Source organism: Misgurnus anguillicaudatus, chromosome 25, assembly GCF_027580225.2.
Source record: "Misgurnus anguillicaudatus chromosome 25, ASM2758022v2, whole genome shotgun sequence".
NCBI classification, from domain to species: Eukaryota; Metazoa; Chordata; class Actinopteri; order Cypriniformes; family Cobitidae; genus Misgurnus; species Misgurnus anguillicaudatus.
The window spans coordinates 6,542,593-6,614,681 of NC_073361.2; the positions used below are offsets into that span (position 1 = coordinate 6,542,593).

The 72,089-nt window shown below is 40.1% G+C and overlaps 2 protein-coding genes across 2 annotated transcripts; both read left to right on the forward strand.

Annotated features, from left to right (window-relative positions):
* Positions 1 to 10,298: 10,298 nt before the first annotated feature.
* On the forward strand, positions 10,299 to 29,640 carry LOC129426237 (NXPE family member 3-like). Its single transcript, XM_055182448.2, has 8 exons — positions 10,299 to 10,375; positions 10,629 to 10,696; positions 16,396 to 16,767; positions 20,784 to 21,199; positions 21,293 to 21,363; positions 21,441 to 21,644; positions 27,399 to 27,739; positions 29,332 to 29,640. Exons 1-8 carry the CDS (start codon positions 10,345 to 10,347, stop codon positions 29,527 to 29,529), a joined length of 1,701 nt encoding a protein of 566 aa, XP_055038423.2. The 5' UTR covers positions 10,299 to 10,344; the 3' UTR covers positions 29,530 to 29,640.
* Positions 29,641 to 44,752: 15,112 nt separating this feature from the next.
* On the forward strand, positions 44,753 to 46,014 carry LOC141362119 (uncharacterized). Its single transcript, XM_073863933.1, has one exon. The coding sequence runs from the start codon at positions 44,849 to 44,851 to the stop codon at positions 45,851 to 45,853; it is 1,005 nt and encodes a 334-aa protein (XP_073720034.1). The 5' UTR covers positions 44,753 to 44,848; the 3' UTR covers positions 45,854 to 46,014.
* Positions 46,015 to 72,089: the final 26,075 nt, after the last annotated feature.

Here is a 72,089-nt window from a genome sequence, read left to right on the forward strand (position 1 = left end):
AAGGGATAGTTCAGCCAAAAATGATATTAACCCTTATGTGTTGTTGGGGCCATTTTTGCAATTTTTTTGTATTAATTTGGCCACAACTTTCTCTGTGTTTCAGCAAATGGAATAATTTTATGTGACAAATCTTATATTTTCACATATTTTAAGAAAATGCTTTGAAATTTTTCAAAAACTCAACAATATACCATGGTCAAATTCACTACCCTTTCATATTGCTAGCGGCCAAAAAAGGCCACTAAATTAAACTGCTGTAAAAATTTATCGGATGAATTTTTTTTCACACTTTTTTTTGCATAAATCTGCCAATCAACCTCAGTACCGATCAAAACCACCAAATGCTCGCAAAAATTCCACGACTTCAACTCTTCCACCGCCAAGCCCATAAGTAGTGCCACCGATTTGGGAAAAAAATACACACAAAATGACCGATTTTCAATATAAAAAGTGAATGTGGACTGGATTTTCTTTTACCTTTTTTACAGTCTTGGGCATGTCAAAGATTGGTAAAAACATTGGCTTTGATGCATTTTTTAGTTTTTGTGCAGCATCAGACCAAATTTTTTTCTCCCTCATTTATTGTTTATGGCCATTTTTTCCCATTATAACAACATTTTTTAAAAGCAGAGCCATGTCACGTTATTACCATGCATTCTTGATTCTTTGTGGTTGTACCTTTTGCAAAGAGGTAAAATTTGTCATTTTTACTGTTGGCACCATTAACCCTTTAGTAGCCTGTGCAAAAAAACAGAGCTTAAATTCTGGATTGTACATTGTATGGAGGTATATTTGGTGCAAAACAACTGCACACCTGTGACAGTGGAATTTGTATTTGTAGAGATTATCCACACATGTGTATCAGTAAATTTGAAGTCACAGATGAAGATTTGCAAACTTGTAGATCTTTCCCTCAAATACAACACAACAGTTACACATTCACAAATCCTTCAGTGCAGCTGCACAAATCCCATTTTACAAATCACAGATTAAGAAACTCACAAGCTCACGTTTATTGCTACAATTGCTGCAGTAAACACGGTGCAAAACCTACCCGAACACCCGCATCAAAGAACGTGAAGTCACACACAAATCCTGTACATTCGCAAATCAGTTCGTGCATCCGTGCGATGAGAGTTGCATGTGTGTAAAACATTTTTTTCACAAATATTCTTTTATTTTTGAAATATTTTCTAGCACAAACACAAGTACATAAATACAACCGCCTGAATCCGCCGCCACGAGTCCCAAACACCCCTCCCCGTGTGCTCTCTGTTCTGCACCAAATATCTCGAGATAAATGGTGCGAAAGCGATTTGTATACCTGTAGGCTATGTTCAGCACTTCCCACCAGGTGGCACCCGACACTCACTGAAGCAGAGTTTATTAATTACCAGCAATGTTTCAGCAAGGTAAATCGCCTTTATCAAGGTATTATTTTCACCAAGTGGAGAACAATATAAATGGGAGTGCTAATTATACACAGATGAAGGTAATTACATACAATATTCCAATGATTCATTAGTAAACAAAATATAAGTTCCAATAATCTCAAACCATCAATATAAGTAGAATAAAAAATACAAGCAGCAAATACACACATAGGCCTACATATAAATAAGATACCAAATGATGTAAGACCCATTCATTTTTAATATCATAATACCTATAAAAACAACCCAAATCAAAATCTTTTAAACCATGTGTGGCCAATGTTCGCATTTAATATACCTAAACGGCCTCCTGTCTAAGTAAATTGGTCCAACTCACCTCAACTTCTAGATGAAAATACCCTCTTAATTCCTATATACAATAATGAAGTTATAGGATGATTAAGTTCAACAAAATGCAGTGCTAATGGAAGGTTCATATTTCTGCATATTATTGCACTCTGATGTTTCACGATGCGTGTTTTATACTCTCTATTTGTTTTCCTACATATGATTTTCAACAATGACAGTGTTAAAGTGGTTTCTGTTGGTATAGATGGAGAAGAGAGGTCCGATCTAACTAATTTATTTCCTAGATTACATTCACATATATTCAGTTAGCCTATGTTTACTTTACTGACACAGCAATGTGCCCAGGATGGTAAAATAATTATTTCAATGTATTACTAATAAACAACACAAGTCTTGTGCATACTGACATGGTTTGAAATCTATAGTTATTTGTTTTTTTTCTGATGTGTTAGAAGTCATATATGTAGAGCAGAGAAATAAGACATTTATTCCTGGGGTGCATGCCCTAGAAAAATACATATGGACCTTGATATTTATAAAATCGTCTATATGGCCCTGCTCATGACAATAAGAATCCACTCTCAATAGTGTATTACGAGCTGTAGGTTTTTTAATCGGATCCCTATATAAAAAATTACGAGCTACCCACAAGTCTAAAAAGCTGATTTGATTTGGGTTAGCATCCAGGGTAAATGCTAAGAAATCAGAACAACTGTTTAGATAATAATAAAAACAATTTAGTTGTTCAGTTACCTGATTCAAAAAGACAGAAATAATCATCCAAATTAGTATATTAGAAGAAAAAGTATGTGTGTATTTGCTGCTTGTATTTTTTGGTCTGCTTGTATTGATGGTTTGAGATTTATGGAACTTATATTTTGTTTACTAATGAATCATTGGAATATTGTATGTAATTACCTTCATCTGTGTATAATTAGCACTCCCATTTATATTGTTCTCCACTTGGTGAAAATAATACCTTGATAAAGGCGATTTACCTTGCTGAAACATTGCTGGTAATTAATAAACTCTGCTTCAGGGAGTGTCGGGCGCCACCTGGTGGGCAGTGCTGAACATAGCCTACAGGTATACAAATTACTTTCGCACCATTTATCTCGAAATATTTGGTGCAAAACAGAGAGCACACGAAAAAGAGTGTTTGAAACTCGTAGCAGCAGATTCAAGCAGTTGTATTTATGTACTTGTGTTTGTGCTAGAAAATATTTCAAAAATAAAAAAATATTTGTGAAAATTTTTTTTTACACACATGCAACTCTCATCGCACAGATGCACAAACTGAGTTGTGAATGTACAAAATTTGTGTCTGACTTCACATACTTTGATGCAGGTGTTCAAGTAGGTTTTGCACCATATTTACTGCAGCAATTGTAGCAAAAACTTGAGCTTGTGAGTTTCTTAATCTGTGATTTGTAAAATGGGATTTGTGCAGCTGCACTGAAGGATTTGTGAATGTGTAACTGTTGTTTTGTATTTGAGGAAAGGAAAAAAAATCTACAAGTTTGCAAATCTTCATCTGTGACTTCAAATTTACTGATACACATGTGTGGATAATCCCTACAAATACAAATTCCACTGTCACAGGTGTGCAGTTGTTTTGCACCAAATATACCTTAATAACATTGAGTTATATGGAGTATAACAGCATATTAGACAGAGAGAGAGAGAGAGAGAGAGAGAGAGAGTGTGTGTGTGTGTGTGTGTGTGTGTGTTTGTGTGTGTGTGTGTGTGTGTGTGTGTGTGTGTGTGTGTGTGTGTGTGTGTGTGTGTGTGTGTGTGTGTGTGTGTGTGTGTGTGCGCGCATGCGTGCGTGCGTGTGCGTCTGTGTGAAAAAATCTGTAAAAAATCTTCTCTGTATCAGATTTATGCACAACATTTATTATGAACCAAAATGCAAAAACAACTTCAAATAAACTGAACAATGAAGCAAGAGTAGAAGATGGATGGAGAACTAAACAATCAAACAAATTTTTAGTGTGTATATGTGTATGTGTGTGTGTTCAGTCTTTTCAGCAGGACTTGCAGCATATTACTTGGTGCTCTCTGCAAGTGTGTGTACCACAACGGATACAAGTGCTGACTGTTCTTTTTTTTGTTCTGTACACCACTTGCATGTTCCCCTCTTCACTCCTGAGCTGCTGGTGCCTGCTGGTGTCTGTGGATTTGTGTCTAGAGCAGTGCTTCTCAAATAGTGGGGCGGGACCTCCAGGGGGGGCTCGAAGCGACACCAGGGGGGGCGCGTGAGACCCAGGGGAAAATACTTTTTCAGGAAGTGATTTTTTTGCACCGTCACCTAAAGACATTACACCCCAAACACGCTGATAAGCCGCTTGAGTTTTTCATTATTATTTATTGATTATATTTAATTTAATTTTTCAGTATCAAATGGTCAAAAAATATACTGTAAATAAGGATTTTTTTATTTCAGGCAAATTGATGCATTTTTAGTATTTTCTGTTACAGACTAAAAAACAATGTTAATAAAGTTATTCTTTGTTGTAAGTTGATTGATATTTATTTTTTTGTGTTTTCTTTAATGTTAATAAAGATACAATGCTTTGAAGATGTGTCATTTTATAGACAAATTATACTATTTACAGTTGCGGCGGAGAGTTGGGGGGGGCGAGGAACAGCAGAGGAAAATAATAAACCCTGACTGATTTTTTTGTGATTAAATACTGGCAGATTTAATTGTATACCAAATTGTACCACATTGTATACTTCAGTGCTACACTGTCTCTGTATACGTCTTTAGTGTTTGTATACAACACATTAAACTGGTGTGAGGGTTTAGTATAGCTGTCACCTAGACAGCTGTTTAACTCACAGTTAAACATTTGAGTGCTTTGTGTTGCCATTTTAGACATTTTAATCAACATAGCAACAAATCCAGTAAAAAAATGTGTGCAGAAGATTTTTTATATTTCCCAACACATGGCAACCCTGGCTGCATATAACTTCAAATTTAGATATGCTGTTTAGAAGTTTAACCAATGAATCAGATGTGGCCAGTTCTCAAATATCACATTTTCAAAGTTCACATAACAATAACTGATTTGACATCTTGCCGTAAAAGATGCTGTTGTCTGGTATAAATATTTCATTGATGTTTTCTGTATCAGATGTTTATATTAAAGCAACTTGTAGAACAAGAATTGTTTTGATAGTCACTATGGGACAATAAATGGAAGTCGTGTGTGATGCATAATGGTGATAACTCTGTAACTAAATCTCATAAGTGATCCCTATGGTTTCTATTGCCATCCCAAATCTTTAACCATTGTGCTCATATAGAGTTCAATCTCATATTTGACACATTTGCATTAAATTTGAATCACATACTTAAATCATATATGTATGGACAACCAGAAAGTATGCAAATACATTCTTCATATTTAGAAACACTATATATTTACATAACATTGATGCATGTAGCAGACACTTTTATGTAATTTACAGTGCATTGTACAGTGCATAGTTTTTCTTGAAAGATATGCATATGCTGCCCTCCTTGGCATCTAATGCCATTTCATCATACAATTGTAATTTCATTCAACTGTACACTCAAAGTCTGAATACATTGGCCAGTGTATCTCTATGCACCTTGGTGAAACAACAACTGACTAAAGAATAGAGGGTATGCACATGATGTCACCTTCGGCGAAAGTGACTGCGGTAACGCCCACTGAGTGGCAAAAAACAGAGCGGCAGCATTTGTGTACAGTGTGAAATCAGCGAAAACATGGGGGAAACGCGTCTAAATTGGAAAAAGCTGTTGTGTGATAGACTCTACTAACAGAATAACAAGATTTCGGAGCTATCGTTTTACAGACTGCCAAAAAACACCAAAAGGAGAAGTAAATTGATCGTTCATGCTAACGTCCACAGACCACAGGTGGGTTGATAAGTTGCTACAGTAGGGTCACTATCAAGCAGAGGTTTTACTTTCTATTTAAAAGTATTTTTTCAAGTATTTGTATTTTATCTGTGTTTTTCTTTGGAAAACATACATTCCAAAGCATATTATCATAATTTTTACTCTATCACATTTCATAAATATGCGGAGCCCCTAAGGGGACATGGAGCAAAAATTAAATAAAGTTTAGTTTCGCATGCGCACGTGAAACTTTTGCGTGCACACGTGAAACTATCGAGTGCAAACGTAAAACTTTCGCTTTCACGTGCGCGCCCCATAGTTTCACGTGCACGCGCGAAAGTTTCATGTGAGCACGCAAAACTAAACTTTAAAAAAATTCTGCACATGAAGGTTTCACGTGAGCACATGAAAAGAAGATTTTTTTACTCCAATGTCACCTTAGGGGCTCGGTATTAATACAAGTGTTTGTTTTACATTTAATATTTAAGTACATTAACGTACTTTTACTCAAGTAAATGACACAATTTTAATGTAATTATGTATTAAATACATTTTAATATGCAATATTACAGAATACACAGTATGATTCTATGCTTTAGAATGTAGTGAAGTAAAATTTTTCCCAATACAAACACCCTAATAAAGCATAGATGCTTCGAAAATGTAACTAATGTAACTAAGTATTGTCCACCTCTGCTATCAAGTCCAACTAAATTTATTTAAGCTAATAATAGTCAGTTTTACGGGCATTTTCGCAGCAGCCACTATGAAAACCAGCGAGTTTGTTGAACGTTTGCCACGCAACAGGGCGTGCTCCGGTGTGGTCACGTAGAAAAGTAATGTCAATGCATACCCTCTATACATCAAAACGCCCTAATTTTGACATTGCTTAATGGGTAATTTTGTCTGTATCTGAATGTTAAATAAATTCCCCACTCACCCTAAATCACATTCCCCAAAGTGACAATTTAACAGTTGTAACCATTTTCCATATGGCAAACATTTAAAGCACCCCAACACATGAGCAATTTAAACATTTAGCACTCACTTTTTTCCAAAATGACTTTATAGTGCAATCAAAGACTTTTTTTATCAGTTTGTGCATTCCCAACAAACCCATTACCCTGGGATTGGTAGTACCAATATCAGAAAAGCTCTGCAGTAGCTCAACTGTGAAAAATGTCAAAAGATTTATTGGTACAGTATAGGGGCTAGTGTCTGCAAGTATTTATAATTTAGTGGCTTTGAACATTTTTTCTGTTAAATGTGTGCATTTTAAGTACCACTCAATAGAACCTATTATTGATGTTATAAACAAATATTGTGCAGTGATACAGTTCTGGCAGGCTAAAACACTTTGTGACATTTCATTGATATGCTAATTATGTAGTATTATGTAAATACTATCTTTTGTTTTTGCATATAGATGATGAAACTTTTCAAAAGCTTTATTGGCAAAACCGTCCTGGAACTATGCATCAATAATAATTAACACGTTAAGATTTTGCAAATCATTATAATGACCTTTTATTTAGTAGAATGAGAAATATGCCACATAACACGTAACAAGGCATTCATATGTGCAGTGCTTAAAGTTTAATGATTGTCATTTGATTGATGTAGAACAAAATTAGCAAAACCTGTACTTGGCATAACAGTTTTGATCAGTATTTGTGTTACTATAACTTCTCATTCCTAACTTGTACAAAGAGCAAATGAACTGAAATTCAAAAACTGACCTGTAACATTTAAAACAAAATTTGTTTAATTTAGAATGTGGTTTGTAAAATAAATTGTTTTCCAATTATGGTTCATACAGTAGTTGCTGAATCCAACATTCATAAGGCATTCTGGGTTATGAGCGTATAAGAACAGCTGGAGAGGCAAAGGACCTGAGGAAATCTTTATTGACTGCCTCCAAACTGTGATACAGCTCTCTCAGCTGAGAAAGCTAACAAATATCCAACATAAACTGGTAATGGGTTTTATCCCAGATCAGGTGTTTGAATTGTAAAAACCCTTTCTGGAATGTCATAGTTTTTCTAGGTTGCTTTATAGCCATTTAACCTTAGTAAATGAGGTTAAATGGCTATAAAGCAACCTGACCCCCCCCCCCTTACTCTCCCGACCACGGCCCACCTGGAGGGCAGAACGAAGAGTTTAAGTTTAAGTCCTGCCCCCCCTTCCCTTTCCCATTTCCCCATATTCATTTTAATTAAATTAAATAAAAACTTATATTTTTTATACTTACGTGCACTTGTGTTGTCTGGTCATTGGGTTGGCTTTGGGGACCTCCTCGAGGTGGAAGTTAAAAAGGGGCGTGGCTCAATTACATTAGTGGCCAGCCCCGACTTGTGACACTATGTTGTAATATTGTAGCTTGACTATAACGACTGAAGGACCGTTAATGTATTATCAAAGAGAGCTGTTCGCTCGATCGACATCATCAAATGCCGTCGGAATGCGTTTATTAGTCTTCAAACATCTACCGAGGTTTCGTTTTCTTTTTTAATTGTGAGATTTTGCGTCTCTTTCTCTCGATGTGCTTCGGTCTAGCTCTGTCTGATGTCCACAGCTAGTCTCTCAATTCGGGGGTAATAAAGACCCTCCCCTTCCCCACAGACAGTGAAAGGACTTCGACTCCCCCACCCATAAATTAATTATTTTTTGTCATGATTTTGGGAAGGGTAGCCTAGGTGTGATTTTGAAGAATATCCAGTTTTAGGCTAATCAAAAATTGCTAAAGGGATCATTTTTGAATATCTGTCTTTTACGATTTCCAATGAAACAGATTTTATACATTATACATTACAGAAATGTATATACATTTTTAACTTATTGAATAATGTTTAATGTTTTCCCTACCACCTACTTGTATTGCATTGAACTATTGTTTCTGTTGTATTGGATTGTTTCATAACAGTGTCATTTAAAATGTACTTAAAATTGTATTATTTAATTTATTCTTTCATTGGTTCCTTTTGTTTTTAAAATAAACGAGGAAGGTAATTTACCTGTGCTAAAACCCTTAAAACATATAAGGCAGCTGCAAAACTGTCTAGCAGCAACAATATTTTTGCCTGGGCAGTGTAAGTTAAAACTTGTTTATTATTTCTCCGACGTTACTATCTACCATAGGACTGATCTGAAGACTTTTCAATATTTCCATTATTAAGTCAATAGCCTAATATCAACCAGGGGCGGCGTTTGCGTATGTCAGCGTAGTTGCAGTCGCCATACCCTGGCATGATGCTCGTTGAAGATAATTTCGAATATTTGTAGTACAACAGATCATCCACCCCGCTCATGATTGGATCCCACTTCGGGATTTTGGGTACTGTAGTTCTTTACTAGTGTTTTCACCATTAGAATCCTTTAATTTCTTTTAAACCAAATAACTTATATTATTTTTGTTTAACTTAAATAAATAAATTGAGTTATTGAATTATTATGTAAAATAAGCATTTTTTTTTTAGTTTTTTTCACGCAAAACTCACGTTAAAACATGATTTTCGTACATTACGCTAATTTTGTTTTTTGTGACATCTGATGGAGTCAAAATAGCAAGTATATATATATATATATATATATATATATATATATATATATATATATATATAGTTTCTAGATTTAATCACAAGTTAAAATTATTGAACTACAAAGAAACATTGTTGAGCTTTATATGCTTATCTGACTGTGTTATGACGAAAATACAATGTAGGAGAGGAGAAAGCCTAATCATGTATTTGCAGCAACATTAAAATTTCAAAAATGGGATCCAGGGTCTCTGCTACAGAAAACCTCTTTCATTGTGCTGCACAGAATGAGTTGAAAACTTAACTTTAGCAATGTTTTATCCAGAAACTCTATCAAATCTTGCAGGTAGACTGTGATAATTAAAAACAAAATGTTTTGGTCCACAAATTTTAGGATCTGTCAGATTAGTACAGATTATTATTTTGCCCAACTCCCTGTCTCCTCCAATAAGGCCGTTTCTCAAACAGAACAGAAGGCTGCATCCTTCGAAGGTCGCATATGTAGGCTGCATATTTCATTACTTGTCTTATTTCAGAATATTAACAAATATAAAGTTTACTATTAGTAATCGTACATTGTTGTAATATGCTTGTGACTTGCGAATGTAATGCTTATCTGAAACCAGTGTTGGTGACGTATGCTTTCATATGCGACCTGCGGGGAATGCAGCCTTCCGTTTGAGAAACGGCCAAAGTATTAATTTAGCTATTTTCACCCTTCCCCTCAATGCAGCCGCCTACTACACTGTCTCTACTAAATTTCAGCTTTGAATATTTTCCTGGAAAATGCTTTATTTCCCATCCTAAACAGGGAGTATAAATACACAGGGAAACTATGCACAGGTGAAAATCACAGGTAACCATAGATATAGACAGGGGGCTAATTAAGCAATAAGAACAGACCCCAGACGTTGAATGGTAAATGCATGTGTGCTTCTATAATAAGAATTTAACATTAAACACATTATAAACAATTTCTCATCAGAGCCAACAGATATTGTAGCAAAAATGATTATTAGACAAGTTAGAGCAAAACACAAAACTTGAGATACAACGAGACACATACAGTATACACGGAGTATGTTTGTAGTAACGCCTCCTATTAAAACCGTGTAACCAATATCATACGTGTTAGTGTGTCTGTCAAAATAGGAAGGAAACGGAGTTAACCATGTCTAAAACCGCTTCAACTAATTCTTCAGGTAAATCATTTATAGAAATCTGATTAAAAGGTTTATTTTTTTGACGTTTTAACTTTTGTTTTAATATTTTGTTCTTTGTCATTTTTGAGAAACTGTTTATTAATACGTAACTTAAATAAATAAAATTATGTTATTATTGAAAATGACTTTAACGTCAATAAGTTACATGAAAAACATAAAAAATGTATGAGAAAAGATAGAAACAGATCTATAATTACAACCGCAAATTCTCACTCATACAGTGTGTTTTAAGTTAACAGGTTCACTGTTCGTGGAATTTGTCTAGTGGCGCTATTGTTGTGGACACTGACCTGTTTGATTGTAAGTTCATAAAAATATTAAGGATTTATTAAAAATCATTTATTATTTTTTGGGAAGGTGACTTTACAGATTTGGGTTTAAATTGATTTAAATAAATGTGAAAGAGAAATGTGTTTAACTTGTGTAACTTTTTTACATTTTGATATTTTTCCCTTCACTCAATCTTATAGCTCATTGGTTTTTCTGTGTAACATTACCTTTAAAGTTTAAATATTACATATCTCACAATATGAAAAAAAAATCATTATTACGTGCATTTAATCTGACATAAATTGAACATTTATTAATTATTTCGGGACCCGACATCAAATCCTAAAACTCCAATAACTCCAATAACAAATACATGATAACATAACTTGAATAAAATATATGCTACTAAAGAGAAACTTAACAAAACTAAACATCACAAAAAAATCTGTAAATATTTAAGGGCTCAGTTGTAAACAGAACTGTCATATGAAGAGTTTAAGCATCTTTAGGCTAAAAGTAGCTCCTAATTTCGATGATTTAGAAGAGACATCTTAAAAATAATGTGTCCGTCCTAATATTAAGACTCCTAAATATTTTGCTCTATGAGTATTTCACGAAGTTTTAGTCTTTTAGTTTTTAGCTAAAAATAGCTTCTAAATCTGTGAAAGGTTTGGTACTCAAGAGGACTTCAATGTCAGTTAGACCAAATTACAAACATTTTAAAGTGGCTTTTGCCTTATTTTCAATGTACAAGTTGAGCAAGAAATAACAACTGTAAGTTTTCTTTTATGTTTGCATGTTTTACTATAATTTATTTTTCAAGTCTGTTCATTCATGACATCCATTCTCGTAAAATGCGTATAAATAGCACGCAGTATGAAAAGTCGTGCATATGCCAAATTCCAATGAAAATTTAAACAAATGCAAACTAGGCGATTTCTTTATTTTCGTTTTTCTGTTTAATGTGGATCGTACATTATAGCAGATATGACGCACACTCTTTCAATGACATTTTGCCGTAATAATAGTAATAAGCGCACATATGAATTGTCCACGCCCGTCAGTATTGCGATTGATCCAGATGTCCAGTTACAGTGTTTATAAGAACAATGTATCGCAGTGCTAACAGAAAGACAATCACATGCAATTATTTAGCTATGACGCATTTAATGTACCTTGCTGTCATTTGGCCTATAGATATTTTGATCAAAGAAAGTGACATATAAAGCATATCACGTCAAATGTGTAGGCTAATACAGTAATGTGAAAAACACATATGAAATGCAGGCTAAAATGTCAATTTATTTAACGTTACCTTATTACTTTAACATGAATTTAAGGAAATTAAAGTTAAAAGAGAAACATCTTGTGGACTTAATTCATTCATATTTTATTATTTATAAAAACACCTCTTTCATATCTGTGACTAGGCAATCAAAAACTTTTGGAAATACCACACTGTAACATCATGTAATAACAATGACGTAATCAAACATTTTTTTTAATTAAACAGAAATCATATAGTCGATAATCAAATTGTAAATAACATACGTGGCTTCAAACTGTAATATTTATGTACGTCTCTGGTGAGCGTAACCAACACCCCCCCCATAAAAAATAAAATAAATAAAAAATCTGCACAAACAGTTATATATATTTTTTTATTTAAACAACATATGTGAAAGAGAAAAATATACTTCTCAGTTGCAAAAATCCTTCATTAGAACACTCAAAAAATACTTCCAATAAATCCAGCTATTTAAATATTGCAATTACAACAAGAAACACACTTTTTAGGGGCACAATCTCACATTGCCAAAAGACAACAAACACAAATATGCACAAAATATGACACTATAAGTTATAAGAACGTAAATAAATATACACTAAACTAAATGCATAAATGTGCCAAAAATATATACAATCAGATACATAAAAATGTAACACGAGCAGAGAGCAACAATATGAAATATTAAGAATAATATAGGCTACAAATAAAATAATAGAACTCCTTTATAACACAAATGTAAAAACACACTAAAGAGAATCTAATTATTAGCCTACTAATGAAAACACAAACTAAAACCAAAACCTGACCTTCAACCTCAACAGATCTCCTGTTTTTTAAAACCAAATAATTGTTGTATAAGCATAGCAAGTATGGCAAAAAGGCGAACAAACTTAAGAGTTATAAGTTACCCAATTAACATTAGCACTTCATTCATGGATACCGTAGTAATCATACGTCGCGCCCCGCTTTCCCAGTCTCATTCAAGCTTGTTTGAGATGCGGCTTGCCTCGCCTGAAATACAGGCGAGAGTCAACCAGGCGGCTGCAGTGAGGGGAGGAGTGAAAAAGTGCAGGCAAGCCGGACACCTCCTGAATTACGCAGTGTTGTGGGCTGAATCCGAAACAGCATACTACCGTACTATATAGTAGGCAAAAAGCAGTAGGCGAACGAATAGTATGTCCGAAACCTCAGTATACGTAAAAGAGTAGGCGAGAATTAGCGGGATTTTGGACTATTTCTCGCGGGATTCAGAGGCACGTGTACTTAGGTATCGTCCGAAACCGCCTACTTACTGAAAATGTAGTAGGGGAAACAGCACGTGAACAGAGTAGTACGTCCGAAACCTCAGTATACATAAAATCAGTAGGGGAAAAATCCCCGGATGCCCTACTGAGTCTGCCCAGATTCTGAAGCATGCATCGGATGGACACTTCTATCCCAGCTTTCCCATGATGCCACGGGAAAGCAAAGCAATCGACCGGAGACCAGCCAATCGGGTGATTTCGATACGTTACACAGGGCTGTTCCTCAGCACCCCGACTTCACGCACAGACCCAGGATATACCACAAAGTGCTCAGCTGATTTATGAAAATAAAGCCGTAGAATTGTCACAGCTGTGTTGAGATGACAGTAAATATGTGATGGTTTGATAGAAAAATACATTTGAAAAAAGTTTTGTTTCATATTGGAATTCACTTCTATAGGTTTTCATTTAATGTGATGGTTTTATTCATTCATTTTTTTATTCAAGTCTTCTGTTGTTTTAATTAAATACAAGAGATTGCTTCACTAAAATGTATATAATCACATTGACTGCATTGTCTAGTTTGCATTCAAGCACAGCTGTCATCTGACAATAGATATTAAATTACAATCTGCTTGTTTTACTTATTTTAATCCACTACAAAATCATGTAATATCTGTAACACTGACAGAAACCGTAGTAGAGTTGTCAAGTTACTGATGGACTGGTGTTAGTGCACCTGTCCCTCATACACACGCATACGTTTCTTTTCTGTTATTAGGTTTGTTCGAGTTTATGCACCGCTGTAAGAACCAACAGGTGGATGACATCAAGTACCGTGAGAGCGATTCCAGAAATCACACGGAGAAGTCTGATTTCGAGTTGCTCTCGTTGTATTGTGATGTCAATCTCCTGACGATTCTTGTGGTTCAGCATGAACTCGAACAAGTCTACTACGTCATATGTCATGATAACGTCAACATGGGGAATGTTGTCCATACTTAACGCGAACGTAGGTACTGTCTTAGAGCACATTAAGTAGGTACCCAGTGAAATTCAGTACCTACACAGTAAGTATGCGATTTCGGATTCAGCCGTGGACTGCAAACGTCAGCAATGGAAGAGATCGCATTCGCATAGTTTATTGCGGTTTAAATAGATGCAACTGAAATACTAAAAAATGCATTTACATTAAGATGTTTATAAGGAGAATCAAAGGTGAACTGTTCATTACTGAAAAGGCTACTTAGTAAATGTTGGATGTTATCCAAGTCTAGTGGTAATACAATTCTTTTCTGTGTGAAATATAAACGGCTCACAGTACAAATAATTCAACACCAATAAAAAGGTTTTAAGGAATTCATTAAAAATATAAATGTCATAAGTCAAGAAGAAGTTGAAAAAATATAAAAGCTACTACAGGAAGTAAACTTTTTAGAATTAAAAAATTGAAAGCTGACATTCCTGGGCCAATGAGCACTAAGCTGTGTCGTCAGCAAGTCTTTTCCCATTGGTCTGAATGCTCTTTCGCAAGGACTACTGGGTTGGTAAAGTGCACGAAGCCTGCTGCAGTCCGCATCAAGGGGGCAAAGGGGGCACTGATGAGCACACTTCGAAGCATAAAAATTACAGATGGGACACCCTACGGATTCGTAGACTAAGGCCCTGTCCCAAATGGCGCACTTCATGTGGACTTTCGGTCTCGTGGCCTTAAATTGCGCATGCTCGCTTAGTCCACGAGTCCGTAGGGTGTCCCATCTGTCATTTTTACGCTTTGAAGTGTGCTCATTAGCGCCTCCTTTGCCCCCTTGATGCGGTCTTCAGCGAAGCCCACACTGCAGCAGGCTTTGCGCACTTTTGTGAAAGAGCAGTCAGACCAATCAGACGACGGAAGGGAGAAGTTCACACTGACGGGCAATTTCTCTTCCTATTTCCGGCGTGACGCTCGAGTCTGTTCCAAAATATGACTCCTGTGCACGCATGTGGACTCACATCAAGGGTCCATAAAGTGTGCACTACATGATGTCATCAAAGTGAGACAAAAAATGAGGAGGACCACAAGTCCGGAGTGTCTGGAGAGTTTTTTGGTACACGTCAGTGTGACATCAGAGCAAGTCAGACATAACTTGGACACTTTTCTTATCGGCATGCATCTCACGGCGATCACCGGTGATCGATTCTGCACAGAATTTGCTAATCTCAAACAAGCCTAATCGACTTAATGCTGCGCCGCAAGAACCGACAGACGGATGACTTCAAAGTTCCACGATACCCATTTAAAAGCAAACTCATCCGTATGATTTTGCGAGTTGCTCTCGCAATCCGGATGTCGATTCTTGCGGCACAGCATGAAGTCGAACAAGCCTGAGTGGTGTTGCGCAGACCGATCGGCGAAGTTTGCCGGTTGCAGTCGAAGGAGGAGTTGAATACGGAGCCATCAAGCCGGAAAACTGCTGCTTGCCGTAGTGACGTGTGTGCCGTGTTTCCTTTTTTTTAAATCGCGAAATGAAGTAAATTTGATGGTGAATTTGTAAAAAATCTAAACTTTTAATAAAAAGTTTCAACTAGAAACATTTTATATATAATATTTTAATTGCTGTTTATACTGTATGCCAGAAAATAACGGAAACAAGCCAATATTAAAACAATACCAATAGAGTTTGGTATTTTCATTTTTCTTATTTTTTATTACACGACACAATATAACATATGTATGCATATTAATGTGTTTTACCTGTTAAAAACACAAATTTATAATGTTTATTAGTGGAACTGAAGGTTGGATTAAACTTGAAACGCACGTGATCATTGTCATCAATGAGGCGATCAAACATGAAGAGCTGTGTCGTCAACACAACTCCGTGCAGCCGCTCTGGAGAGGCTGCGCGGGCTGAGCCAGCTGGCTACTCTCGAAACGCTCTCGCGTTACTTTAAAACCATACATTACAGTCACATGCCTGTAAGTCAGACGCCGATCGGTCTGCGCAGCGCCGCATGAAGTCGAACACACCTATAATGTTTTGCAATGAGGATCTTGTGATGCGTAAAAAATGTGTACACCAGTAAAAGCAGAAGGAGGAGATTAAATGGAGTTAAAATGAAGTATAGTTTGTCACGCTGCATGATATGGCAACTTTTATTAAGAAAATGGGAAAATGTACTGGAATTTGACTGGTGTCTTGTTTTTTTTCCAGACTGTATGGAAATTTCTGGATGGTGGTTTGATAATCACATTTCAGCACCCCAGTCCCGGATCTCTGTCAATTACAAGACAAATACATTCAAACGTATCATCCACAAATTTAGTTCTTGACATGGGAATCAGTGAAAAGGAGTGGGATAGACTCCAAAAGGCTCTTGACTGGGCAAGTTCAAATCAAGAAATCACTGAGCTAAAGCTGAGCACAAGTCCAGTTCACACAACATTCTCTATTGTGGGACTCAATAAAACCTACAGAGTTGGACAAAAGATTAATGTTATTATTACAGCGAGAGATCACAACAAGAACTTGAAATCATACGGAGGCGACTTTTTCCAAGCAAAGCTTTTCAACTCCAAATTAAAGGTATGTTTAAATATTTGCACTGTGTTTAAGTCCACTTCTAGACATCCACTCGCAAACTTCTAAGTCTTCCTTTTAGGGGAATCTCTGCTGTCGTTTTGAAGTGTGTTCGACTATTATGTACAAATCTAATATGTACACTTTAGGCAGCTCCATAGACCATACAATGCAATACAATTATAACCAGAAACAACAGAAACTCGCAAGGTGTGCACAGTGTTCTGGTTGTACCCTTATTTCATATACTGTAACAATCAGTGAGCACAGAATAGCATGAAGTCAAACACACCTGCAATAATTCTACTTAATTTATCCCAAGTAATCAAGTACTACTTAAGACCTCACTCGTGAAAAGTACACACTTAGAAAGGATGTTTTAATTTTTATTTTTTATCTTTGTGCGTTAAGTTTTTAACACATTTTGTGTAATTTTAATACTATGTGTCATTTTGTGTTGATCTTGTGTTAAAATAAAACACAAGTTGTGTTAAAAGTAACACAAAATGTGTTGTTTCAATAATAACACAGAGATGTGTGGATTCTGGGACAATGCATTTAGTTTGTTGTCCCAGAATCAACACTAATGTGTTGTTTTTACAGTAACACATCAATTCTAAGAGTGTAAACTTCAAGGCAAACAAGATGGAGGACAGCTAAGCCCTTTTCACACAGACATTCCGTAAAATACACGGGAAAGGCATCCGGGATTTTTCCGGGATCCTTTGATTTTTTGTTCATTCACACTGCCATGATTACCCGGCATCTGATGGTCCAGGAAAGACACGTGACCTATTGAAAGTCCCGCCCTCTCTTCTACGCAGCGTCTGAAGTTTGCATATTATATATTATTTCTCTCTCCAAGAACCAATCGCGTGCATTTTTGTTTATGATAAGATTATAAAGTAGTGCGTGACGCGCCGTTCTAATGCTGGTGAATGATCTCAGCTTCAGAATGGATATTTGACGAGCTCCCTGATCTCTGCTTTAATACAGTTTTCAGACATTTCTCATCGTGATTGTTCATATACATTTAAAACCCGCATTTTGAGGAGCTGAACGATATATCTTGTTGGGATGACGCGCGGGTATTTTCGTTTATCATAGCTCAAATGAGCACGTGATGCGATATTCTTTTATGCTGCTGAATGATCTCCGTTTCAACGCAATAAGTAACGAGCTAACTTACCTGATATCTGCTTCAGTCCAGTTTGCTGACATTTCTCATCGTGAATGTTGTAAATCCCTCATTTTTAAGAGTTGAACCAACTTGATGTTGCCATGACACGCGTGTCCACACTACGGCACGTGCGTCATTGTTTATGCGTCTCATTTATAATTTCCTGATAACTGCGTCAATATAGTTTGCAAAATTTCTCGTGGTGAATGTTTATATGCATGTTATCTCTTGTTTTAAGGAGCTGAACCATAACTTTTGTTGTGATGATGCGCACGTCCTCACTATGACACACCCATTACGGCATTGTTTCGGCTTCTTGTTCACACAGAGGGTTATCCATGTATCTGACTAGGTCCTCTTTTCGGCAACGATCCCAGTAGATTAACGGGACGAGTTTGTTTTCACACAGACGCTTGTCTGGCAATTTTACGGGTATTTTCTGGGACCAAAGGTCTGTGTGAATGGGGTTCTAGTGAGGCAATTGCTTAAAAAACTGGACTTAGTTTGTACTCACAATATCCAAACCAAACCGCGCTCAGGCGCGTTTGACCCCCAAGCCTGGCTCGTTTGACCAGTGTGATCGCTCTGTACCACGCCCGAATTGCCTGATCGCAATTCAAATGGTGAAGACATCGCTTGCAGTATATAGGAATTTTCCTCACTCAAACATGTTCTAATGGCAGAAAGAAATATGATTGGTTCACAAAAACGACCAATCAAAATGCTCGTTACTGGTTTAAGCCCTCAGCAGAGCATTCAAGGCACCTTCTGCAGTGAAGCAGTTCGAGCTCACCTTTGGTCAGGTGAGTAGCGCAGATATAGTAAGATAGGAATGATACTGTTTTGAATTCAGCTCGAAATGTTTTGAGCATTTAAGTGACGTGTTTACGCATTTTCACGTGTCTGTGGCACGACTTTCTTTTTCGTGCCAGTTTCACGTATTGTTTATTCAAATTTTTTCCTTTTTTCAAACCATTGTCGCTTGGGATTTGGGTTAGATTTGTGGTTTTCGTCAGATTTTTAAACTGTTTTTGCGCGAGGATAAAGTTGTGTTTGGGTTAGAATGGCATTGGTCTATATGTTTATTTGTCAGAAATTTACACTGTTTTTGCTTGGGGTTGGGGTTAGAGTTGGGTTAGGGTGAGGATGTCATTTTATGTAACAGAAAGTTGTTCTAACCCCAATCCCAAGCGACAATGGTAAGAAAATAGGAAAAACAATTGAATAACCAATACGTGAAACTGGCACGAAAAAGAAAGTCGTGCCACGGACACGTGAAAACGTGTAAACACGTCACTTAAATGCTCAAAACATTTGGAGCTGAATTCAAATACGCCGTGTGTCTCAATTCGTTCCCTAGCTCCCGAGGTCGTGAATCAGTATATCGTGTACACAGGTTTGGGCACTGGTAAGGACCCTAGCTCACTTCACATTGGGACAATGTTCACTTATTTTTCTGTCACGTGGCTGCTTAAGCGCGTTGTAATCACTCACAGCTGTTACTCATCAGCAAAACCAACATCTCTCTGACTTAATTTTAAAAACAGTACATTGTGAAAAATGCTGTCATTATTCTCTTACATATCTGTGCATAAAATTGGAGGCATAATTACATTTGAAATGTAATAAATATATTTACAATTTTAAATAAATATTATTATTTTAAATATTGAGTAGATTGTGGTTCCTTACTGTGTAGCAATGTGTGTTTATATTTACAACTAAAACAAACGTTTGTCTTTATAAAAGTTCTGTAACATTTCATAAAGTTTATTGAGTTGGATCACGTGATGTTCGGTTGGCCAGCTTCAGAAAAAGTCACGTGATTTCCGGTTAGGGAACATAGGGACCATCGATGCTCACTGGTTTTGCATTGCATTGTGGGAATTTTTAGGGAACGAACGTTCCAGTGCACTGAACGGATTTTGCGATTGAGACAGCCCTTAAAATGGCCGACTCCCTGATCAGTGCCCTGACTACTGAACAAGGGAGCTGATTGAAACACACGGATAGTCTCATTCATATCTTACCATGTCTGCGCTACTCACCTGACCAACAGTAAGCTCGAACTACTTCACTGCAGAAGGTGCCTTGAAGGCTCCGCTGAGGGCTTAAAGCAGTAACGAGCATTTTGATTGGTCGTTTTTGTGAACCAATCATATTTTTTCTGCCCTCTGAATATGTTTGATTAAGGAAAACTCCTACGTGCTCAATTGCACAACCACTCCCCTTCATCTGCCTCCGTAAAAACATTTTGATGTGCGCAGCAGGGTTACGTGAATGTCCGAGCCACAAACGTGACAGATCAACTAAGCAATATGATGACATCCCTGCTGAAAAAAACAATAAAACCATTATTGAAAATAATTAAATTAAAATACCAATAGGAACCATTAGCTTTTACCATTAAAACCACTACACTGTAGTGTATTTTGGGCCATATTCCATTAGAACCAATAAAATTCCCAATAATCTGTAATGGTTTTATTGTTTTTTTATCAGGGATGTGAGGGGGCTGTCAGTCATCGCACACAAAACGACTCCGAATAAAAAAAAAACAGATTTAACATTACGATAAGTTCCAGTGTTAAGCGAGCACTTTACTTCCTGCTTTTTTCAAAACAATCGCATCTTAATGACGAAAGTGCGCCGGGGCTCAGATCGATTAAAATACATGAGTGCGTGCATCTGGGGGAGTAGGGAGGGGTGACAATCTAATAAAGTATATACCCATCTGTCACTTTGGGTGAAAGCGATTAATGCATTAATCATAACAACCTTTAGACATTTACAAAATGAATGTCTACCAGATTACCTATTAAAATTTTATTTCTTCTTAAAGGCAAGTGTTTTTGGGAAAGTTGATGATCATCGTAATGGGACGTACACTGTTGATCTTCTGCTACCCTGGGAAGGTCAGGCACAAGTGTCTGTGCGACTGGTCCACTCCAGCGAAGTTGTGCATATTATTAAAAAATACAGGGACTCCTCATTCCCACGGAGTCTTTATTACGGTTACTTTGAAGGGTCAGGACCAAAAGGAATCAGGATTAAAGAAAAAGTAGAATGTAGTCTTAAATGGGGCTCAGATGGAAGTTGGACTAAAGGCAACTGCTGCTGTGAATATAAGGATGTAAAAACAGGAACGGAATGGCAGTGTGAGAGACCAAATAAACTGACCTGTGACAAATGGGTGCATCATGAAAGAGGGGCTTTGAAAGACCCATCAAATAAATTTGAACAAGAACTTTTTTCAAGGTAAATAAAAATAAAAGCCACAATTCTGCAAAAGCATATTTATGTATTTAAATCATTCATTCATTTGTTTGTTCATTCATTTAACCTCTACAGAAAATTAACAAATGTTGATATTCCTGGAGACAATCATAACATAAATGTTGTTCAGAACCCTACAAGCAATGGTACAAGTACAGTTAAATTATAGTAAAGAATTTTGATAAATAAACCTTAAATTAAATATGCTGTTTCTCTTTTTTAGGCAAATCAGTGAAATGCAGATCTGGTTTGACTACACCAGTACCTGCAGGGTTTTATTTTAAAGATGTCTGGAAGTCTTTTGTATGTAACACTCAGGAATTCAGTCCTGCACAAATGGGAAATTGTCTTAAAAACAAGATTGTTTACCTGTTTGGAGACTCTACCACAAGGCAGTGGTTTGAGTATTTAGAAAAAAAAGTGCCAGGCAAGGGTTTTTTTGGTATTGTAATGAATAATTATTTGTCTGTATTTTTGACTTGATTTAACTAATAAACAACAATAATAAGCATATACTAAACAAATAAACAAATTTATACTATATAATGAACGAATAAACGAATGTGATAACATTATACATACTTTTAATTAATATTGTTACATTACACCTCCTATTTACATAGTCTAAAAATAGTAAGTCCTCTTTTCCTGTGTACTGTATTGTTCAGTATATCTGCCTACCTGCAACAGAACAATAACCAGGTGGTCACCCTTCAACAGTGGTTTCCAACTCCAGTCCTTAGGGTCCCCCTACAAGAACATTTTAGATGTCTCCATATAAAAGAGCTGATTTAGTTTATCAGCTTTTTAGTGTTTTAATTAAGGAAATGTTTCAAAGGCCCTGTCCCATATGGCGCACTTAATGTGGACTTTCAGTCTCGTGGCCTTAAATTGCACGTCTATAAGTCTATAAATCCGTAGGGTGTCTCATCTGTCATTTTTATGCTCCGAAGTGTGTTCTACAGCGCCCCCTTTGCACTCTTAATGCAGTCTTCGGCGAAGCGCGCACTGCAGTAGGCTTCGCGCACTTTACCAACCCAGAAGTCCTTGCGAAAGAGCAATCAGACCAATCAGATGACGGATGGGAGTGTAATGACTTGTAAGAGACGGAAGCAAACGCGGGTGAAAAATATAACAATGTTTATTAAATGTAAACAAAGAGAGAGTATTCAGTGTCAATGCGGAAGTAATCCAGTCCGGTGTTGTTGAAGGCAATGGTGACGATGACTACGGTGGAAGTTGATGTTTTGAGTGCGACGTTGGTGGAGTGGTGAGCAGTGGTGAAATCCAAGCTGACACGGAACATCCACACGAAGACGACGACGACAATACACATCCAAACTGAAACACGTAATCCAATGTACACGGAACAACCAAGCAACACGGAGACTGAGCAAACAATAGAATCTGGCAGGGAACAGAAAGTCAGGTGAGTATATATGGAGATGATGTAATGATGAACAGCTGGAGCGAGACAATCAATACACAGGTGACAGGGATTGCTCTAACGAGCACATGGCAGGGGTAAGTGAACAACACACACACACAAACATGACACGGAGGAAAACAATGGATTTTCCTACCGTGACAGTACCCCCTCCCCTAGGAACGCCCCTCGGCGTTCCCAGCCTGCTTTACCTGCTGATTGAATTCATCAATAAGGCGGTGATCCAGTATGTCCCGAGCAGGAACCCACCTTCTCTCCTCCGGACCGCAACCTTCCCAATCCACCAAGTACTGAAATCCGCGTCCCCTCCGTCTGGAGTCCAGAATACGGTTAACCGAATATGTGGTTTCCCCATTAACGATACGAGGCGGAGGGGGAACCGGGGCAGGCGGATTAAGACGGGAAAAAATCTCCGGTTTAATTTTGGAAACGTGAAAGACGGGGTGAACCCTCCTGTACGCAGGAGGAAGGCTAAGACGCACTGTTACCGGATTAATGATTTTGGTAACAGAAAACGGGCCAATAAATTTGGGAGCAAGTTTATTCGAGACGGAACGCATCAGAATATTCTGGGTTGAAAGCCACACTCTTTGACCGACGACGTATCGGGGAGGCTTCGACCGGTGGCGATCGGCCTTGGCCTTGGTGCGTGACCTTGCCTGGAGCAGAGCTCTGCGAGCTCTGGTCCAGGTGCGGTGGCACCTCTGGACTAGTGCGTTTGCGGAGGGAACCGACACCTCGGATTCAGTACTGACAAAATTAGGTGGTTGGTACCCTAAACTACACTTAAATGGAGACATGCCCGTAGATGACACCGGCAGAGAATTGTGTGCGTACTCCACAATTGAGAGTTGCTGACACCAGGACGAAGGATTCTTGGAAACCAGACATCGCAACACCCTTTCGACGTCCTGATTGGCTCGCTCGGTTTGACCGTTGCTCTGGGGATGAAACCCGGACGAAAGACTAACAGTCGCCCCTAGCAATTTGCAGAACTCTCGCCAAAATTTGGACACAAACTGGGGACCCCTGTCAGAGACCACGTCTGGCGGGAGGCCATGTATTCGGAAGACGTGGTCAATGACAGCTACCGCTGTTTCCTTGGCTGATGGTAATTTGGGCAAGGGAATGAAATGGGTCGCCTTCGAGAACCGGTCCACTACGGTCAAAATCACCGTATTACCCTTAGAGGGTGGGAGGGCGGTAATGAAATCTAACGAAATGTGGGACCAGGGTCTCGAAGGGACAGACAGCGGTAAAAGTAACCCATCTGGAGGACGATTGGAAGTCTTACCAACGGCACAAACCGAACAAGCCAAGACGAAGTCGTGGACGTCACGAGCCATACCAGGCCACCAAAATCGTTGCTTGACTAGAAACCTAGTTCTACTAACCCCTGGGTGACAAGCAACACTGGAACCATGACCCCACTGGAGGACGTCTGACCGTAACCCTTCCGGCACAAATAAACGGTTCGGTGGGCAGCGGGCCGGGGGCGTTACCTTTTCTAAGGCTGTCAAAACCTTCGATTCGACCTCCCATCTGAGCGCGGAGATAATGATTTTCTCCGGTAAAATGGGCTCGGGAGTAGCAGTACGATCGGAACGCTCAAAAAGACGGGATAAAGCATCGGGTTTGATGTTTTTGGAACCCGGCCGGTAAGAAAGTGTAAAATCGAAACGACCGAAAAACAATGCCCACCGAGCCTGCCTGGAGTTAAGTCTTTTGGCAGTTCTAATGTATTCGAGATTTTTATGGTCCGTCCATACAATGAAAGGTACACCCGACCCTTCAAGCCAGTGACGCCATTCCTCCAGTGCTAGCTTGACCGCCAACAACTCTCGATTGCCAATGTCATAGTTAACTTCCGCAGGAGATAAACGATGAGAGTAATACGCGCAAGGATGAACCTTTCCGTCTGAGGATGCGCGCTGGGACAACACTGCTCCTACCCCCACCTCTGACACATCGACCTCCACTATGAATTGACGTGAGCGATCAGGGGTAACGAGAATGGGAGCTGAAACAAAGCAGCTTTTCAGTTTGGCAAACGCAGCCTCAGCTGCGTCTGACCACCTAAACGTCAAACCAGAGGAGGTCAAAGCAGTCAGAGGTGCGGCTAGTTGGCTGAAATTGCGAATGAAACGCCGGTAAAAATTGGCGAACCCCAGAAATCTCTGCAGGGCCTTGCGAGACTCTGGGGATGGCCAATCTACCACAGCCTTAACTTTCTCAGGATCCATGCGAACACCCTCAGTCGAAATGACGTGTCCTAAAAAAGAAACAGACTGTGCATGAAAAACGCATTTCTCCGCCTTGACAAAAAGCCCATTCTCTAGCAACCGCAGAAGCACTCGTCGTACGTGTTGCAAATGTTCCTGGAGAGACGAAGAAAAAAATCAATATGTCATCCAGGTAAACATATATGAACTGGTCTACCATGTCTCGCAACACGTCATTAACGAGTGCTTGGAAGACTGCCAGCGAGTTCGTGAGACCGAAAGGCATCACGCAGTACTCAAAATGGCCTCTAGGGGTGTTAAACGCAGTCTTCCATTCATCCCCCTTCCTGATGCGAACCAAATGATATGCATTACGTAAGTCCAATTTAGTGAAAACGGACGCTCCCTGCAACCTCTCGAAAGCTGAAGACATCAACGGCAAAGGATAGGTATTCTTATATATCCTATATACAAGGTCGCAAGGAACCGTCCTTCTTCCCCACAAAAAAGAACCCCGCCCCCGCTGGAGATGAGGAAGGGCGAATGAACCCCGTTGCCAGAGAATCAGAAATATATTTCTCCATGGCCTCCATCTCCGGAATGGACAGAGAGTATAACTTGCCCTTAGGCGGAAACGTACCTGGCAATAAGTCTATCGCACAGTCATAGGGACGATGAGGAGGAAGAGAATCAGCCCGCGACTTACTGAACACCTCCTTCAGGTCGTGGTACTCTGCGGGCACGGTAGACAAATCCACTGCTTTCCCCTGAAACACATGTAGGGACGGACCTTGAGTCTTCCTTTTGGCAGCGGTGGAAAGGCGTGCGTCAACCCGGATCGCCAAGTCCACCAACCCGTTGAGCGACTTCGGTAATTCCGCCGTGATGATCTCTCGATGGATCCGATCCGCCAACCCATGCAGGAAATGATCCCACTGCGCTTCCTCGTTCCACCTGCACTCCGCCGCCAGGGTACGGAACTCGATGGCATAGTCCGAGACCGACCGCTCCCCCTGCTGGAGATCCGTGAGGAGACGGGCGGCCTCCCTCCCGGCGACGGAGCGGTCGAAAACCCTCTTCATCTCCTCTGCAAGCGAGGCGAACGAGGAACAACAGCTGTCCTTGTTTTCCCATACCGCCGTCCCCCAGAGGGCAGCCTTGCCTTTGAAAAGCGAGAGAGTAAACGCCACCTTCGTCTCCTCGAGGAAGAAAGACCGGGGCTGTTGGGCGAAGTGTAAAGAGCAATGAGAGAGAAAAGTACGGCAATAGTTGGGCTCACCGGCGTATTTCTCCGGGATAGGAAGTCTCGGTTCCTGGATGAAACTACCCCCTGGAGGTGAAGATGGTGCGGGCGGCATGGGTGGCGCAGTGGGAGGCGTGATGTCCGGAGATCGCTGAGAGAGCTCGGAAACCTTCGCCACCATTACCTGGACGGCCTTCCGCATATCTTCGATGGTTTGATCCTGATGATCCATACAAGCCAGAGATTGCTGGAGAAACTCCTCCAACGCTGAGATCGGTTGACCACCTGCTGCTTCCATGTTGGCCAGATTCTTCTGTAATGACTTGTAAGAGACGGAAGCAAACGCAGGTGAAAAATATAACAATGTTTATTAAATGTAAACAAAGAGAGAGTATTCAGTGTCAATGCGGAAGTAATCCAGTCCGGTGTTGTTGAAGGCAATGGTGACGATGACTACGGTGGAAGTTGATGTTTTGAGTGCGACGTTGGTGGAGTGGTGAGCAGTGGTGAAATCCAAGCTGACACGGAACATCCACACGAAGACGACGACGACAATACACATCCAAACTGAAAAACGTAATCCAATGTACACGGAACAACCAAGCAACACGGAGACTGAGCAAACAATAGAATCTGGCAGGGAACAGAAAGTCAGGTGAGTATATATGGAGATGATGTAATGATGAACAGCTGGAGCGAGACAATCAACACACAGGTGACAGGGATTGCTCTAACGAGCACATGGCAGGGGTAAGTGAACAACACACACACACAAACATGACACGGAGGAAAACAATGGATTTTCCTACCGTGACAGGGAGGAGTTCACACTGACGGGCAACTTCTCTTCCTATTTCCGTCTTGACGCTCGAGTCTGTCCCAGTGCAACCACGTGGACTCGCATCAAGGGTCCCTTAAAGTCTGCACTACTGTACATGATGTCATCAAAGTGTGGACTCTGAGGAGGACCACAAGTCTGGAGAGTGCTATTTGGGACAGGGCCAAACATGAAGGAGCCAGGATGAGTGGAATCAGGCGTTTCATATAATGAGACATCTAAACACCTGGGATGGGACCTGAAAACTGGAGTTGGGAACCACTTCCCTACAACCTCTATTAACCAGTTAAGCACCATATGAGTTGCAAAAATGGTCTCAATAAGTTTTGAGAAATTGCATAATTTTATAGATGTAATTAAGCTTTATATTTTGTTATCTAACTAGGCAACAATAACAAAACATCTAATGTTCATTTGATTTCTTTATTTAGGGTTAAAACGAATGGACCTCCACACTCCTCGAACTGGTGGACCCCTAATGGCTGTAGAATTAAAAAACAACATCATTGTTCACTGGAAGCCACATGGTGTTCCCTTGAGATTCACTAAAATGTTAATTACAGATCTGCATTATATCAGCAATGATATAGATGAAATAGCTGGTGGTGCTCATGCTGTTGTTGTCATCACATTTTGTGCCCATCTGGTTTTTCACCCACTAACATTTTATGTCCATGAAGTTGCCAAAATTCGTCAGGCTGTTCTTGCACTGCTGAGCCGAGCACCAGCGACTACTGTGATTATCAAGTCTGGCAATACTGGAGGCTTTAAGGTAGAGTTGGTCAATAAGTATTTATGTGTCCATTATTAAACAAGCAGGTTATATTAATGATAAAAAATACATCTATAATGTAGAAAATACATTAAATGACTTACACTTTGGAACAAACTATTGGTATTAAAGGCCCACTGAGTTGCCTTGGAAAGTGCATCATTTTTTGATGTGGTGACGTCGGCTGCATACAAAATCTGCAAAATGCTGCCTTCTGGGGCAGCAATCTAAGGCAGGAAGGCATCAAGGCATGTCCGAATCCAATGTTTGCTTTACTTTCTGACTCCTAAGATACCTTTATCGTTTTGTCCAACAATTCCATTACGCTGCCTATGAAGGCTGTCCGAATGCGTTACCCATAGCTGCTTTCATGCCGCTGAAGTCATTGCCTCATGAGCCAGCATGGCAACAAGTCAGCTGCCTCGGGTTTCTGATACATGATTTATTCCCCAAAGTGTTGCTATGGCAACTTAGCTCGAGTTTCCTTGAAAGAAAAACCCTGGTTCCCTGAGAATGGAGATGGTGAACGAGACGCTGCGTCTCCCTGCCATACTCCCTGCATCCCTGTAGGCACTTGCTTCGGCACTTGGTAAGCGAGTGTGCTTCTTTGGGATGCCCTCTTATACTCTTGGTCTGCGCCCCACTTATTATCTCATACATTTATTTGATACACATGATTCAGATCAGTCACACCGAGGATTTTCTAAAGTGTACATAATGAAAGTTGTGAAATAATTGCCTAATATTAACTCTGCTGAGCAATTCTCAGCAGTCAAACAGTGCTTGTTTTTGGCTCTGCGCTTATTTGTTTTTTTTTAGATGCCATTCAGATTGTTTGGCATACACATATTTAAGTATGAAAAATGTTAAACAACTTTTGTAATAATCAGGGATGCAAACTTATACACTTTTGTCTGAATTTATTTTATGATGATGATATTACTAATGTAATGTCATTCGTAATTGTCAAAGTGAAGAAAAGAAACATTTCTGTTATTCTGTGTTTATACTATCATATTTGGTAAGGTGGTCGTTTGAATGTTTTTGAACAATCATTGCTGGGCCATAAGTTACAAAAGATTGAGAACCTCTGCCTTTTTTGTTACATTAAAAACATTTAATTTTCTGCATTTATAAAATTAGAAATGGTTTTATAAACATGTATGGTTTTAAAGATATTTTGGAACATTTAACCTCATTCTACCGTAAAACCCAACCACTTAACCATATAAAACACAACACGCAAGTAAAAGTACAGTCACGGGTATTTATTGCAAAAATTGACCAATGAACAACAGTATGAAAGTATTACAAACAACTCGCATTGCAAACCTTGCGTTGTGAACTGAATCCATAAGATCCCTTAGCGATGAAAAATAAATGAAAAAAAGTCTGTTACAAGCTTGATTGGAAGATGGCACTTGTTATCATGTATGTTGTAATCTGTATCTGTTTCTTTGCAGAGGGATGTTACAACATTAAATAGTACTTAAATAAACGTTAGTAAATAATAACAAATACATTTTTTTGGAGTCTTCCTTTACATGCCCATGCTAATTATTTGTTTTGTTTTGACTTTTTTGTTGTTCCAGAATATTTTTCAAAGCGACTGGCTTGCATTGCAGTTGAACACAGTGATGAAGGAGATGTTCAGTGATATTAATGGAGTGGTCTACTTAGACATCTGGCAGATGACTTCATGTCATTATCTGCGTGAAAACATTCACCCTGGTCCTGTTATCATTGCTAATCAGATTAACATGTTTCTGTCATATGTCTGCCCTCCCTGATATTATATATATATATGTGTGTGTGTTTATACATACATACAAATTACAAAAGTATAGTTAAGTGTAATTTAGTTTTACTTTTGTTCGTTACAACGTAACATGTACATACACAAAAACTGTATTTCTAAATAAAAGAAATATGTAGAATCGAAATTGCCTTTATTGGTGAGTAAATGCAAATATGTGATGGACTGTTGTTCCATACCTGCGGTCTTAAATGCTGGGATAGACTCTAGGGCCCAGTTGCATAAAGCACCTCAAGTGTAATTTTCCCTTAAGTTCACCCTTATGTTTCCATTAAACTTTTTTAACCTGGGTCGCTGTCGTGAAACACTAACTGATTACCCTTACCTAAGAGAACCGTTTAAGGGATTATATGCAACACCCTTACATTTTTCTCTTACAGTAGGTAAGGGACCCCTTAAGTCTCATACTTAAGGGAAAAACTTAAGGTGCTTTATGCAACCGGGCCCAGCCCTAGTGACCCTGCAGAGAACATGGATTTGGAGAATAAATGGATAGAAGGATGTAGGGGAAATCAGGGAGGTTGGGGAAAGGCTACATGCAGTATTTCATAGGTCAAATTTCAAATAATGCAAAGTTGTGTTTTCTAGCAGTGGTTTTATGTTGTTTTGAAAACAGCTTTTGTAAAACATATACCTAATTTCTTTTATCCTCCCATCTTTACATCCCTCCATTCATTTAATATGTGTGTGTGTGTGTGTGTGTGTGTGTGTGTGTGTGTGTGTGTGTGTGTGTGTGTGTGTGTGTGTGTGTGTGTGTGTGTGTTGCACACTCCAATAACACTTTGCATTTATAAATCTAAAGATGTCCAATATGGTATGTTTATGATGTTTTAATCGGATTCTTGTATGCTTTTACTTACATCATATTCGTTGCAGACCAGTGGCGGCTGGTGACTTCTTTTTTTGAGGGCGCACGATGCAAAGTTCGTCACATGTATGTAGCCCGTCATGTGTGTGGTTTGTTATTTCAAAATATGTGTTCTGCGCTTTGAGAGATCATGTGTGCATCACGTGTCATGCCAAAATAAGTGCCTGCTGCAGGGGCATCTAAAGAGTTTATGATAAAAGAGATGCACGCATTTGCCAGATACTCGCATAATCTCATGCGTAATAAGAGTTTACTGTTAAGCAAGTGTCTAGCGTGTATTTTGGGAACGTGAGCGTCTCTTTTATCATAAACGGTTTTGATGCGTGTGCAGCAGGCAATTATTTTGACAAAACATGTGATGCACACAAGATCTCTCGACATGCAGGACACATAATTTGGAAAAGGGAACCACACTTGTGACAATCCGAACACTTATTTTGAATTAGTGCCCCTCGGATGAGCAGTCACGAGCCGCCACTGTTGCAGACTGTTTAGCAGCATTAAGAAGACCGACAAATATATAGCCAAACATCAACAGTAATCTTACCCATTATTCTCATTCAAACTCAGGAAATATTCTATTTTCTTTTTTAATTTATTTAATAATTTTTCTTTAAGGGGAAGAAACTCACACTAAGTGTGATGTCAGAAGCGACGCCCTGGGACAGGAACTCCCAAGGATAAGAACTATTGTTTTGCTGAGTTAGCTATCATCTTAATATTCACATATTTAGTATTATATGATTTAGTGGATCTTTTGTATTAAATACAGTCAAGAATGTTTTTCATCTTTTTGTTTTCTTGGCTTTAATGTAAAACGGAATTGGCATAATAGTGGCTAACCTTTAAAAGGCCAGACTTTTGTAAACTAAGACATATCAGATCAGTTGTCCTGGGAGACTGTCCTCAATAATGACCTTCTAGTTCGTCGCTTATTACGACGTACAGTATGTGTAAGTGGCCAGCAGATCAATAAATAAATGTGTATGTTTTTTTTTCAAAATTACTGAATTACTGTAATGTGTATAAATACAATTAATCCTGGAGGTTTAAATTGGATATAAATTCTCAATACGTGTCATCATTGAAAAATTATACCCAGACATATAATTTCATACCCCAATACAGTATATTAAGTTTTTCCCGCTTCGGTAGAGGCGCAAATTTGGTAAATTCATCTTTGTGTCGTATTTGACGATTTTGAGTTGGATTAATTGTTTTTATTTTTAAAATAAGAAATGTTTTAAATAGGCAGAGAGAGAGAGAGAGAGAGAGAGAGAGAGAGAGAGAGAGACGTGTGTACCTGCAAAAAGGACAAAAATGCGGTCAAAGTGAAGTGATTTCAGATATTTTTAACATCATTGCACGTACTGTGAATGAAACTGGGCATCACTATTTTAGGAGAGTTCTGTAAAGCTTTGCAATGTTAGATAATAAAAAAGAGAGATAATATTTATTTTTTATGAAGATAGATTTTTAAAATGTGTTAAACTTAGTATTTATTGCCTAACAGGTTAGTTAATGAAAGTATGCTTTTGCAGGGTAAAATAATTTACTTGATCAAAACAGAACACAGATTCCTTCCAGACTTCCTTTTGTTCATGAAAACAAACAGAATAGTACATATTAAAGCACCTACAACAGAAGTCAAGATATTACACGGGACAATCCTTAAAATCATAATTTTAAACTAGGGATGCACCGAATACAGGATTCCGATTCGGCCGAATACTGGGCTTTTTGACGCGGTTCGGGTTCGGCCGAATCCTAGATTTTTTTTCCACCGAACCAAACCATTGGCTTGCGCTACGCTGGTCGACGTCACGCGGCCGTTGATTACACACATCGGGTGCTGACGTGGAGACGAGCTTTTTCTTTCGGTGAGCCTTAGGAGCTGGACACACCAAAACCTTTAAAGGGGTCATACAGTATGATGAAAATGTTAGCATTGCCACTTTGTAGGTGTGAGCAAAAACAGGTCATTGAAATGTGGCTTTCATTATGATGTCATAAGGATATCTTATTAGAATAATACCGCCTCCTTAATCATTGTGATCAGTGTTTGCACTTTATCCGCTCATTTGCATTTTAAAAAACACACCCAAAACGACACATTTTTGGACTTGACAGCACAATAGAGTTTCAATTACAATAAACCACCATCATTGTGATCAGTGTTTGCACTTCATCCGCTCATTTGCATTTTAAAAAACACACCCAAAACGACACATTTTAGCTCAAACCTACAAAGTGGCAATGCTAACATTTTCATCATATGACCCCTTTAAACACGGCTGAAAACGCCTTGAGGACGCCAAATGCCAGCTGTTTTTCAGCCGAGCGCTTGGTAGGTGTGACGCTTCAGCTGTGAGCCGGTTGGTTGCTGTGTGGCAGTGTGAATGGACCAAAATCCCCAGACAAATCTCACATTTTCCGTGTTGAATCTTTCCATATTCTCTGCATGAAAGTTGCTTAATACTCTTTTATGTTTGAACTCTAAAGACTGTTGTCTTTTATGTATGTATTTTCGTTTCGGTGTCAGTGGAATGCACTTTAAACGTAGCTGTAGTTCAATGTTTACGTGAGTCACACTACTCTAACTACTCTAATAAACAGCTCCTTCATAAAATACTCTGAGTGGTCAAACTGGCCCAGTCTGTTGTGATAGGTCACCTTCTTAAAGTGTTTCAGAAACATCTTGTCCCTTTCCATACACTAATTAAAAATAAAAGTGCTTCACAGTGCCATAGAAGAACCTTTTCTTTCTAAATGGTTGTTCAAAGCACCTTTAAACTTTTGTTTTTCAAAATTTTCTTTAAGGTACATAAAAATTCTTCAGATTATAAAAAATGTTTCTTTAAAAACCTTTGACTAAATTATTCTTTGAGGTACCAAAAAAGGTTATTTTATGGCATCGTGAAGCAGCTATATTTTTGGGCCATTCTACCGAATTGGTGCAAATTTACACTTCAAAACTTCTTGAAAAAAGTGTGTTTTTTCCTGCAAGCTTTGTAGTCATAAACATAGTAGAACATCTAAGGAACACTAATCTACTGATTGGACACTTTAGTTTCTTAGCATGTTTTTATACAGTTTCGAAATGTTTTCTCTCTCCCAGAATTTGTCACTACCGAAACACAACAACATTTGATATAAAAATTAGGTTTTTAATAGCCTATTCTGATTTTCTTTACATTAACCTTCTAAATATATTTTTTTACATTTTTTTAAAGACAGTGTCATGGTTATATTGATTAGAAATATTATTTTAACAAAACTATAAGAGTTGCTGTGGTAATGTCCCGCCCCTCCTCCACTGTAATTGGACGGCCGTGTGAAAACTGACATTGACGAGCGGAGCTTCAGTCACTTGAATATGGTTTTCAGCGCGGAGCTGCTTGCTTATTGGAAAAACGAGCGTGTCGCAACGCATCGCTCTCATTATGCATAGGCTTATGGTAATTGTCAAAATAGTTTTTCCAACTTGTCATCCTGGCATAATGTACAGTTAAAATTAAATAAAATGAAAAATACACTGCTGTGGACGTTGTTTACTTCATTAATGTGCTTTACTGTGTTAATGGAATAAGGATGCAAGTAGGATCTGGTATTCGGTTTCGGCCGAATCTTAAACGGTGGATTCGGGATTCGGCCGAACCTAAAAAATCTGGATTCGATGCATCCCTATTTTTAAACATTACTTTCCAAAGGCAGTTTTATTAAATATTGCAGGCACGGCATTACCACTTCTCTGCTGCTATCAAAGTAAGAGAGATATACAACTCAGCTGATCAAAAGTTCATCAAGCTCAGTCCTTTACTGACTGATGACATTTTCGATGACAGCAGGAGTTGTAAGAGCCACAATTTGGTATTAAGAGCGCCTTTAACTGTTGTCTAGCCCCCTTTTAAAAAGTTATATCAAACTGATACTCAGTTTTAATTTGTTTTTTTCAGTGTGAACACAAACACATCCCGTAAATGTTTTGGGATCGCTCTTGTAAAGGGGGTAGTAACATTGCCATCACATTATAATCTGCAAATATTTGCAACTGAAGCTGAGATCATTCAGCAGCATACATGAACAGCAAGTCATGCACTCTTTATGATCTTATCATAAATCAAAAATGCACATGCGTGTTATCTCAAGAGAGACGTCACAGATAATAAGCAATACAACTTGTCTTTACAGGACCTTTACGGCATATTTTGAATGCATGCAGCCATGCACAGATTACTAGATAATCACTGGCAGTGTGAATGGACCAAAATCCCCAGACAAATCTCACATTTTCCGTGTTGAATCTTTCCATATTCTCTGCATGAAAGTTGCTTAATACTCTTTTATGTTTGAACTCTAAAGACTGTTGTCTTTTATGTATGTATTTTCGTTTCGGTGTCAGTGGAATGCACTTTAAACGTAGCTGTAGTTCAATGTTTACGTGAGTCACACTACTCTAACTACTCTAATAAACAGCTCCTTCATAAAATACTCTGAGTGGTCAAACTGGCCCAGTCTGTTGTGATAGGTCACCTTCTTAAAGTGTTTCAGAAACATCTCGTCCCTTTCCATACACTAATTAAAAATAAAAGTGCTTCACAGTGCCATAGAAGAACCTTTTCTTTCTAAATGGTTGTTCAAAGCACCTTTAAACTTTTGTTTTTCAAAATTTTCTTTAAGGTACATAAAAATTCTTCAGATTATAAAAAATGTTTCTTTAAAAACCTTTGACTAAATTATTCTTTGAGGTACCAAAAAAGGTTATTTTATGGCATCGTGAAGCACCTTTATTTTTGGGCCATTCTACCGAATTGGTGCAAATTTACACTTCAAAACTTCTTGAAAAAAGTGTGTTTTTTCCTGCAAGCTTTGTAGTCATAAACATAGTAGAACATCTAAGGAACACTAATCTACTGATTGGACACTTTAGTTTCTTAGCATGTTTTTATACAGTTTCGAAATGTTTTCTCTCTCCCAGAATTTGTCACTACCGAAACACAACAACATTTGATATAAAAATTAGGTTTTTAATAGCCTATTCTGATTTTCTTTACATTAACCTTCTAAATATATTTTTTTACATTTTTTTAAAGACAGTGTCATGGTTATATTGATTAGAAATATTATTTTAACAAAACTATAAGAGTGGTTCATCAAATTAAATGCATTTTGAAAGCAATATTTCTCTGTAATTGCCATACATGCACTTATACAGTTTCAAATTTAAGGATTCATTAGTTTAAATTTTTATCTAACTGAATAAAATTATGTCATCTTTTCTGATAACAAAACCTATTTTATTTTTCCAGAACATTGTTTCGGTCGTGACAACAAATGTTCGGTAGTGACGACCATATTGGATTTTCCATATTTTGTGTAAAAAAAAGTAATTAGTTAGTCAAAAATGGTTGGCATTATGCAGTCAAAACATACAGCACAAAGAATATCCAACGCAACACCACATAAAAGCAGAAAAAAAACTGAAATTACGCTGAAGAGATGGCGGATAGTTCAGACCTTGAAAGGATGCAAGATGCTGTGTTGATTTTCACATCTCTTGAGAAAAAGATGACATAATGTATGTCCATATAAAACTTCAGGCCCACAGTATAAACTACAGAATTTGGTGTGTGTGCACCCATGTCCATCTGTAATGTTGGTGTACACATGTGTGCCTGTTTTTCCATTACACATTCTAACTTCTCTAAACCTCCTTAACTGATTCTCTTGTTGCTGAGTTTGACTTTTTTGAGTTTGAAGTAAACTTAATTTTTTATTTGATTTGAGGTAGGTTGAATCAATTTTCATATAAAAGAACTAGTGATAGACCGATATATCGGCCGATTTTTGCGAGTTTTATATGTATTGGCATTGGCCGATTTGTGTCTGCTGTGTTCACCGAGTTTTTCCGGCATTATTTACAGACAGAAATATAGTTTTTTAAGTTCAATTAATGTTACTTTTTTAAATTGAGACTTATAAAAATGACACGATGATGCCAAATTTTACAAGAAAACTGAGTGAGCAAAAGAAGTATCGGCTCAAGAAAATAGTCTCTCTCAGTCTGTCCGCTCTACTTTCATCTTTCCGTCTATGCATGTTGGTGATTCCTCTCTCTCTGTAGCTATCTCTACAAATTAACCAAAGATATTTACATTATTAGTGTGAGCCTGCCATGTCTACACTTAACAATGACATGTCAATTTACAATGATAATGATAAGTGCTATCTGTTATGTCATTTATATAAAGCAATCAGTCAAAGTCCCGCTTAATTATCGCAGAAAGTTTTCCTAGAGACCAGAGGTAGAATCATATAGCCTTCATTTATATCAATAATGAGTCAAGCTACTACTGTATGAATTAATTAAATTAATCTGGCCTAGTTCATTTTATCTTAGTTTGTAGTCCTAGTCAAATCACGTACAACATTACAGAAATTGACTGACAAATTATTTGTACTAGAAAAACAATATATGTGCAGAAAGTTTCTATTTATTAATTAAAATAAAGAAATAAGTGTCATTTTGTCACTACCGAAACAATCACGTCACAACGAAACGTCAACAAATGTTTCGGTTGTGACTGTTTCGATAGTGACAATTTAAGCTAACTTTGATCCTACTGCTAAGATGCTAATCAGTACGTAGTTAGCTAGCACAGTTCTCGACATTAAAACATGAGTAAAACCTAAATGACCAGTAGAAAAAAAAAATGAATTAATCATTGAAAATGTGTGATCGGTAGTGACATTCATAAATGTCACACACTGTTTTCCAAACTTTTGTTCACATTTACTTCAAAACCATGAGACTGATCTAATCACCATGTCACCACAAGAAAGAGAGGCACAGACAAAGTTTCTGGTTCAAAATGAAGGGGAGTGGCTTAAAGCAGTATTATATTATTGACCAAACTATGCAATGTTTCGGTAGTGACGTGAAAATGCGGGACAGTGTTTTTTTTACATGATTTTACATGATTTTCACTGAAAATATCCAATAAATATATTTTTGGTTTTAATTAACAAAAGTATTCAAAATGCTACTTCTTTAAACAATGATAAAAAAAATAAAAAAATTATTTCATATTTTTTTTCCTATGGTGAAATTCAGACCTTGGGGTTTGGGACAACCATCTCTCAATTGAAAGCACCATATAAACGATGATATTTTATGTATAAAACCTGACGCTACCTCAAATATTACTTTGGGTTTTGATTGCTATTTGCTTATATTTTTTTATTATCAAAAATTTTCCTACATTAATGCTTTTTAAATTAGTTTTTTGGTTCCGGGACAACAATTTGCACGAATTCGGTAGAATGGCCCTTTTAAGAGTGTAACCGCAAGCTTTAGCTTCAGTTTTGGCAAATGAGAACAATGTGCAGATTGACCAGAAGCCTATGACGTTGTCATACTCAATTCTAGTCAAAATTTGAGTCTGATACCGCTCCATTGAGCTATAATTATGAGGCGTGTCTCCAGGGGCGCTGCTAAGGATTTTGGGCCCCATGAAAAGAATCTTGACAGGGCCCCCAACACAGCTAAGACTTTTTTCATATTAATTTACATAAAATCATGCGCTTTTATGGTATTTTGACTACCAATGGGGTGAGAAAATTTTACTTGAATTAAGTGTTTAAGAAAAAATAAATCTTATTTCACAATTTTTTTCTCACCCCATTGGCAGATCATTTTGCTCGTTTTAAGGACAATTTCACTTAAATTGTATATTAATTTGTCTTAAAACTAGACTCATTTACTCATCAAGTTATTTTGCTCATCAAGAAAAAGCATCTTAATTTAAGAATTTTTTAGATATTTCTAATGAAAACAAAACAAAAATACTAAATAAGAAAGTCATTTTTTTGCAGTGTTGAACGTTTAACTAAAACTGTGTATTGTTATTTTTTCCAGCGTTTTCTTGACCTAACATGAGGAGAAAATTGAGTTCCCTTATCATACACTTTTAACACTAGAACGGCCACCAGTAGTCATTTTAACACTGGTCTCAACCGAAAAATGCCTCTGCACTCAATTGGATAAACCTACGACCAATCAGAGCAACGGAGTGTGTGACGTACGTTACGTCTTTTGTAGCCTGACCGAACTGCTAGTTATTTGGCTACAATAACATTGTGATTATACTAAGTCTGAGTTAGCAACATACATCAACGTACTATGTTTACAACATTTCATTTATATCACAACATTAAGTATTTACTAAGTCATACATTAAAACTATCTCTTACCATTTGTACGTTAGGTGAACTTCATCCACGACGATACCCATTAATGTTACGTTGGTTTGAAAAATATTGGAGCCTAGCATGTCCCTCCACTTATTCAGCAGTCACGATTCCGGGGTTCCGAAAAGAAGCTGGCAACGACCGCTAATTATCCATCTCGTCGTGCACGCCGAGTTGCATCGGCGTGACACTCATTTCAGTTGCTTCTTTAACTTTGTCCTCCATAAGTGCAACCAACTTTTGCCGAATCCCTTAAGAAGGACGGCAAAAACATAAACAAATGCCTTGCTCGCGTTTCTCTGTTCCTCTTTTAAAATCAATGCTCTGTTGATATCTTTTAGAACAGACTCAATGTCAGAATCCAAACATCTGAATTCTCTGGCAGCCATTTCGTTGTAAACAGATTCAACACACGCGCTCTTTGGTGACGCAGTTGATTACGTTACTGTTAAACACCTGTCCATCATCGTATAAGGCCCGCCCTCACAATTTGATTGGTTCGACCAGCTTTGGGACTCGCATAGTAGCTCCTCAACGGAAAAACCCCAGACCGATCTTCCCCTCTTCAAAATGTGGTGGGCGGGGCTAAGATCGGCTGGCACCCAGGCTACCAGAAGCCCCTTTGTAAATAAAATGAAACCCAGCTCTACTGTAAATATAAATTTTGCACCTTGTCCAATTTAGTTAAATGAAACAAGTTAATACAACCAAAATATCAATTTTATCAAGTTCAATCCACTTAACTTTTTTAATATTACATTAACTTTTTTTTTTTTACAAATTTAATGTTGATATTAATTTTTGATATTACTAACTGGGCCGTGGATCCGTATTTCCCAGCATTCTTGCATGCAACTGCCTTTGGAGAGTAATGTTTAAAATAAGTATTATTTTATGCAGTTTAAGGTCAAGAGAAAGACTTTATAGTGTTTAATGGTCATTTATCTTATTGATTTAGAAAAGTTTGTGTTATATTTTTACGAATTATTTGGTTACCATTGTGCAGAAGAGTGCACTTGTGGTTTAGTTGTGGATGTGACGCATTTCTCTCAATGAGCACTGTGTTAATGCCTGTCTGGATATCAGTCTCTTCTCACATGCTCATTCTATGAACATCATATGTAATTATTAGTTGCATGCTAACATGTGCTTATGCTAATAAGTATGATATAGAAACTGAGTAGCCTATTCTTGTTGTACAGACCTAAACTAATTACGTGGAAAAGTTTTTCTTAATTAAATTAAGTTGATTGAACAATTTTTTATTTTATTTGTTTTTGGAGTGTACACTGTAAAATGTGAAAAGTTGGATCAACTTGAAAAAATAAAATACTTTAATTGGTTTAATTGATTTTTTTTTACTTAAAATTTTACTTAAGTTTCACTTTAGGTGAACATTTAGGTGAACATTTATATGTTGAGTTATACAGTTATATGTTAGCAATTAGCAATTAATAGTATTTTTAAGTTGAACTAACTTTTCACATTTTACAGCATCTGCCGGGTTCCTCCCTCACACTGCACATCATGTTTATTTGTAGGCCTTGGCATACCTAATATTGAATGCCAAATATAGGCATGCCAAGCTTGACGTAGAACAAGATGAAATGTACTATACTGACGAAGGTTTTATTAATCAAACTATAAAGGTACCAATTATTTTACCATTATGTTCTGTGGAGACTCACATGGGTTTGATATAGCAAGAACCCTCACTAGAAGTGAAACCCGTGTTTAGGAGCATATGCTGAGGTCAAAGTAAAGAAAACGGATTGCTTGCAATGCAAGGTTTCAATAATTGCAGACAGTACAGGGAAAATGTTTGCAGTTGGTCTTGGAGTTTTGTCCTGGTTTTGTTCTTGCATGATTCACCAGGACTGACTCAGCTTTTATTTGTCTGGTCAATAAAAGTCTTTTTTTTAAATGAAACCTACTGCTTTAGTATTTTATTCTTAAAGAACCCAAAAAGAAAACCACAACAATACTCAAATAAAAGTATAATAAGAGTAAATGAAAGAAAACAAATGAACAAGCCTATTGTTGGGATTGAGCTTTTGCCTGTACACTGTCGTCATGGAATCTGATTTTTTCTAATGAGCTCTACAGGTTCTGTAGGTTCTGCATTCAAACCTTAAAAGACTTCATTGATGCCATTAAAATCCAATGTATGAAAGGAACAACTGTGCGAGAGCTAAAAGACCTGGGTGTGGATAAGACTGAAATATGTTGTAATATATGTAGGGGATGAACATGGTTAAATAAGTTTTCATTGTCTTTCTCTATCACTATTCATCTTAAAATATGATTATTCTGCATGTGTGTAATCATGCTTGCTAGACATTTACTGGAATGAAACCGTGGTTAATCTTTCTAAGATTTTGCACATAAATGTAGACAGAATTAGAAAGAAAAAACATCACAACGCAAAATGCGAACAGTTGTATTACTCATGTGTTACTTCCACACTGCTTCTTTCAATAGCTGTTGTTATTATTTCAATATGAAATACAATTGTTGTTATAAAGAAAACCCAAACGTTGTATGTATGTCTATGTGACTTGGTTCGTTGCTGATGGTGCAAGATATCTAGTACAGTGGTTCCCAACCTTTTTACTTTAAGGTCCCCTGGTTGCCAAAATCTGAAGGCCTCTCACTCACTCAATTTTTTCCACATAAAATGGAATAGAACTTGTAATGACTAGACAGGTGTATATTCACTCCTAAAATGGCCAAAAATTAAGAAACATCTTATCTAACATGTTTTAGCTTATTTTAATGTTTTGTCCAAATTATAATTAGCTTTTCCTGCATCTTTTCCTTATCTAATGACGGATTCATCTCATGTATGTTTTTCAGATATATAAAAAATAGGAAACAATACATCAGCCGATGAAACTCAAACGTTAAAATTCAGTTTGAAAACATCCACTAAATTCAACGGCTATAAAAATGTATCAGATTAATATTTTTTCAATTTTTTTTCATAAATCTGTTAATCGCTCAGTACTGATCAAAACTACCAAATCTACACAAAAATTCTATGATTTTAACTGAAAAGGCTGTTCTCTTTCATCATCTCGTGTTCGAGATCCACCTATGGGAAGGACATCCGTACCTGACCTCTACAGAAGCATCCAATTGCACCAAGTCTGGCTAGACAGACAGAAGCGCGCAGCCAATGCCAGGTAAGACCACACCCTCTTACCTGATGGCATATAAGGCCACTGCGCGCTGCTCCTCCTCAGTTGATATTCGCTTCTCGCTATCTCTACGTGGATACAGTTCGGTTGGTTTTTCGCTGTTCACTAATTTGTCTTCAGGAGGAATTATCGCCAGATCAGCCTCCGCCTGACGTGACAGTTGTCAACCCAGCCAGGTTAGCTGTGTCTGCTTTTTCTTTAGCATCCTCGAGCCGCCCACGCTCGTTTTTCTCTCTACCTTCATCCACGGCTGCCTGCCACGGATTTCTCCGAATTTTTCGCCGATATGTCGCTTTCTAAAGCTGCCGCTGCTCCCGGGAAATCTTCGTCACGGGCCTGCCCGGCCGCGTGCGGAGCTTTAATCGCCGCTAAGGACTCGCACGAGTTCTGTGTGGTTTGTTTGGGCCTCAAACACGCGGAGGAAGCCCTACAAAACCCGGATAATTGCAGCCATTGCCTTTCGCTGCCTAAGAAACTGCTGCGGCGTCGACTTAAAGTTGCTGCAACCCAGTGTGGCGAGGATGGCTTTTCGGATTCGGATGAAGGGCTTGGTGGAGCGGACGCGCAACCGGAGACATCCGGGGGCGCGACCTCCCTCAGTTGGGCCGACATGCCCAACCCTGCATACCCTGAAGAGGACATCTTCAGGGAAATTGCTACGTTAGCAGGCGAACCGGCCGGTTCCTGCGACAACGCGGACCTTCTTGGGACCTCAGAGGACGAGGAGGCCATCCCGCCCTCGTGTGCTTCCCAGGTCAACTCCCCCGCGGCTTTACCTCAGTCCATCCTTCTCGAGGTGTGTGAGCGCGCGGCTCAAAATCGAGTGGCCGGCCCCTCAGAGCGCTACCGACCAAGAGAGGGATATTTATGATGGGAAAGTGCTGGGACCCCCTCCCGGCCCGAGGAAACAACTCTTCCCTGTTCTTCCGGCCCACAGTCGAGCCGTCGATCGCCAGACACCTTAACCCGGTCCAGGGTGGGCTGCTCGCTCCCCCGAAGCCGGTCTTGCCCAATAAAATGGACCGTTTTTCGGCATCGGTTCTACAGGCCTCTAATAAGGCCTCGGCCTTGGCTGTGAGGGCCCTCAACGTTTCATCGCTCCTTTCCGCCTACCAGGCGGAGAATCTGGGCGATTTGGGGGCTCAGCTCGGTAAGGGGTCTCCCTCACCGACCTTGTGGAAGGAGATCCTGACGGTGAATGATCTCGTCCTCCGTAATGCTCGACAGGTCGTCCAGGCGTGCGGGCGTTCTATGGCGCTTTCTGTGGCAGGGGAGCGCACGCTGTGGCTTAACCTGTTGGGCCTTCCCGACAGTGAGAAGAGGCATATCGCTGGTGCTCCGGTTGAGCCCGGCCAGGCTCTTTTCGGCCCCGCCGTGGCTTTGATGCAGCAACGGTGCGACGATAAGAAAAAAGAGGACGAGGCTTTCAAGCTTTGCCTTCCAAGGAAGGCAAACCCACGTCAGGTGCCCCTGTACGTTCGCCTAACCCCCCTGCTACAGCTCGGCACTCTGACTACAGTAAGGAGAGGCCCCACAACAAACCCCCTCCACGGCAGAGTAACCCACCGTCTGCTAAACCCTGGGGAAAACCGCCTCCCGCCGCGGCTGGCGGCGGGGAAACCCCCCAACCCGACCTCCAACATCCCGAAACGCAAGCGGCCGGCCTGATGTTCGACCGTTGGGGGTACAGGGTCTTTGTTCGCAGGCCACAAGCCCATTGGACTCTCTTTTTCCCCCGGAGCTCCCGTCCAAGAGACGGAGGTTTTCTCACGGAGGGGTCGACCACCCCCCTCAAGAGGCTGCCCAGCCCATGTGTTTGGTGGATGTGTTTTGTCCCCCCACGTTCAGGGGGTTGGTTGTGAGGAAATGTACACCAAGCATTTACACTGTTCCCCTCACTCAACAAATAAAGGCTTCGGCCCAAGTGTTTCCCAACACAAAACATACAAAAAACACACAAAACACAATAAAACAAACGAATCAAATGAATTCGTTTCAGAGAGAGCACATCTCTCTGCAGAGAATAAACCCCTCTCTGAACCCACGCATGTCGCCCCTTGTTTGTCCACTAGAGGGCGCCATTGTATCACAAATGAGTCTACCGATCGCTCACGAGTTCAGCTGCGCACCCTCCACGCTGGCGGGCACTCTAGCGAGTTACGAGCCAGCCTGGCGGGCGGTAGCAGCGCCCGAAGGGGTTATGCGAACAGTTACGCAGGGCTACAGACTACAGTTTGTCAGGAAACCCCCGCTTTTCAACGGCATTCTCTTCTCTCACACGGAAGAGAATTCCGCTCACATTCTGAAAGAGGAAATCTCCTCTCTTCTAATAAAGGGTGCGATTCAGGTGGTGCCCCCCGATCTGATAAATCAGGGGTTTTATTCTCGTTATTTCCTGGTTCCAAAGAAGGACGGCTCCCTCCGCCCAACTTAGACCTACGAGTGTTGAACAAACATTTAAGGAAATACAATTTCAGAATGTTAACCCACGGTTCTCTGGCCCGAGCCATAAAACAGAACGACTGGTTCACTTCAGTCGATCTGAAGGATGCTTTTTTCCACATAAGCATTTATCCGCCTCACAGGAAGTTTCTGCGTTTCGCATATCAGAACATATGTTACGAATTCACAGTTCTTCCTTTCGGTCTCTCTCTCAGTCCTCGGACGTTCTGTCTGTGCACGGAGGCGGCCCTCGCCCCTCTAAGAATGTCAGGTCTACGGATTTTGACATACATAGACGATTGGCTCATCATAGCCGAGTCGAAAGAGAAAGTGCTGCGGGAAACCTATCGTGTGCTCTCTCATATCACGTCCCTGTGTTTCAGAGTGAATGTGAACAAAAGTCAGAGTGTGATTTTTCTGGGGTTGGAACTGAACTCGGTCTCCATGCGAGCGCATCTTTCTCAGGAGCGCGTCCGCGCTTTAATGAATTGTGTGTCACAGTTCAGGGAGGGGGAGAGAGTGCAGTATCGTTCATGCCTCAGACTACAGGGTCTTATGGCTTCAGCTATTCAGGTTTTGCCCCTGGGTCTCCTGAGAATGAGACGTTCATGAAATGGGTTTTATCACTACATTTCAGCCCGTTACGCGATCTCTGTCGCGTGGTGACGGTGACGCGCATCTGTTCGGCAGCTCTGCGCCACTGGAGGAACGCAGACTTTTACGCACAAGGCACCCCCTTGGGGACAGTTATGTTGCGGAAAGTCGTGACGACAGATGCGTCCTTAACGGGCTGGGGTGCAACCCAGGAGGGCAGAACGGTGAACGGGCTGTGGCCGAGCAGTCTCCATTCAGCACATATAAATTATTTAGAGCTCCTCACCATATGGAAAGCTCTGAATCATTTTCTGCCACGCCTGCGGGGACATCATGTTCTCGTACGCTGCGACAATACCACAGCGGTGGCATACATCAATCGCCAGGGCGGTATGCGCTCCTCAAAACTTCACAATCTAGCTCACAAGCTGTTAGTGTGGAGCAAGGGTTTTTTTCTGTCACTACGCGCAACGCATGTTCCGGGCATTCTGAACAGAGGCGCGGATCTTCTGTCAAGGGGAAACCCTCTTTACGGGGACTGGCGTCTCCACCCGCAAGTGGTGGACGCGATATGGAGGCGATTCGGACGGGCAACCGTAGATCTGTTCGCCTCGCACGAAAATGCCCATTGTCCTATGTTCTTCTCGCTAAAGGACTTGGACGCGCCCCTCGGGGTGGACGCACTGGCCCACCCATGGCCCAAGGTGTTGCTGTATGCTTTCCCCCCTCTGTGCCTCATAATTCCCACGCTGGCCAGAGTGAGGGAGGAGAGCCTGTCTCTCCTTCTGATAGCGCCCAGATGGCCCAAAGCCCCGTGGTTGGCAGAAATAATTCCTCTGCTATATGCCCAGCCGTGGCCCCTCCCCCTCCGCACAGACCTGTTGTCTCAAGCGAACAGGGAAATTTATCACCCACACCCGGACAGGGTGGCTCTCTGGGTTTGACCCGTGAGAGGACAAACTTAAATGCGCTGGGATTACACCCGCGCGTAATTGCTACTATTCAAAATGCCAGAGCCGTTTCTACACGGTCCTTATATGGTTGTAAGTGGCAAGTGTTTGAAGGGTGGTGGAATGAGCACGATCTCATATCTTATCAGTGCTCAGTCCCTGAGATTTTGCGTTTCTTACAAAACCTTATGGATAAAGGCATGTCTTTTTCCACAATTAAGGTTTACCTGGCGGCTATTTCTGCTTGTCACGTAGGGTTTGATGGCTCTACTGTCGGGCAGCACCCTTTAATCTGCAGATTTATGAAGGGTGCCCGTCGCTCTTTGCCAGTCATCAGGAAGTCTGCCCTGAATGGGACCTCTCCATGGTGCTGGACGCCCTGTCTCACTACCCCTTTGAGCCCCTGGGTGTTATTTCCTTGAAGCTGCTGTCTTTTAAGGTAGCTCTGCTCTTGGCTCTAACATCAGCAAAACGTGTTAGCGAACTGCATGCATTTTCTGTACACCCTTCATGCACTTAATTCTCTTTGAATGGAGAAAAGGTTTTTCTTAAACCTAACCCGGCATTTATGCCTAAGTGCTTCCCTGCGTTCACATCGGAGGTGCTGGAGCTGTCCGCTTTTCACCCTCCACCTTTTTCCTCTGCGGAGGATCAGAGGCTTAATGCTCTATGTCCTGTTCATGCATTACAGACGTATATCGACAGGACTAGGGTTTTCCGGAAGAGTGACCAGCTCTTTATCTCATGGACGCCGCCTCACAGAGGGAATCCCGTATCTAATGCTGCGTTCCAGGCAACCTGTAACCCGTAACTCACGACTTCAAAACCACGACTCACGACTCTGAACTGGGAGTACATCGATCTAGTACGAGTTCACGGGTGGGAAGTCACGGGTTTGACTGCCGTTCCAGTGCACTTTCACCGGTAGAAGGTTGTAAAAACACGAGTTACAGGCTGCCTGGAACGCATAGTGTCGTGAGTCGTGGTTTTGAAGTCGTAACTCACGAGTTTAAAAGCCTGCCTGGAACGCAGCATAAGCAACGTCTTTCACATTGGCTTGTGGACGCGATTGCCTTGGCATACGAATCGAAGGGAGTGCAACCACCTGGGAATATCAGAGCTCATTCTATGAGGGGCGTGGCCACCTCTTGGGCTTTGTTTAGGGGAGTGTCACTGCAGGACATCTGTTCGGCTGCGAGCTGGGCTTCTCCCCACACTTTCGTGCGTTATTATCGGTTGGATGTTACTAAAACCTCAGTAGCACATTCCGTTTTGGGTGTAGGGTCATCATAGCCCTTCACTGCTGGACACCTTTTTCCTACTGTTGTCTTTATAGTAGGAACAAAGCGCATACGGGTTTTGAGCTCGTTCATGTTACCAAGCATGCATGCACATCTTTGCCCTTGTTTGTTTTTTGCATTTGTGGGTTTCCCTAGGGTGTGCTTTTTACATATTTTCTGCCTTGCATGCGCACCACAGACACTTGTGTGTGTGCGTGGGGCTCATTATTATGGGACGTGTCGGGCACCGCCCCCCCCGGGGGTGACCGTTCCATTTTTTATACTGGCTGTCATACCTCACTGCGAGTGTGTTGGGCAATCGGGGAGCTGTCCATGTCTCTCCCATAGGTGGATCTCGAACACGAGATGATGAAAGAGAACAATAGGTTACTTTCGTAACCCCGGTTCTCTGAAACATCGAGTGGAGAGATCCACCAGCTTTGCCCCGCTTGCCGCACGAGAAGCGAATACACTTACTGAGGAGGAGCAGCAGGTAAGAGGGTGTGGTCTTACCTGGCATTGGCTGCGCTTCTGTCTGTCTAGCCAGACTTGGTGCAATTGGATGCTTCTGTAGAGGTCAGGTATGGATGTCCTTCCCATAGGTGGATCTCTCCACTCGATGTTTCAGAGAACTGGGGTTACGAAAGTAACCTATTGTTTGGCCAAATGCACTCTTCCTCAATGGAACAATACAATCACCACTTGTTGCACTCCGTGTAGATCTATGTGTGTTTGGTACAATATTTACGAACTGGTTCAATACACGAGGAGCCAGTTCATGTTGAATTTTGTACATTAGACAGAGATTTGTGAATCTTATCCAATTTTCAAAACTTAAAAGTTTATATTTTTTTAAAACATGACAATGGTGGTGATTTATGGGATTCCTATCAAGTACTTTAAGAGTTTTTTTATATAATGAAAGTAATGGTTTGCAAGAGGTGTTGTTTGCTTGTGACCAAATTGTCATACAGTAAGTGATATGGGGTATTATCATTGAGTGCATAAACATCATTGCGGCCCTTGTCGACATACAGCTGCGAACATGTCTAAAATTTGCAAGGTTAAATTTAATACAATTACAAATCTTCTTAATATGTGATTTAAAATTAAGATTTTTATGTATATGTACTCCGAGATATTTAAAAACAGAAACAACTTGTAATCTCTCCCCTGCTACGACTACATCTGGTTCTGCACAATGACTGTTTGATTTACTAAAAAACATACATACAGATTTTGATACATTCAATTAAAGACAGTTGTGATTACATTAGTTTAAATAAATCCACCCCACAAGACTATTATTATAAGCACAAACCTTGCTTAAATGGTAGAGGGAGTGGTGTAGCTACAATCTACAATAAAATATTTAAAGTAAACCATAAATCTGAACTAAAATTGAATTCCTTTGAAATAATACTGTTAAATATGGAAATAACTGATTGTAACAAAATACAGCTTTCTTTCGCCCTAGCTACTATCAACAAACCACCACACAGATTTTCTTAAAAGAATTGCAGATTTCCTGTCTCAGCTAGTAGTCACTGTAGATAAAGCTCTTATTGTTGGTGACTTTAATATCCATGTTGATAACCCCAAAGATGCATTAGGACTAGCATTTATGGATGTTCTAAATTGTCTCGGTATTAGACAAAAGGTGACCGGGCCCATGCATAGCCTACCCATAAACATACATTAGACTTAATTCTGTCACTTTGGCTTAATATTAATAACATAGAAATATCACCTCAGAGTGATGCTGTCTCAGACTATTGCCTTGTCTCGTACACCATACTTCTAGATAGAATTGCTTGGTTAACAACATGCTACAGTTTAGGCAGAACAATAATTTCCACCACTAAAGATAGCTTTATTAGCACTCTTCCAGACCTATCCCAAATGAAACATGTAGCAGATAACTGTAAAGAACTGGATATTGTAATAGAAACCCTGAACAATGTTTGTTCTAGCACACTAGAAGCTTTTGCTCCCATTAGAGCACAAAGTTAGAGGTATGTCGTGCAGCATGAAAAGAGTGTTCAACACTACAGATGGGTTATAAAAACCACCAGATCTACCTATCTCAGCAAGCTTATTGAACAAAATCATAATAACCCTCAATTGACTAGAAACAAAGAACAAACAGAAACCGATATTAAACTCCAACATAATAGTCGCAAATAAAATCATCCAAATCATTTTTGTGTATATATCGTCTGGCCTGGGCAGAGAGTTTTTGGAGGTTGGGAGTGACCATAATAGTTGACCTACAGGACTCAGAGAACTCAGGAGTAACCATTTGGCTTTTACAGGAAACTCAGGGAGCGCAGAATCAGGCCGTATGGTCAGCAAATTCAGAAAACGTAGGTTTGGTTAACTTGGTCGAAACAGATAGCTCAGGGGACTCAAATTCCCACTTTTCAGCCATAACAAAAAGTGCAGAGGACTCACGTGATCTTGGAGATTCTGATGATTCACTTGACTTTGGTGCTTTATTGAACTCTGGTGATTCACTTGTTACAGAAAGTGCATAGGGCTCAGGTTCGGACCTTCCAGTCATGGATGAAAGTGTAGGTGACTGAGATTCCAACCTTCCAGCTGTGACAGGGAGTGCAGAAGACCCGGGTTCATGAACTTGAGGGATCTCCTGGGAAACAGAAGAGCAAGAAGCAGATCCAGTACAACACAAAGTCAGTGCAAACTCTCATATTTCAGATGATGCAGATGATTAGAATGATGCAGGTGCTGCAGTAGATCCAGAAGATGCAGGTGCTGCAGATCGCGCAGAGGATGCAGATGCTGCAGTGGATGCAGATGCTGCAGATGATGCAGAGGATGCAGATGATGAAGAGGATGCAGATGCTGCACATGATGGAGATGCTACAAAGGATGATGCAGATGATGCAGCGGATGATGCAGGTGATGCAGTGGATGATGCAGGTGATGCAGGGGACGATGCAGTAGATGATGCCAATGCTGCAGTGGATGATGCAGATGATGCAGGAGATGCAGATGCAGGAGATGCAGATGCAGGAGATGCAGATGCAGGAGATGATTCAGATGGCTCAGGAGGAGATTCAGATTCCAGTGAACTAGACGACTCTGGTGAATCAGACTCAGGTAAACTGGATGATTCATGTGACTCAGATGATCCAGGTGTGACAGAATATGCATGAAGCTAAGGTTTGGACCATCTAGTCGGAGTAGTAAGTGCAGGAGACACAGGTCCGGACCTTCTAGCCGTGACATGGGGTGTATCAGATGATTCAGATTCATGAGCTGGAGAATCCTCACATGAAATAGAAGAGCAGAAAATGGACCACACACACCACAAGGCCATGGCAAATTCAGGAAGCACAGGGTTTAAAGGACATACCTCTGATGTCATGGAGACGACAGGAACAACTGGACTAGGGATCCCAGACGCCTCTACAGACATCATCTTGGTTTCCACCAAACCAGACACCAGTGACTGGGTCCTGGTATGATCCGGAGAGGTAGGTGAGGCGGCCATTTTGTGAAGTGGTTCAGGTGTGGCGGCAGCCATCTTGTGAACAGGCACAGGCATGGCGGCCATCTTGACAATAGGTACAGGTTTAATAACGGCCCTCTGAGGAATGGGTGTGGTGAAGGTTCTTTGAACAGCTGGTGCAGGTATGATAGTAGCCATCATAAAAACAGGCGCAGCAGCGGTAGCCATTTTGGGGATTGGTACAAACACAGCAGTCTTAGTAGTAAAGGGTTTCCTCCTAAATGCCCTCCTGGAAATAGACATTGTGATGGTAGTCATTTTCGGCACAGAGATAGGCGTGGTGGCAGCCATTTTAGAAACAGTCAGGCATGGTGGTAGCCATTGTAGGAACAGAAACAGGCCTGGTGGCAGCCATTTTAGGAACAGAAACAGGCATGGTGGATTCGGTTACAGGTTCAGGAAAGACAGGTGAACGGGTGATGCGACCCACGCCACGGAGCGCAACTTCCACTTTGGAAAGTAATGGTTTGACTCGTTTTAACCCGTTGTTAGAATCGACATGTGAATGAACATTTGAAAATTTAAATTAAAAATCAAACTAATATAAAACAAAGTGAATAAAAATCTTTCTGCGTGACAGATTATGTTATATTTTTGAAAGGTGACGCGGGCCGCAGAGAGGGGGAGGGCGGACCGTAAATGGGCCGCGGGCTGGGAGTTTGAGACCACTGATTTAAATAGTCCAGGGGCCCGTTTCAGAAAGGTGGTTAAGTGCAAATTCTGAGTATGTTAACTCTGAAATGAGGGAAACTCTGAGTTTTCCATTTCAAAAGGGGGGTTAGGTTAAACCTGAGACAGCGGGGTAAGTCAAGCCTGTTTCAGAAGGAGAGGTAACTTATACTCAGAGTCTGTTTGCGGAGTAACTTACTCTGTGTAATGGACCTGCATTAAATCACCATGCTGTCACTCTCCTGCTGCGTGAGCTTCAGCTCAGGCCGAGCAAGGAGACGCGCGTCCCCTGCCCAACATACAATAAGGGCTGCCTTCTGTTGCATAAACGTCGTTTTAAGTTTTTTAAGGCGGAGTAATCAAAAGTGTAAAAGATCAGATTAAAATCCGTTTTGCCAAGACGCATTTATGTGGCCAAATGTAAATGAAACAGTTTTAACAAATCAGATAGCTATCCGATTAGAGAAAACACATGATGAAGGTGTAAAAAGGCCCTCAGAGTAAGATATGATTATGTCATCGATATAGACGACACAGAATTTTCCTCTCAGCTCAGCCAAGACCCTCTCCATCAGCCTCTGAAAGGTAGCAGCGGCATATCGAAGACAAAAGGGTAAGGATAAGAAATGGTATAGCCCCTTGGTTGTAATGAAGGCTGTCTTCTCCTTGCTTGCTTAATCAATTTCCACCTGTCAGTATCCTGACTGCAAATCCAATGTACTAAACCATGTGGCGCCTTCCTTGGATTCAAGGATGTCATGGATGAGAGGCATTGGATATCCATCAGGTATCATCTTACCATTAAGTCTCATGACCTGGATGACCAGGGAGAGAAAGATGGCTCGATTATATGTCCCTTGAGTATTTGGTCCACCTGCTCTTCAATAATGTGTTTCTTGAAAGGTAAAACTCGGTATGCTCTTGATTATCTGTATGCTCTTGATTTCAGTGGTATGAGATTTTGTGTTGAATGACTGATGTTTTTCCCAGGACGCTGGAGGTGGTGCAGGGCCAGGTGGTGATAAGCCTCTGCAGTTTTCATATTGTCCGTGTCACGGCTGAATGTAACGGGCTTAGATGGATACTTCACCGATTTGGCATTCAGCTTTGTATCAGTAGAAACCTGGCAGTATTTATGAATGACAGTGTTTCCTTCCCTCATGTCCCCTGAGAGGAGAGATATCTTTATTTTGGTTTTGAAAAAAAGTCTTCAGATGACGCAAAATATGGCAGAAGGGGATTTTGAAGATTTGGTGCGCGAATCCGATGCTTGTGGCTACACGTACGAGCCGCAATACAGCAAGAAACAAGAGGATGCGGAGCAGCTGCTTTAGCCGAGGAGCGAGCCTTGCCTAGCGGTCAGGAAGAATGGCCAGAGCCCAGGCAGACTCGAGCTGGGGCTTACTGATTATTTTATACAAAATCCGATGGAATATAAATATTTCTCATATGTAATACGTTGAATAATACACAAATGGATGTTATATTGTGAACGCTCAGCATGGAAATTTCAGCAACGCGAACTCTGTTTCATAATTCAGGTATGTCTTTTTATGAACTAGCGCAGTGCCCGTGGTAATCTGTTTTTGTGTGTGTTTTTAGTAATTGTGTAGTTTAGTGTGTTTAAAGTAATTGTTGGTTTGGTGTTCAGTGACATTTTTATTTGTGCATGGTAGAAAGAAAATACTAATACTAACATAATGATATACAAAAAATGGAGAAACGGAGGCCAGATAATAAAGTGAGTATTTTGTTTGTTATTCACGTCTGTCAGCTGAGCTATGGATGTTATATTTACATCTATAAACCGTCAAAACCGGCAAATGATGGAAACTTACTACTTGTCCTTTCCTGGTTTTGACTGTACATCCCGGTACAAAGCAACTGATCACAACTTCGATGGAAAAAGGTAGTATTTAAAATAAACTATCAACTAACTCGTCATAGAGACTCACGTTAAAGGGTGTCATTTCAGTTTTCAAGTCAACTTGCAAGTAACTAGCCTAGTTGAATTTCCCTCCCTCCTGCCTTCTCGAACCGGTAGGAATGGCCTCGTAGAGCAGCGAAGCAATGCATTCTGGGATTTGTTTTTTTCCATCCACATGAGCCAAAAACACATTTTCTCTGCCTAGAAGGCAAACATTTCTAAAAAAAACCCCTTCACATTTCTACTACATAGGTGACCTAATTTAATAATATAATCATAATTAAATTCGGTGAAGAATTCCTTTAATAATGGGAGGTTCATCATGGGAGGTAAAGCATAATAAAGGGTTGATGCAGCAGTTGGTCGAGTATGAAGAGCAGAGCTTTTGGTGGTTGATCCTTGTGGGCTAGCAGAATAGAGAAAGGGATGGTAGTTATACCCACTTTCTGTATTCAGGCCGTATCTGTTCTGTCCAACCTCTTACATGGCCCTCTTTGCAGTAAGGAAGTCCAGTCCAGCTATGAGGGAAAAGGCAAGGTGTGAATCCTTCATAATATATGTGTCCAGCATACGCTTTTTATCACGCCACCTGTAACAGATTCTCCTCTGATCCAAAGCTTGGTTTATCTTGCCATCTGCCAGGATGAATTGTTATTGGAAGTAGCAGCTGGCTACCTTGGGGTTGATATTGTTGAGGATGCGGCTCACCAGCTCTTCCTCAGAGATGTCAGGCTTGCACTTCAGGCAGGGCGCCCGTTAGTCATAGGCGAAGTCTTTAAGGCATTGACGTGGCTGCTGTACAAAAGACCTTAGCTTGTCTTCCACTTCTGTGAGGTAATCATCTGGAAGAAAAACAGCCATAAATGCCCCTTTCAGTTACCTTTGCTTTTTCTACCTTCCACCAGCTCTGGGCAGGTCCATGCAGCAGAAAACTTAGAGTGCCTATATACTTAACTCCGGTGAGGGGCCTGATTTAAAAACTGTACCTGTGTGCTAAGGGCCAATAAATCCACCTTAAGATGTTTGACATATAATTTAATTGTTTGGACCACATCATTCAATATACCACAATCATCATCAGACTTATCATCATCATCAGAACTGTATAATGAACTTAACATTGAAGTAATTTCACCAGTTAGATTGCGTCTAGTAACAAATGGAGCTGCAGTCAAATCTGAATCCGTAACATCAGTATTGGTTGACTGTTTTATCTCAATACCATTGTCAGCATTTAAGTTTGGTACATCTGTATTTACAATAGCAGTGGGCATAACAGTGTCTGAAATCTCTGCATCCATCATATTAAAACTGTAACTGTAAATCAAAAACACAATAAACAGAGCGATCACCATACGAGCCACCACTATAACACTCCGCATGTATTTTAGTCACAGGGTGTACAAATATAATAAAGGGGATTAAGTTCTCCTTTATTACAGTTAACATGGGAGTTTAACCAGCACAAGTTCAAGTTCAGTCTATTTACAAGTGCGGATCAGTCTCACCGGTGAAGAAAACATCCAGCAGCAGTATTTGCAAAGTTTTGTAAATGTATCCTCCATGGTGAATAATCCAATAAAAATGATATATTACACAAGGAAATAATACACACAACAAATACAATAGTATTATTATACAATAGAAATAGTATATCCAGTTGTTTTAAGTGATCACCTGGCAACCAACCGATGTTGGCCGTCAATGTTTTATTGTTCAACAACCAGAAAAAAATCCTCTGAAAACTGATCCCAGCCAAACCATTGCTCTGTATCCTTGTAATTACCCTGCAAGTAAGCTTACGATGGGCCTGTATGGGCATAGCCTAAGGGCCCCGCACAGGTTTGCTCACTGGCGAAACGTTGGCCCCTTAGCGCTGGCCCTGCATGGGCAGCCCTCACTTAGCCCCCAGGAAGCCCTCACATAGAGAAATCCCCAGAGTTAAATGAACACTGCTGGATGTATATATTGTCCCATCTTACAGAGTGTTAAAAAGTAAAAATGAAGCAGAACCAAAACCGCTGCCATCCTCTCTCTCACCATCCCTGTCTGAAATCCAAAACCGCATTCCACATCCCACCTGCAAAGCCATTTTCCCACTTTAGGTTCAGATTTTGTTTCATTCAAAGTCACCCCTACTGTGATCAGTGTTTGATCTAGTTAAACTTGACTCTTGACTCCTGCCTTGTTCAGTCTTTTGACCGCTATAACTTTGTGTGTTTAAAACATGTTTGTTATGGCAGCATGCGATCCTTTGGTGGTGGTCAGTTCAGTAAATAAAGTCTGAACATCATCATATAAAAACTTATGTATTAATTTATTGTTTGCACACTTAACAGAAGGATCTTTCTCTGACAATGTGATACTACAGTATGAGATCGAGCTCTCTCCCAGCAGTTTGTCTTTCTGAAGAACTTTGAAATACTGACACTTAAAATTAACTGCTCTACAATGTAGACACACAAATATCAAGAATCAGAGTATGAATCACAATGATGGTGACAATAAAATGAAAAGCTTCATGCTGCAATGCATGCTGGGTATCAACAAATTACAAATCTCATCCAGAACTCCCAGAATGCACTGCGACATGAATAAATAATGACCTTTTTTTACCATTTTCTTTGTCACCATTGTTGAGATTTATACTCAGATTCTTGATGTCTGTGCATCTACATTGTGCAGTGGTTAATGTTTATGTGCAAACTATCAAAATCATTCAGAATGATAAACTGCTATGAGAGTTCTGGACCATACACTGAGTATTTCATTATTAACAGAAAATGATGCTTCTGATGAGGGAGGAAAACTATATTAATAAATCTGTTCATTAAATGATTATGTTTGACAATGTTTATGTATCAACCATCAATATTCAACTACAATTGCCTTTTCTTTGCTATAACATGTGTTTTAAACACACTTAGATATAGCAGTTAGAAAACACTAACAAGCCAATGATCAAGAGTCAAAGTCCAATTAAAACAACCACTGATCACAATAATGGTGACTTTAAATGAAACAGCCAACATCTTAACAAAAGTTAAGAAAATGACTCTACAAGATGTGAAATGCAATTTTAGATATCAGACAGAGATGTTGAGAAAGAGGATAACAAAGCTTTTAATTCTGCTTCATTGTTACTTTTTAACACTCTGTAAGATGGGACAGTATATACATCCAGCAGTGTTTATTTAACTCTGGGGATTTTTCTGTATGAGGGCTTCCTGGGGGCTAAGTGAGGGCTGCCTGCGCAGGGCCAGCGCTAAAGGGCCAACGTTTTGCCAATGAGCAAACCTGCGCGGGGCCCTTAGACTAGCCCTAAGTGGGCCCATAAAGGGCCATTGTAGGCTTACTTGCAGGGATCGAAGCAGCCCTGCAAGTGAGCTTACGATGGGCCTGTATGGGCATAGCCTGGGGGCCCCGCGCGGGTTTGCTCACTGGCGGGGCGTTGGCCCCTTGGCGCTGGCCCTGCGTGGGCGGCCCTCGCTTAGCCCCCAGGAAGCCCTCACATAGAGAAATCCCCAGAGTTAAATGAACACTGCTGGATGTATATATTGTCCCATCTTACAGAGTGTTAAAAAGTAAAAATGAAGCAGATTAAAACCGCTGTTATCCTCTCTCTCACCATCTCTGTCTGAAATCTAAAATTGCATTTTACATCTTACTTGTAGAGTCATTTTCTTACTTTAGGTTAAGATTTTGTTTCATTTAAAGTCACCACTATTGTGATCAGTGTTTGATTTAGTTAAACTTGACTCTTGACTCTTGCCTTGTTCAGTCTTTTGATTGCTATAACTTTGTGTGTTTAAAACATGTTTGTTGTGGCAGCGTGTGATCCTTTGGTGGTGGTCAGTTCAGTAAATAAAATCTGAACATCATCATATAAAAACTTATGTATTAATTTATTGTTTGCACACTTAACAGAAGGATCTTTCTCTGACAATGTGATACTACAGTATGAGATCGAGCTCTCTCTTAGCAGTTTGTCTTTCTGAAGAATTTTGAAATACTGACACTTAAAATTAACTGCTCTACAATGTAGACACACAAATATCAAGAATCAGAGTATGAATCACAATGATGGTGACAATAAAATGAAAAGCTTCATGCTGCAATGCATGCTGGGTATCAACAAATTACAAATCTCATCCAGAACTCCCAGAATGCACTGCGACATGAATAAATAATGACCTTTTTTTACCATTTTCTTTGTCACCATTGTTGAGATTTATACTCAGATTCTTGATGTCTGTGCATCTACATTGTGCAGTGGTTAATGTTTATGTGCAAACTATCAAAATCATTCAGAATGATAAACTGCTATGAGAGTTCTGGACCATACACTGAGTATTTCATTATTAACAGAAAATGATGCTTCTGATGAGGGAGGAAAACTATATTAATAAATCTGTTCATTAAATGATTATGTTTGACAATGTTTATGTATCAACCATCAATATTCAACTACAATTGCCTTTTCTTTGCTATAACATGTGTTTTAAACACACTTAGATATAGCAGTTAGAAAACACTAACAAGCCAATGATCAAGAGTCAAAGTCCAATTAAAACAACCACTGATCACAATAATGGTGACTTTAAATGAAACAGCCAACATCTTAACATAAGTTAAGAAAATGACTCTACAAGATGTGAAATGCAATTTTAGATATCAGACAGAGATGTTGAGAAAGAGGATAACAAAGCTTTTAATTCTGCTTCATTGTTACTTTTTAACACTCTGTAAGATGGGACAGTATATACATCCAGCAGTGTTTATTTAACTCTGGGGATTTTTCTGTATGAGGGCTTCCTGGGGGCTAAGTGAGGGCTGCCTGCGCAGGGCCAGCGCTAAAGGGCCAACGTTTTGCCAATGAGCAAACCTGCGCGGGGCCCTTAGACTAGCCCTAAGTGGGCCCATAAAGGGCCATTGTAGGCTTACTTGCAGGGTATATGGTGGGGGGTAATTTTTGATTTATAACTTAGTAGATTTATAAACTTATGTAGTTAATGTCATTGGTCTGAATATGTCTTTATTGTGCCTTTCATTTGCATTTGTAGGACATTATGCCTTTTAGCCTAAATACAGCAACATGGGTCTCTGGAGAATATGGAAATATAAAAGTATCCGATGCTTGTGGCTACACGTACGAGCCGCAATACAGCAAGAAACAAGAGGATGCGGAGCAGCTGCTTTAGCCGAGGAGCGAGCCTTGCCTAGAATGGCCAGAGCCCAGGCAGACTCGAGCTGGGGCTTACTGATTATTTTATACAAAATCCGATGGAATATAAATATTTCTCATATGTAATACGTTGAATAATACACAAATGGATGTTATATTGTGAACGCTCAGCATGGAAATTTCAGCAACGCGAACTCTGTTTCATAATTCAGGTATGTCTTTTTATGAACTAGCGCAGTGCCCGTGGTAATCTGTTTTTGTGTGTGTTTTTAGTAATTGTGTAGTTTGGTGTGTTTAAAGTAATTGTTGGTTTGGTGTTCAGTGACATTTTTATTTGTGCATGGTAGAAAGAAAATACTAATACTAACATAATGATATACAAAAAATGGAGAAACGGAGGCCAGAGAATAAAGTGAGTATTTTGTTTGTTATTCACGTCTGTCAGCTGAGCTATGGATGTTATATTTACATCTATAAACCGTCAAAACCGGCAAATGATGGAAACTTACTACTTGTCCTTTCCTGGTTTTTACTGTACATCCCGGTACAAAGCAACTGATCACAACTTCGATGGAAAAGGTAGTATTTAAAATAATCTATCAACTAACTCGTCATAGAGACTCACGTTAAAGGGTGTCATTTCAGTTTTCGAGTCAACTTGCAAGTAGCTAGCCTAGTTGAATTTCCCTCCCTCCTGCCTTCTCGAACCGGTAGGAATGGCCTCGTAGAGCAGCGAAGCAATGCATTCTGGGATTTGTTTTTTTCCATCCACATGAGCCAAAAACACATTTTCTCTGCCTAGAAGGCAAACATTTCTAAAAAAAACCCTTCACATTTCTACTACATAGGTGACCTAATTTAATAATATAATCATAATTAAATTCGGTGAAGAATTCCTTTAATAATGGGAGGTTCATCATGGGAGGTAAAGCATAATAAAGGGTTGATGCAGCAGTTGGTCGAGTATGAAGAGCAGAGCTTTTGGTGGTTGATCCTTGTGGGCTAGCAGAATAGAGAAAGGGATGGTAGTTATACCCACTTTCTGTATTCAGGCCGTATCTGTTCTGTCCAACCTCTTACATGGCCCCCTTTGCAGTAAGGAAGTCCAGTCCAGCTATGAGGGAAAAGGCAAGGTGTGAATCCTTCATAATATATGTGTCCAGCATACGCTTTTTATCATGCCACCTGTAACAGATTCTCCTCTGATCCAAAGCTTGGTTTATCTTGCCATCTGCCAGGATGAATTGTTATTGGAAGTAGCAGCTGGCTACCTTGGGGTTGATATTGTTGAGGATGCGGCTCACCAGCTCTTCCTCAGAGATGTCAGGCTTGCACTTCAGGCAGGGCGCCCGTTAGTCATAGGCGAAGTCTTTAAGGCATTGACGTGGCTGCTGTACAAAAGACCTTAGCTTGTCTTCCACTTCTGTGAGGTAATCATCTGGAAGAAAAACAGCCATAAATGCCCCTTTCAGTTACCTTTGCTTTTTCTACCTTCCACCAGCTCTGGGCAGGTCCATGCAGCAGAGAACTTAGAGTGCCTATATACTTAACTCCGGTGAGGGGCCTGATTTAAAAACTGTACCTGTGTGCTAAGGGCCAATAAATCCACCTTAAGATGTTTGACATATAATTTAATTGTTTGGACCACATCATTCAATATACCACAATCATCATCAGACTTATCATCATCATCAGAACTGTATAATGAACTTAACATTGAAGTAATTTCACCAGTTAGATTGCGTCTAGTAACAAATGGAGCTGCAGTCAAATCTGAATCCGTAACATCAGTATTGGTTGACTGTTTTATCTCAATACCATTGTCAGCATTTAAGTTTGGTACATCTGTATTTACAATAGCAGTGGGCATAACAGTGTCTGAAATCTCTGCATCCATCATATTAAAACTGTAACTGTAAATCAAAAACACAATAAACAGAGCGATCACCATACGAGCCACCACTATAACACTCCGCATGTATTTTAGTCACAGGGTGTACAAATATAATAAAGGGGATTAAGTTCTCCTTTATTACAGTTAACATGGGAGTTTAACCAGCACAAGTTCAAGTTCAGTCTATTTACAAGTGCGGATCAGTCTCACCGGTGAAGAAAACATCCAGCAGCAGTATTTGCAAAGTTTTGTAAATGTATCCTCCATGGTGAATAATCCAATAAAAATGATATATTTCACAAGGAAATAATACACACAACAAATACAATAGTATTATTATACAATAGAAATAGTATATCCAGTTGTTTTAAGTGATCACCTGGCAACCAACCGATGTTGGCCGTCAATGTTTTATTGTTCAACAACCAGAAAAAAATCCTCTGAAAACTGATCCCAGCCAAACCATTGCTCTGTATCCTTGTAATTACCCTGCAAGTGAGCTTGCGATGGGCCTGTATGGGCATAGCCTGGGGGCCCCGCGCGGGTTTGCTCACTGGCGAGGCGTTGGCCCCTTGGCGCTGGCCCTGCATGGGCGGCCCTCGCTTGGCCCCCAGGGGGCCCTCGCGTAGAGAAGTCCCCAGAGTTGAATGGGCACTGCTGGATGTGTGTATTGTCCCATCTTACGGAGTGTTAAAAAGTAAAAATGAAGCAGAATTAAAACCGCTGTTATCCTCTCTCTCACCATCTCTGTCTGAAATCTAAAATTGCATTTTACATCTTACTTGTAGAGTCATTTTCTTACTTTAGGTTAAGATTTTGTTTCATTTAAAGTCACCACTATTGTGATCAGTGTTTGATTTAGTTAAACTTGACTCTTGACTCTTGCCTTGTTCAGTCTTTTGATTGCTATAACTTTGTGTGTTTAAAACATGTTTGTTATGGCAGCATGCGATCCTTTGGTGGCGGTCAGTTCAGTAAATAAAGTCTGAACATCATCATATAAAAACTTATGTATTAATTTATTGTTTGCACACTTAACAGAAGGATCTTTCTCTGACAATGTGATACTACAGTATGAGATCGAGCTCTCTCTTAGCAGTTTGTCTTTCTGAAGAATTTTGAAATACTGACACTTAAAATTAACTGCTCTACAATGTAGACACACAAATATCAAGAATCAGAGTATGAATCACAATGATGGTGACAATAAAATGAAAAGCTGAGTATCAACAAATTACAAATCTCATCCAGAACTCCCAGAATGCACTGCGACATGAATAAATAATGACCTTTTTTTACCATTTTCTTTGTCACCATTGTTGAGATTTATACTCAGATTCTTGATGTCTGTGCATCTACATTGTGCAGTGGTTAATGTTTATGTGCAAACTATCAAAATCATTCAGAATGATAAACTGCTATGAGAGTTCTGGACCTTACACTGAGTATTTCATTATTAACAGAAAATGATGCTTCTGATGAGGGAGGAAAACTATATTAATAAATCTGTTCATTAAATGATTATGTTTGACAATGTTTATGTATCAACCATCAATATTCAACTACAATTGCCTTTTCTTTGCTATAACATGTGTTTTAAACACACTTAGATATAGCAGTTAGAAAACACTAACAAGCCAATGATCAAGAGTCAAAGTCCAATTAAAACAACCACTGATCACAATAATGGTGACTTTAAATGAAAGAGCCAACATCTTAACATAAGTTAAGAAAATGACTCTACAAGATGTGAAATGCAATTTTAGATATCAGACAGAGATGTTGAGAAAGAGGATAACAAAGCTTTTAATTCTGCTTCATTGTTACTTTTTAACACTCTGTAAGATGGGACAGTATATACATCCAGCAGTGTTTATTTAACTCTGGGGATTTTTCTGTATGAGGGCTTCCTGGGGGCTAAGTGAGGGCTGCCTGCGCAGGGCCAGCGCTAAAGGGCCAACGTTTTGCCAATGAGCAAACCTGCGCGGGGCCCTTAGACTAGCCCTAAGTGGGCCCATAAAGGGCCATTGTAGGCTTACTTGCAGGGTATATGGTGGGGGGTAATTTTTGATTTATAACTTAGTAGATTTATAAACTTATGTAGTTAATGTCATTGGTCTGAATATGTCTTTATTGTGCCTTTCATTTGCATTTGTAGGACATTATGCCTTTTAGCCTAAATACAGCAACATGGGTCTCTGGAGAATATGGAAATATAAAAGTAGGAGAATTGTACTTAAAAAAGTATACCTAAACTCAGTTTCAGTTGTCCAACACTCCTAAAACCCCTGGACCTATTATGTGTTTGGTGAAAGTATCACAATGAGCTTAAGTACACACACTTTGATAGATTCATCCAAATTCATCAAAGAAAATGCATGGCAAAACAAAGGATTATGCTTATTACCCATGCCATTTTTCTCTAAAATGAATCAGTTTTTCCTAAGAATGCATCTTATGACAACCCTGTGATGGCTGGGTGCATTAAAGCCATCCTATTTTTCTGACACCTGCTGTCTCTTCCCTCATGTGACGGATGTCAGGGCCAATGCTCCCGGTACTTCCCATTCACCCGAATACTGACTACATTCCCCATCATGCACTGTGACCCGCTGATTACACACCAGCTGCAGTGTATCAGCGGGTCTATTTAACCTGGGACTCTGCCACTTGTACTTTGCGAAGTCTTGTTTGCCCCTGCAGCATTACTGAGCGTTTTCCCTGTGTGTACCCATGTTTGATTTTCTAGTATTACTTTGGACTGTCTCTTGGTGTTTTGATTCTTGCCGCCTGCCTCGAACTTGGACTGGATTACGATTATGACTGCTTTCTGCCTGCCCCGATCTTGGACTGAATATCGTTTATGATTGATAGCCGCCTGCCCTGAACCTGGTCTGTTATATGTTTATGATTACTTGGATGTGCCCTTTGTTTACTACTGTTTGCTGTTTATGAACATCAATAAAGAGTTGCAAATGGAACCTAACCTGTCAGTCTCGTCACAGAAGACTTCGCCACCACAGGCTCCAGCAACCGTGGCACAGCTTTCAGGCGAGCTGTCCACACAAGCAAACATCCTGGCGGCTCATCAACATCAGTTAGTCCAGCTAACATCTCTCACGGAGGAATTAGTTCGCTCTGTGCAGAGCTTAGCAACATCGGCTAACACTGCCGCTACACCAGATCCCACTCCTCCTACATAGCCACGCCTCCGGCTTCAGTTACACCCCGTCTGGCATTCCCTGAAAAGTTTGATGGCACCCCAGATCGATGTAAAGGCTTTCTCATGCAGTGTGAGCTCTTCATCGCCCAGCAACTCAACATTTACAACACGGAGGTTAGTAAAATCTCGTTGATTTGTTCTTTGCTTACTGGGAAAGCATTGGAGTGGGCTACGGCATTATGGGCAGCTGGCAACTTTAACCAATGTACCTTTGATGAGTTTAAGAGCACCATGAGAGCTGTGTTTGAACACCCAGCAGGAGGTCGAGACCCAGGTGAACAATTACTCACCCTTAGACAGGGGTGCCGCTCAGCGGCTGAATACGCCCTGACCTTCCGCACACTCGCTGCACAGACTAACTGGGTTGAGGATACATTGAAGACGTTGTTTCACCAAGGTCTAAGTCAAGAGTTACAGTCCGAGTTAGCCTGCCGTGATGAAGGGAGGAGTTTTGATGAATTCGTCAAGCTGTCCATTCGAGTGGATAATTTAGTACGCAGTCGCAGACCAGTCCGAGCATTTGAGACTCACACAACTCACACTATACCTTCACCAGATACGAGTGAACCCATGCAAGTGGGTAGAGCACGTCTCACGGCGGATGAGAGAGAACGCTGCTTTCGTCAACGTTTATGCCTATATTGTGGTGAAGCTGGTCATGTTCTGTCTGTCCCTCACGACCAGCCCAGACACGCCTTGGACGGGTGAGTGCATCTATACCATCCGCTACATTCGAATGTATGGAGGTTTCTGTCACGTTGTCATGGCAACAATGTAACTTCACTACTAAAGCACTACTTGATTCAGGGGCTGCGGGAAATTTTATTGATGTGAGTTTAGTGAAGTCTCATGGTGTCTCAGTAACCCCTTGTGTACCCCCTCTTTCCATCGCAGCGTTATACGGATGACCGTTGGGCACCGGTCATGTCACGCATATCACGCAAAGTATCACACTTGTCACCGAACACAACCATACTGAAGAGATTGTTCTCTACGTCATTTCATCTCCTCACAAACCCTGTCATATTGGGCTTCCCCTGGCTGCGTCTACACAATCCGCTCGTTTCTTGGAAGAAGAAGAGTATTCTAAAGTGGAGTGATGAATGTATGAAATCCTGTTTAAGTAAGTCACCTGAATTATCTGTGTGTACATCACAAATTAACCCAGTACCCAGTTTACCTGACAATGTTCCCCACGAGTATTCTGATCTAGCCATCGCTTTCAGTAAAACCAAAGCCACACAATTACCACCTCATCGATCCAGTGATTGTGCCATAGACCTGTTACCTGACACTGTACCACCTAGGGGGCGCATCTTTCCACTATCTGAACCTGAACAACAGGCCATGAAGAAATACATCGCAGAGGAGCTTGAGAAGGGCTTCATACGCCATTCTACATCACCAGCATCTGCAGGGTTTTTCTTCGTGGGCAAGAAAGATGGCAGTCTAAGACCCTGTATTGATTATCGTGGCCTGAATGACATCACGGTGAAGTTTCGCTATCCGTTACCTCTGGTGCCAGCTGCTTTGGAACAACTACTCAGTGCCAAGATCTACAGTAAGTTGGATCTCCGAAGTGCTTACAATTTGATTCGAATTCGTGAAGGGGATGAATGGAAGACAGCATTCTCCACTAGTGATGGTCACTATGAATATTTGGTGATGCCCTTCGGTCTATCTAACAGTCCCTCAGTATTCCAGTCCTTTATTAATGATGTGCTCCGGGACATGCTTAACCGATTTGTTATTGTTTACATTGATGACATACTAATTTACTCTGATTCTCTAGAACAACACGTGGTACATGTCAGAACTGTCCTACAATGCCTCATTGAACACCAGCTCTACGTGAAAGCAGAAAAATGTGAGTTCCATCAGTCATCCACGTCCTTCCTGGGGTATATCATAAGTCCAGACGCGGTGGCTATGGATGAAAAGAAGGTGGAGTCAGTTTTGCAGTGGCCCAAACCCCCGACGGTAAAAGAACTCCAAAGATTTCTGGGATTTGCTAACTTTTACAGAAGATTTATCAAGAATTTCAGTATGATTGCAGCACCCTTAACTTCACTTGTGCACAAGTCTAATCACAAGCTCTCATGGAATCCGGAAGCCGAAGCAGCCTTCAGTGACCTTAAAACTCGCTTTACTTCAGCTCCAATCCTGCATCATCCAGATCCCGAGAAACCCTTCATAGTTGAGGTGGATGCCTCGAATTCTGGAGTGGGCGCGGTATTATCACAGAGGCAAGGTAACCCAGGCAAAGTTTACCCCTGTGCTTTCTATTCTAGAAAACTGAATTCTGCTGAGCGAAATTATGACGTGGGCAACCGAGAGCTTTTGGCCATGAAGGCGGCTTTGGAGGAATGGCGGCATTGGCTGGAGGGCGCTAAGCATCCTTTCCTGATTCTCACAGACCATCGCAACCTGGAATACTTACAATCGGCTAAACGTCTCAATACCCGGCAGGCAAGATGGGCTCTGTTTTTCACGAGATTTCAATTCACTATCACATATCGACCTGGATCCAAAAACACCAAAGCAGATGCATTGTCACATATTTTTGATTCTTCACCCCAGCCTGTTTGTTCCGAGCCCATCATCCCACCCTCCCTCATTGTAGCTCCTGTTCAGTGGAACGTGATGCAAGAGATAAACCAGCTCAACAATGCTAACCCACCACCAGCGGAATGCCCTGCAGACCGTACTTACGTTCCTCCATCTCACAGGAAGCAGGTCATCCAATGGGTACACACATCTCTCTCTTCTGGACACCCAGGCATTTACTCGACATTGGTGATGCTGAAGAACAAGTTTTGGTGGCAGTCCATGTTACCTGATGTCAGCGCGGTGGTGAATACTTGTACGGTTTGCGCAGCCAGTAAAACTCCACATCAGAACCCAGCTGGTCTCCTCCAACCCCTTGTAATCCCACAGAGACCATGGTCTCACATAGCGGTGGATTTTGTGACGGATCTGCCTAGGTCTGATGGTAACACAGTGGTACTTTCTGTCATAGATCGTTTTTCTAAAGCATGTCGTTTTATCCCTCTGCCCAAGCTGCCATCCGCCATGGAAACCGCAGAACAGCTACTTCATTGTGTGTTCCGGTATTATGGTCTGCCTGAGGACATCGTTTCGGACCGGGGTCCACAATTCACGTCCAAGGTATGGAAAGCATTCTTCAAAGCATTAAACATCAACATCAGTCTCACATCCGGTTATCATCCACAATCCAATGGGCAAGTTGAACGTCTTAATCAAGAATTAACCAAGTTTCTCAGAATTTACTGTCATAAGAATCAGCATGACTGGTGTCGCTTCCTACCTTGGGCGGAATATGCACAGAATTCCTTGAAGAAAACTTCCACAGGTCTCACTCCTTTCCAATGTGTCCTTGGATATCAACCACCCATCTTTCCCTGGGATGAGGAACTTGCAGACATCCCGGCCATTGATGCATGGTTCACTCGATGTCAGGAAACTTGGCAACAAGCTCATGTTCATCTGTCTCGAGCCATTAAAAAGGTTAAAGAAAAAGCAGATCGCCATAGAACGCCAGAACCCCACTACGAACCTGGTCAGTTGGTTTGGCTTTCGTCCAGAGACCTGAAACTTCGTCTCCCCTGCAAAAAGTTGAGTCCCAGGTATGTTGGTCCCTTTAAAATTGTGAAACAAGTTAATCCTGTCTCCTACCGTCTTGATCTCCCCCCTAATTACCGTATCTCTCCCACTTTTCATGTTTCCCTGTTAAAACCTGCCGAGGACCTGGGAGCAGTTGTAGATTCTGGAGGATCAGGGCCCCCTCCCATCATGGTGGACGGTGAAGAGGCCTATCTGGTCAGCGAGCTGCTGGACTCCAGACGTCAGGGCTCCAACCTGCAGTACCTCGTCAACTGGGAGGGGTATGGTCCCGAGGAGAGGTCGTGGGAGAACGCAAGCAACATCTTGGATCCCAACCTCATCCATGAATTTCACAGACTACACCCGGATAAACCTGCCCCTCGTCCCAGAGGTTGTCCTCGAAAGAACACTTCCCGCGTCTGGAGCCGCTCGCAGGGGGGGGCTCTGTGACGGATGTCAGCGCCATTGCTCCCGGTACTTTCCATTCTCCCGCATACTGAACTTCATTTCCCATCATGCACTGTGACCCGCTGATTACACACCAGCTGCAGCTTATCAGCGGGTCTATTTAACCTGGGACTCTGCCACTTGTACTTTGCGAAGTCTTGTTTGCCCCTGCAGCATTACTGAGCGTTTTCCCTGTGTGTACCCGTGTTTGATTTCCTAGTATTACTTTGGACTGTCTCTTGGTGTTTTGATTCTTGCCGCCTGCCTCGAACTTGGACTGGATTACGATTACGACTGCTTTCTGCCTGCCCCGATCTTGAACTGAATATCGTTTATGATTGATAGCCGCCTGCCCCGAACCTGGTCTGTTATATGTTTATGATTACTTGGATGTGCCCTTTGTTTACTACTGTTTGCTGTTTATGAACACCAATAAAGAGTTGCAAATGGAACCTAACCTGTCAGTCTCGTCACACCTCAAGGGGGTCAATCTAAGGTGGAGCATGCTTTTGACCTACTGGGTGTATGTGCAGATGTTCTCTGTTGCTTATGTTATTCCCCCTCTGTGATATGCATCAAGGACAGCGGGAATTACAGTATATTTGTAAGTTTATCATGTGTTACAAAAAATTGTACAAAGAAACACTTAGTACAAAGTGACCTAAGAAGTATACACGATAAACATTTCAGCACAATGTCTATTAAACTTTCATCTTAAACTTTATCCACCAACATGTACAGTACAGAATAAAATGCATTTTGGTTAGGTCACTAATGCACATCTGCTGAAGTAATGCACAACACAAACATAAAAATTACAACTGGACTGAACTCACATACTAAGACAGCCTGAAAACTTATTAATTAACATAGTCAATCAAACTTATCAAGCTTTATCGAAAAGCACACTTTAGGATTCAATATTTTGCATTAACACTTACAAATATGCATTTAGCAGACGTTTATATCCATAGTGAGTTACTGTACAGTGCATTCAAGCTATACTGTTTATAAGTATTATAAAAGATTAGTCAAGTTTATAATTCTGTTAAAATGAATGAAACAACTAAACTTTAATAAATAAAATATTTGTGTAATAACTCAATGGGTCTTTTATCGTAATGGGCAGGGCTATGCCTTTCAGGCCCGTCCATTGCCTACCCCACTGTCTGGCAGCAACACTTTAATCGCTTGGGCAAGCAATTCATGGGCAGCTTTCCATGTGCATGAAATCCACTGCATACCAACAAACCAATGAGAATGTGCATCAATTATGTTTAGCAAAAAAGCACAAGTGCCAAAGCTTTCTGAAAACTTCCATAACTAGCACATAAGGTAAAAATTCCATTCTAAAATGTGAGTTGGAACAAACATAATTAAACTTAAACAAAGATTTTTAGTAGACTGACTATATTATTGTGTGTATATACTGAATAAAATTAGCCCTCAACATGTTGCTAACAAAACAAATTTTGCTGACTGAACTTTTTACCTGTTAGAAAGTTTGCTCAACTTGCTAAACTAAGTTATCTGAACAAACAATTCAAAATTAAACTAATTAAACAGCAAAAGTATGCTTGCTCTGGTGCGGTCACTAATGGGATTTGTGAAAGGAAAAATTTTAGAATGTTTTTATCTTGTGCATCCTCACAATGGAGTCCCAAGTTCATGTACAAAGTTTGGTTTCAATACGTGTAAGCATTCCTGAGACACACACACACACACACACACACACAGAGAGAGAGAGAGAGAGAGAGAGAGAGAGGGAGAGAGAGACAGACAGACATAAATGTATACAGGCTTATAACAACTGTTTCTCTGAAATTAACCCTCTGGGGTCTAAGGGTTTTTTAGGGCCCTGGAGAAGTTTTGACTTGCACTGACATTTGTGCTTTTTTCAGTTGCTTAAAAACATATTAATGTCAAAAGTCTCATAACACTGTGTTCAGCACAAACTGGGCTACTATATTATATGGTTTACATGTATGCACATGTTTGTATTTTTGAGAGAAAAATGTTTATGCATGGTTTTTGAAAAAGCAAAATGTTTATGTGACTGATATAAGTCCACAAAACCCATACTAAACATGTTTTCCCAAGACTTTTCTAAACAGAATCTAGTAGTCTAGAGTTTTTTCTTTAAAATGATGTAAAAATCATTCGGCCTACTCATTCAAAAAAACAATATATTGATTTACAATTTCAAAGTTACTTTTTGGTTAGGAAGGCAATATGCAAGGAAATATTTGTTAAATAAACTTACTGTGCAGAGATATACGCAAATAAACAAGGTTTTAGATGTGTTTAGATGCGTTAAGTTACAGTTCATTTTTCTGACGCGTTTCTGAAAGGACTTCACTAAGAGAGAACAAACGCGCATCATGTTTATTTTCTAAATTTTGCGAAAAGCACAACATTCTGTTTTTATTGGGATTGGACAGAAAAAAAACTAGACACTTTAACATTTTAAATGATCTATAAATCATATCTGTGTGTCTAAAATCAGCAGAGTTATCTAAGTCTCTTTGCAAATTGATTGAAAAATAAAGAGTTTGCGGCGCCCGCGCCTCAGTCGACCCCAGAGTGTGAAATTAACGATAAAATAAAATATTTCACTCAGTGATTAACAGCATAATGCAATCGATCGTGTTCCCGTTCAACAGTAGCTAAGCATACGATTTAGATATATAGATTTATCTTCTTATTTGAAGATTATGTGAATGACAGCGCAGTCTTCTGACAAACTGTGTTTTTAAATGTGTCATAAATTTCTCAAAGTCATGACTGTTTAAATACATTTGGCGTCACATGCATGATTTAAGGTAAAGTGACACTTTTTCGTGTCAATTCACAATCATTTAAACCATGCAGCTGTCATAGAGCCGACGCCAAATGATCACTGCTACACGAGCGTGGATGCGATACTCACGCTTGCCTACGCGTCTTTACAAACTAATATGTTTACAATGTATTACATTGATGTAAAAGGGAATTAAACTTGTCATGCCATATATCATTGAAATAAAAGAAAGGGTTTAACGTTAGATGTCTGAATCATATCATTCCTACAGTACCTGTATTGTGAAACTGCACGTTCTCTAGGAGAGCTCGCGTTGTTTCAAGCGTTCAGAATATAACATCCATTTGCAGTTTTGAGCACAAACGTATATAAGAAATATTAATATTCCATTGGATTTAGTATCAAATAATACTCAGTATTTATATTTTTTCAATACCGTATTCACCCAGTCAGGTTTTTTCTGTCTAGTCACGTGTGAAGGCAATTAAACACGCTTGGACGTAAATGCTGCCATCTAGTGGTAAAGCCGTATTGAAATTTTTATTTTTACAATACGGGTAAGCTTTATTCTACATTTGAAGGGGTAAATAAGAGCCATTGTAGTGCCTTCCAGTAAGTCACTTCAGACGCCTCAGGGGTTTCAATAGATTCTTGGTTTATTCCAGTAAAAAATAAAATGCGTTTTAACTGATAAATAATCAACAAGTAAATAAATTGAAAACCATATGCCTGCTGGCGTCCATTCATTTCCAACATCAAGTTCAAACTCCTTTGTCTTTCTATATTCCACTAATTGGCACAGGTGTGCAGTTTAACTCATTCTGTTCCAAGGCCTTTCAAGACCACAATATCATAATTCACCAGCAGGGGTCACTAAATTAACTTAAACATAAATATCATATGGCTGGCTCCTACAGGGCCCTAGAGTCTATCCCAGCATTTAAGACCGCAGGTATGGAACAACAGTCCATCACATATGCATACATTTGGATTTACTCACCAATAAAGGCAATTTCGATTCTACATATGAAGAGTTTCGTTGCAAAACGAGATAACTCCGTTTTTTTAATTTTTCAGAAATCTCATATTTTGGTTGTGCATTCCAATTAATATCAATTCAACTGCAGTTGATTTGTTTTGATTTAAACCTTCATAACTTAAAAATGCAGCTAAGTAGCACCATAAAACAAAATAATAACATGATAATTGAATTTGACATAATTGATATAAAAACCTTGGAAGAAACTTGCAGCCTTGACACGCTCCCCACATCTTTTCTCAAAAAGGTACTTAACTGCTTAGAAACTGACCTCTTAAAAATAGTAAACACCTCTCTGATCACAGGCACTTTTCCAGAATCATTAAAAACAGCAGTTGTTAAGCCTCTCCTAAAAAAGAGTAACCTAGACAAAACCATACTTAGCAACTACAGACCTATCTCAAATCTTCCGTTTATAAGCAAGATCGTTGAAAAGGTTGTTTTCAATCAGCTGAACAAATTCTTAAACTCAAATGGCTTACTGCAATGGACTCCTTACGGGGATCCCCAAAAAGAACATTAGACAGCTGCAGCTCATACAGAACGGTGCTGCCAGAATTCTGACCAGAACCAAAAAATCTGAGCACATTACTCCAGTCCTCAGGTC

Coding starts and splice junctions, on each gene's coding strand:
- LOC141362119 (XM_073863933.1), top strand. CDS start 44,849: ATGCCTCAGACTACAGGGTCTTATGGCTTCAGCTATTCAGGTTTTGCC.
- LOC129426237 (XM_055182448.2), top strand. CDS start 10,345: ATGTCTAAAACCGCTTCAACTAATTCTTCAG. Junction 10,376..10,628: donor CGCTTCAACTAATTCTTCAG/GTAAATCATTTA, acceptor GTGTGTTTTAAG/TTAACAGGTTCACTGTTCGT. Junction 21,645..27,398: donor TTTAGAAAAAAAAGTGCCAG/GCAAGGGTTTTT, acceptor TTCTTTATTTAG/GGTTAAAACGAATGGACCTC.